This window comes from Haliotis rubra, unplaced genomic scaffold (assembly GCF_003918875.1).
Source record: "Haliotis rubra isolate DU_JTF1 unplaced genomic scaffold, ASM391887v1 Scf152, whole genome shotgun sequence".
Taxonomy (NCBI): domain Eukaryota; kingdom Metazoa; phylum Mollusca; class Gastropoda; order Lepetellida; family Haliotidae; genus Haliotis; species Haliotis rubra.
The window spans coordinates 1,392,664-1,464,752 of NW_025765470.1; the positions used below are offsets into that span (position 1 = coordinate 1,392,664).

The 72,089-nt window shown below is 40.8% G+C and overlaps 2 protein-coding genes across 2 annotated transcripts; both read left to right on the forward strand.

Annotated features, from left to right (window-relative positions):
* The first annotated feature begins 6,870 nt into the window (after positions 1–6,870).
* LOC124270477 lies at positions 6,871–47,955 on the forward strand. The gene is made up of 5 exons (XM_046705475.1): positions 6,871–7,806; positions 27,756–27,964; positions 37,940–38,028; positions 45,570–45,771; positions 47,516–47,955. The coding sequence occupies exons 1-5, from the start codon at positions 7,509–7,511 to the stop codon at positions 47,633–47,635; spliced, it is 918 nt and encodes a 305-aa protein (XP_046561431.1). The 5' UTR covers positions 6,871–7,508; the 3' UTR covers positions 47,636–47,955.
* Positions 47,956–51,763: 3,808 nt separating this feature from the next.
* LOC124270483 lies at positions 51,764–54,957 on the forward strand. The gene is made up of 3 exons (XM_046705482.1): positions 51,764–51,771; positions 52,674–52,965; positions 54,166–54,957. Exons 1-3 carry the CDS (start codon positions 51,764–51,766, stop codon positions 54,955–54,957), a joined length of 1,092 nt encoding a protein of 363 aa, XP_046561438.1.
* The last annotated feature ends 17,132 nt before the right edge of the window (positions 54,958–72,089 follow it).

Consider the following 72,089-nt stretch of genomic DNA (forward strand, 5'->3'; position numbering starts at 1 on the left):
TCTGATTTACATTTTGAATATGCATTTTAAAAACATTTTTCAGAAACTTTTATTCAAGAATATATATATAATATTGTAGGTCCGCTTCGCTTCAGTCACTTTGTGGAAAGTGGTTATTCGCCAGGAGTGAAGTACGACACTTTGTGCCATATAGCGCCCGTAAGTAGGTCAGAGACCTTATAACTTCCGGTGACAAACAACGTTCCAAGCCTGTCAAATAGTCTCACGGTTGTCAGTTGACAGTAAGCAACCAATAATCCTTGCAGGAATTACAAATTTCCGATCTAACCATACTCACATTAACAAACTATTGCGACTCTCAACAGCAGTGACAACCATGCATGGTTGTACACTTGGTCCGGTCTATTAGAATCATATTTGGCGGAAGCGCATTTTGAAACCAGAACTGCTTCTTGAATATACGCTAGTCACCAGAAATCTGGTACCGGAAGTAAGCTCGGCCCCGTCTCGCAAGGTGGCACGCGCAAAGGGAGCCGAGAACCAGCTTAGTACCGGAAGTGAGGCGAGACTTACAGGCCATATTACGGGAGATCCAGAGATTAAATGTAGGGAAGAACCCTAAAACCACCAGCGAACCTATTAAAGCAGAAGCAGTGTTGTTTTCCATGATTGATGAAACTGAAGAATTGAAATTATTTTTTGACGGAAAGCAAATCAATTTGGTAAACAATCATAAACATCTCGGAATAACATTTGAAGCAAAAGGCAAATGGTCTTGTCATACTAATCAAATTATCAAGTCGTGCTCCAAAATGATATCATCAATGCGGAAATTGAAATACTTACTTAACAGAAATACAATCAATACTATTTATAAGATATTTATCAGACCACACTTTGAATATGCTTGTGAATTATTGGATGGCTGTACTGTAAAACAGAAAGAAAACTTAGAGAAACTTCAGTTAGAAACTGCCAGAATAGTTACGGGTCTACCTAGATATACTTCACGTCAAATTCTATAATATGAGACAGGCTGGGAAAGGCTGGATGAACGAAGAAAAAGAAGAAAACTTTGTCTATTCTACAAAATTCAAAATGATTTAGCCCCTGTATACTTAAAAGATATTACTCCAGATAGTGTTGGATCAAGATCTAATTATAACCTTAGGAATGCTAGCAATATTATTCTACCTTCTGCAAGGTAAAGACTATCATATGATTCCTTTTTTCCATCAACTGTAAGAATGTGGAATAATATTTCTGATACCGAAAGAAATCGACCTTCATTACAAAGTTTCAAGTCGTACTTAAAGTGCGAGCAACCTGTAGCTCCATCATATTACTCGTTTGGAATTAGAAAATTAAATATATGAGTTGAGATATATGACTAGTCAGCTAAATTATGATCTGTATCGTTTCAACATAAAAGATTCAGCTTGTTGTTACTGTGACAATACTTGTGAAAATGTACATCACTTCCTATTAGAATGTAAACTGTACAACATCCAAAAGGAAATATTAATGTTAAATTTAAAAAGTATTGGAAATCGAGACTCTCCAATCACATTGTCATTGATGTTATTTGGAAGTCCTGATATGACCATTCAACAGAATGAATACGTTTTTAAAGGTGTGCAAACTTTTATTCATCAATCAAAACGTTTTGTGTGATCACATGAGTTGTATCCCTTCCTCTACTTAACTTTCCTATCTCTTCTCTCTATTCTTTCCTAATACACATTCCGTTGATTGGTTTGTGTATTTTGTCTTATTTACTTAGCAGGAAGTCCGCTTGGCCAAGACCGCGTGGTCTAGCGGTGAACGCTTATTTACCTTTGATGCGACTAACACCAATTGTAAACTATAATTGAGCCGATCATGTCAACTCAGTGTCAATGTCACTATGCATTTAAGATGCCATCAGACACAGTGTGATATCAATCAGTTGTAAGAAGCGATTTTATTTGATAAAGATTGGTTTCTAATGACGCTTTTTCGCCACAGTCTGCTATAAGGGTCGTGATTGGTCAAAATCAGACACATGACCTAAGGCAGCCAATCATATTACGGCAATGGATACCGTCCTCGTAAACGAAAACTTTTAGATTTAGACAAAAGTTTTGGGTAAAATAATGCTATTCTGAACATATTAAGTAAGAAATTGCTACCTATACGTAAATTATGGAACGTATTCGACTTATCGTGCTAGGCTATGACCTGTGACAAAAATGCTTCATGTATATATTTTCGCATTGAACATCGTGTCCGAGCGTGAAGATTGAGGCGGCGAGAGCCGAGATGTCACTTGTCAGTGACTTGACTTACATTACATGATCGCACAAAAAGATGGAAATAGTAATTTTATATGTACGTTTGACAACTTTTATGAATGTTGTTGTTGATTTCATTCATTAGTTTATTCAATTTATTTCATGAATTCCTCGAAACATCGTTACTTTGCTCTTTGACAATGTTATTGTGGACCCGCTGCCGAAGCAGGTGTCCGAGAATCGTTGTTTTCAATAACATTGCGAAAAATAGTTTATAATTTTAATTCTGCTGATAATAGGGAGATAACTCCATTAAAATCTGTGTACTTCGGACTACTGTATAATTCGGACTTTTTAGTCGGTCCCAAGCTGGTCCGAATTAGACAGAGTGCACTGTATCCACAGCACGACCTGCTTGGATATATTGATAGTCGTTTGGACTTCGTCACTATTCAGTTCCATTAAATAACAGTTTATCACTCGTTCTCAGTAAACCGGGGCCACTGGGGTCTAATACTGTGAAGACATAAAGTACATGAAATCCGCTACGCGGTCATTTGTTTAGTTAATACCGTATCTGAAGTAAGTTTCTGCAAAATATTCACACTCAGGCTCGAACAGAGTTCTCAATATGTGTCAACAAATATGTGACCACCAATCCCGTGTTGTATTTTACCTTACAGTACCCATATATGCTTACGATCTTTTATTCCAGTTGAATTGCGTGATACGCTCAGGAGTTCAGTGATCACAATTGTACACAGGTCCATCGAACTATGGAAGCGAATTAATTTGCGTCAAACCTAATATATAGATAGAGTAATTAGCATTGTGAACTGCTTATTTAGCTGTGTAATGATATCAGTAAAAGATTTAACCAACAACACTAATCAAGAATGGCAATATCAGTTGATAGTTTTCTGCCCGAGCGCGAAACTACAAAGCTGGTCGATGACATACAATCAACAATAGTACAAATATTTCTGTTGGTTGTTAAGGAAAATGATATTATTGGTCTGTAACGTAAATTACTTCTGTTAATATATTTCAATAATGGCATCCACTTTTAATAACAGAATTTTATTTCGGCAAGAAAACTTATAATCAGTCTGTAACAATTATGTTTTAATGAAAACGACACAAAAGCGTCAACCATCACAACTATATCTCCATTTTGAGATATGCTGCTCCCATTGTTGCTTTCTTTCTCTCTATACAATCAGGTTACCTTTGGGCAGCAGTTTTAGCCATTGTATCTGAACAGAAATCCTCTCGACATTGTTATAAACGTTTTATAAAGGGTATGACAACTTTTTTATCATATTGATTCATCCATTCTGGAAACAGTCACGCCTGAATATCGCGCGGGTAATGACATAGTTAACGTTACGATAATGACGTGCTTACCAACACTCATGAGTGCACATAATTGAATTAATCAATAATTTCGATGGATTATTTCATCTACAACCCCTTCACACAAGAATTTCAAATAAAACTCAAACATATTAATTAATACTACCTGAAACGGTAACGTAAATTATATAGTATATAGATCAAGCCGTATGTATTTTGGTTCTTTCATGACACTAACTATAACAAAACTTCCGTTGGATACAATTTTGCAGCAAGCTTAAATGAAAAGAATACGCACTACCGACATGGCAAAAGATGCCGTCATAGAAGCAAATGTTTGCCTCTGAACGTACAATATGACTTGGTGCAATCGTTTTGAAGGTTGATACTGATTGTAAACAGTTTTATTTAGAATGTCTGCTGACAAACACCTCCATTTAATATCAAATTTGAAAGCACCGACAGCCAAAATGTCGTCGACAGCAATTGTCCAAGTTAACTCAGAATGAGTGTTATTCGCATACTTTCACCGTACATTGTTTGGATATACGTTATATGCAAGCTTATGGTTTAGAAGTTAGTTTGCTATTCGTGTTTTCCATATTTAAGGGACCGTTCATAAATTATTGCAAGGGCGGCTGATGATGATTGTTATGGAGCAGCATTTACAATTTTCAATATTAATTGTTATGTACAAAAATGATGACCCCCTACCTCCCCAGAACATTTTAGGTGACCCCACACCCACCCACCCACGCACGCACGCACGCACTAAGGTGACTGGCAAGGTATAGGGCAATCCCGTTATATTCACGTTTCACAATTACACTGTCATGTCGTTGAGGATACTGTTATAACATCCACTAGCAAGGTATGGGGCAATCTCGTTATATTCACGTTTCACACTGTCATGTCGTTGAGGATACTGTTATAACATCCACTAGCAAGGTATGGGGCAATCTCGTTATATTCACGTTTCACACTGTCATGTCGTTGAGGATACTGTTATAACATCCACTAGCAAGGTATAGGGCAATCTCGTTATATTCACGTTTCACACTGTCATGTCGTTGAGGATACTGTTATAACATCCACTAGCAAGGTATAGGGCAATCTCGTTACATTCACGTTTCACACTGTCATGTCGTTGAGGATACTGTTATAACATCCACTAGCAAGGTATAGGGCAATCTCGTTATATTCACGTTTCACACTGTCATGTCGTTGAGGATACTGTTATAACATCCAATAGCAAGGTATGGGGCAATCTCGTTCTATTCTTGTTTCACAATTCCACTGACGGTTTCGAATGGGAAAGTTCTGGTCCTGTGCAGCAAACAAAAGCCTTCTGTGTCCCTCTTCAGGCCAGGCGAAAACATCCAATGACTTTGCAGGATTGCGCTGCACGTCATCGCGGTGCAGAAGTTGTGTAGGGAGCCTTCCCTTGAAATCTGAGCCTGTGTTGACATTCATTTCTGTATTGTCCAGCGGCACAGAACATCAAGACAATCAATAATGTCACTGAGACGATGTTCTGCATCCTTGACTCGTTAAGAAAACCATGGAATGCTTTGTTTTTAACATTAGCATTGACTTTCTTACATGAGGATCATGAGAAAAACAAAAAAATGTGTGTAAACAAGTCTCCAAGTTTCCAAGCTAATCGAACCACGCCCTCAAGTTTTAATCTGTGAATAGATATATATTTTTGTGACGGACAAGAGTGGTAAGATCTATTGTCAGACATGATGTGATGTGAAATTGGGTTTAACGTCGTGCTTGAGAATATTTCGCTCATATGAGGACGTGTATGCGTGCGTATGTGTATGTTCGGCTGCTTGTACTAGCCCAGACTTAAGCTGGTTTTATAGTGCTAGCCCACTGAGATACCATGCCGCAGTGAAGCATGAATACCCCACTCAGACACATTATACTGACTCCGAGCCGACCAGTCCTTGTTGTACCCATTAATGCCGAGCGCCAGGCAGGGACCAACAAGTACCATATTTTAACGTATTTTGGTATGACGCGGTCGGGGATCGAACCTGCAACCTTCCGCTCTCCGGGCGGACGCTCTAACTACTACACCACGGAGGTGGTCTTGACAGACATGAATCCTTAAGTGGTGTCGATACCCGATCCACCCCACAGGCTTTATTCTTTACCTCCAAGAAATATCATATCAGAGCCATGGCTTTCTGCAGACATATATTTACAAGGTGACATTGTTTAATTGTAGCGAAAGCGATACCAGAACGAATTCAGTTGCCAACCTGAATGTTGTTCTGTAGCTGTAGGTACTCCTGTGTGGTATTCCATAGGTATTCAAAATGTATGATACCAGAGGGGTATTAGATGAGTGCAGCTTTAAGTGAGTGAGTGAGTGTGGTTTTAAGACGCTTTTAGCAATATTCCAGCAAAATCACGACGGGGCACACCAGAAATGGGCTTCACACATTGTACCCATGTGGGGATTTGAACCCGGATCTTCAGCGTGACGAGCGAACGCTAGGCTACCCTACCGGCACTGCAGCTTTAAGGGTTGCTGATACTATGATGTAGCTATACAGATGTAATGAATAGCAGGTCGTAATGGCATTGTGCACTTTACCGTAGGTCACACGCGACTCCACTGAAACACGAATATCAACTGAATGTCAATTTGCTCAAGCAGCAGCTGTTTTATTGTGGTACCCGCTTGTCACTGTGTACATTTGCTCGATGTAATGAAGTTCCTGTGACATATCCTCTCCACCCACCAGTGATGAAAATCTTATATTAAATCGATTGAAATGTGATTATACGGCATCACTTGTGAGAGTACTATTTTATAACAACTTAGAAAGAATATTCTTTAATCGTGACATGATGTAGAAATTTGCATTTGCAAATATTACTTAACTCTTCTACTTTATCGATTCGTTTGCTTAACGTTTCTTTCCTATTCAGATATATGCTACACTTATATTCCCTCATCTATCCAAACCCTGTGGTTTTAAAGCTTGGCGAACTGAAATCGGAATTCGGATTTAGTTAAGCTCTGATTCATTTACATTCTTGACTTATGTTCAGTCAATATTACAGGAAAGCGATCATACGAGATAATGGTCAACCGGTATGACTATATAAGGCACGGGACGGACAGGTCAGGCTGTACGGGGAGGAGACAACAATATTGACAAATAACAACCCCGAGAGAAGCTATGCGTCTGTATGAAAGTACTTTAGTCATGTCCGGAACAACCGAGTGCGCATGCGTGAAGGACAGCGTTTGATCCAGAGAACCTTGTCGAACAGGGATAATCTTTTGAGAGATTGGCAGAAAGACGAGCATTGTATTGCATTGTATTGCATTGTATTCCATGTCCATTGTCCTCGAGGAGAAAAAGAGAAAGCTTTCAGGGTCTTCAACAGGTTTGATCACCTTGATATTCTAAAGTGAAAGCGCATTCAACTCCGAGACCCCTCTTGAAGCAAAGAGAAGAGTATTATCCTTTAGAGGATCGAGAACGTTCGAACAGTTCAACATTTAGAAATACAGAACCACAGAGAATGCGTTGCCATGCGTGGATATGTTAACCTACAAGAGAGATAGGTCTACTTGTTGACGTAAATACGGATGTACGGCCAATTAATACGAGAGAGATCCGTACGATCTGCTGTGTAAGAAACGTGTTGAAAGTGTGCCAACAAACTTGTTTTGAAACACTCTAATGAAACACATTAAGTGCGCCTCATAAATCTGCCACACAAGAACGTCGTCACTCAAAAGAACAATAACATTCGATGGTTCATTCCGGTGGAAGTTATATGTTGAAAAATTACAATCGAAGAGTTTCAGATAACAGATAACGATCTTCAGCATATGCCAGACGAAGGAGGTTTGTCTTTGCTGTGAAATATACAGAACAGTTGACAATGATGCTGATGCAGTTCGTGTTTGGCGTTGCTCTGCTTCTTCCCAGCGCGGTTCCTGAAGGACTCGTGTCGCTCATGACCAGCAAGGAAGTGTCTGGACCTCCTGCCATCACCGAGCTGCTAACTCTACCTGCACCATCTACAATCTCCTGCGGTGTTCTGTGTTTAGAGAGACAGGAATGCTCCTGGTACGTGCGAAATGGAAGCACTCACACCTGTTCCCTATACCGAGAGTACATACCAGCTGATATCACACCCCACGTCTTCGATCAGCACTTCACCGGCACCATCTTTGGAGGTAAGACACAGAATATATTCAATTTAAAAATTTATAGATATGTATTGTAGAGAGGATTGTTACTGAATGAGAATAGTTTTACGCCGTTTGTATCAATACTCCAGTATATTTTCAATGCGAGGGACACGACCTTCAAACATTGCACCATTGTGGGAAGCGAACCCGGATCTTAGGCTTGATGAGCAAACGCCTTAATAACTAGCCTGACCTACCACTTCAGAGATGGCTGTTAATGTCGCAGTTACAGCTGCTTCTCTGTCTCGAAATGGATGGAAACAAGGTAAAGACATTTTACATATGTTCAAACGTGGCCGGAGTTAGGCATCCATTCTTCCATTCCGAATGTTTGAAATGTTTACAACTTCTTTGAGTGGCATATTTAGAAGTTGGTGAATCAGTTAAGGACATACGTTATGGATGAACAACGGAATCACCCGAATAAATAAAAAAGTTGTTCATCTATAAAGTTTGTCCTTATCTGAAATGTTTTCAAGTTGCTTTGAATATTGATTCTCAAAGATAAGATGTCTCAGATACCAAGCAGCAGTTGTGCATTATGAAAAGTTTTATTTTATTTTATTTTTAATCCTATTTTAAGACAATTGAAGTGTACAAGTACATGTACAAGTATTCGGTGTTGACTCAATGCCACTAGATCTAGAGTTCATGTTTGGATGTAATTTCACTGTTTCACTGGTATTTAAAAGCTGGTGAAGAGTAATGGCAAGATGCTTTATGGATAATAACTTCTTTATTTTCTATTATGATGCAGTGTTTCGGTACATATATTGGTCATACAACCATTCTGCTTAACATCAGTATTATGATCACGACCGATACGTCGCATCATAATGAAATAAAGAAGTTATAATCCATAAACGTATTTTGTCCTTTATTGGGGATAACTTAAGACCATTTAGAAATTTTAAATTCCATAATTTCCGCCAGATTTTCTTCACGTTCTGTACGCTAATTCTGAGAGCAATAAGCACACAAGTAGTTGTAAAAAGTCTTATGTCTTTTTCTGACAGTATACGTTGTATCCTTCAATGAACAAAGGAATTCACCCCCATGATATGTTTCTTTTGCTCTGACACATATCACTGCTCTTGCATGCTGACTTCCACATGACGTAAGTCATGCAGCTAGAATGTAGTCTGTTCCGAGAGGCAGTGAGTGAGGGTTAATGCTTCCTATAATAGTACAATTCTATAACGATATATCAGTTTGAGGTTGGTGTGAACCCTGAAGTTATGCAGGGGGACAGAACTACTATATTGGTGAAACCCACGGCTATTGTGGGGACAAACGTAAATTAACATGAAAACTGGGACGGAGGGTCCAGAGTAGTCATGCTACGTCTTTTCAACCCGTGAAGATCAGGGTAAGAATTGATCTTCAGTAACCCATGCTTGTTGTAAGAGGCGACTAACGGGATCGGGTGGTCAGGTTCACTGACTTGGTTGACACATGTCATCGTATGCCAACGGCATAGATCAATGCTCATGCTGTTGATCACTGGATTGTCTGGTCTAGATAGACCGCCGACATGTAGCTGGAATAATGCTGAGTAGAGGTGTCACGATACCGAAATTTCATCTTGGAACGATACGATTCGATTCGATGCATATCACGATATGCTATCTTTAGTTTTTTGTATTTTTTAAAGTATATTTTGATAGCAAGTAACAGTGTCAATTTCTAGTGAAATCAACAATTTTAAGGGCAACGATACATGTCACGATACGAAAAACTGTATCGATATATTTATCATCAGATAAAGTATCACAATTATTCACACTACTCGTCAGAGCTCTACTGATGAGTGCGGCGTAAAACTAAACTCACTACCCGCGTCTTTTCATTTTTCGGTGTGTATCGTAACATGTGTTATATCTGGGATTACACTTTCTTAGTAAAGTACAAATTCTAGCACTTTTTTCAGTTGAGTCCCCTATGATATTCGAACCCACACCCTCAGAGTCAGGCACCTAATCGCCAACACATACCTCCCTTCAAGAACTCTACGCTCTAGTCAACAACAGCTCCTTCGGGTGCCTGTCACCAAACTTAAAACTTTCGGCTCCAGATCCTTTTCTCAGCCGCTACTCTGTGGAACTCTCTACCCGAATCACTGAAGTTGATTCCATCTCTTGAAACTTTTAAATCCAGTCTTAAATCCTACCTTTTCTAGCACTATACCTAAACGATACATAACTCATACCACTGTGGAGAACTCAACTACCTCTGTTTCCATCGTTTGAGGCAATGCGCTTTGAGCATACCTTCATGGCGTGGATATAGCGCAATATAAGTGCCATTATTACTATTATTATTATTAACACACAAAGTCAGCCGCCTAACCCGCTCAGCCACCGCGACTTCCACTGTGTCTTTTCAATTATATATGCTTATAGTTTTGTTCTATTTCTTGTATTATGCTCAGTCAACAACAACAGTAGTCAGCGGACTTTACATCTTTTAATCTGGGAAAGAAAACAACAGTGGTTAGAATATACAAGTATTCTTAACAGTTAGGGTGCAATGACAACTGCTGAAAACGTTCATCTTTTATCTTAGAGATAGCAGAGGACGTACTAGTATATTAATATGGATCCTCATTTCGACGTCGAATGCTTGAATGGCTCTACAGCTTGTACTACAGCTGAAGTTCCACTGTACACAAGATATAGGCGCACATTGTCATTAGTGTTCTGTCTGGAAAGGTAAATGGGTTTGTCGTTAGTTTAATTGTGACAACTAAAAGGGTTCTCTACACATGTCCATACACTGAGACACTTGTGGCACTTGTACGTAATGAAAGCCTCTTGTGGCTGTTAAGAAACCTGTTATAACTTACAGTACATTAAGGCATTACAATCATGCCACTGAAGACGCCATTGTACGCCTACGACCGTAAAACTGCTTTCATATCCAAGATATGTTATATTTGGGTCAGGATTACACTTTCTTAGTAAAGTACAAATTCTAGTACTTTATGGGGTTGAGTCCCGTCCGGGATTCGAACCCACACTCTCAGAGTCAGGCACCAAATTGTCAGCACACAAAGTCAGCCGCCTAACCCGCTAAGTCACCGCGACTTCCACAAAAATGGAAGTCGGACAACTGGTAGTCTAGACTGCGGATTTTGTGTACCCCTCTGATAAGTGTAAACCCCATTTCACCTCACTTTCATATCACAGTGTTGGTCTGGAAGTTAACACTCATGTGATGGCAATCTACTATCTTTGCTTCATCCATGTACTCTGTGCTGAATTCAACGACACACCACGGCAGTTCAGTAATAGTACAGCACCAGACATGTTTTACAGAGAGTACACAGAGCATTAAATAGCACACCTTTGAGATAAAGCACATGCTTGATAAATTTATTTGATAATTACTTTTGATGCATGTTGGATCAATTCTTACATAATCAATTGTGTTGCTACATTCGAACCATTAGTCTTTACCTTTTTTCTAAAATTATGGTTGGTCTCTGTTGTTTCCTGATGGGAAGAGAAGCGTGTGACCATGCTGAGTTTATGAATGCTGCCGTAACTAGGGCAGGGACGGGTACCCGGATAGCCGGGACGGGTGGGTAATGAGTTGGATCCGGGTTCCCGTCTCAATACCCGGACCCGTTGTGATCATGTGACTAATAGATTAAACAATGTAATATGTTATTCTTTCATGATTAAAAGGTTGTATTGTCTTTGAAGATTTAGACATAATTTACAGTCAATTCTTTTAAACATAAAGATAGTCTTTCATTCTTTTATTATTTTTAGGAATAATCTATATCTTGAGTTTTATTTAATCATGAGAAAAATAAGATATATTAGATACAATGTTATCGTTTGATGATGACATCTTGAAATGAAGATTTGAAATATTGTATTTAACAAATAGGGCAAGTAAATGTTTGTGCCAAAGAAAGTACAGACCAATAATGATGGTCACACATAAGAATTCTTATTCGCTAGTGATGTAATATATACGGGTATGTTAGTTTCAGGTAATTACGTTTGCACGACTTTGGCGACTGTTCTAAGCTTAGTAAAACGATCTGGATAAGGTGTGCTAAGTTTTGGACTAATCCAATTTTGAAGTGTACATTTACTTTTGCCCATTGAGTCATTCTTAATACATCACACTTCACACTATGAAGCAGAACAGATGTCTTCACAGACTGCTACAGAATAATCACAAGAGTTCACCGTACAAATTACATATTATCAGTGTCAATGAATCACTACCACATGGTGAGATGACTTGAAATGGGGTTTCACGTCGCACTTAAGAATATTTTGCTCATATGACGACATGCATGTGTATATGTGGCTGCTTGTACTAGCCCAGACTTACGCTGGTATTATAGTGCCAGCTATACGTCGCTCTTAGCAACATTCCAGCAATATCACGGCGGGGGATACCAGAAATGGGCTTCGCACATTGTACCCATGTGGGGTATCGAACCCGGGTCTTCAGCATGACGAGCGAACGCTTTAACCACTAGGCTACCCCCACCACCCCGTATATGTAACTAATGTATGGGCTATCATGGCCTTTAACTATACATGTATCATTAATACCATAGACAATAACAACCGCCGATTATTATTTGACGCCTCAATATTCAGGCGGCGACCTGTGAATAATCTTAGTCTTGCCAGACAAATGAGTGATATTTTGACCATCAACGTTCACCGACGAGGCATGGCGACACACCAAGCTGGACACTCGTTCCATTTGGTCGCCTTACTGTCCTGGTGACCTATTCTGACACGGAATCCCCACGGGTTGGTATCCGTGATACCTTCGATGTCATCTCTGTATGCCGTTTGTTACATTTCTTGCCAAACCCATGCGGGAATCCAGCCAGGCTTAACCACGAGGCTAACCCTATCGCCCTACCTTACACAAGTTATACACCTAATTGTAATTGCGTAGATCGATGCTCATGCTGATGATCACTGGATTGTCAGGTCCAGACACGATTATTTACAGAGCACCGCCATATAGCTGGAATATTGCTGCCAACCAACCAACCCAACTGTACATTGCTTTTGCGGAACAAGGATTAATGTTATACTATTCAAAAGTTAACAAATGTGTCTCAAAGTAATTAACGCTTCATTTTCCATTTTCTCGCTGATGGAATATCATCAACACAACGCCTGGTGTTTTTCTCCACGTCCTGGTGTTTTCTGCTCACTGTCTCCAACAACTATATTTATTTATACTCTCCCAAAAAGGAAACGCATAGGTCCACTTTCACGAATTTAATCTGCTAACTTTAAAGTGAGATGACGCAAGTCTGGATCAGTTGTAACCAAACCTCACAGTATAAAAGATCAAATGCCTGGTAACATGTATAGCTCATAAGAAGTTCAATAAGTGAAGTCGGCCAGGGCACCTCACAAATGCTCGCAAATGAAGTAACTGGGTGTACCTATCCTGCGCTGCAGTGGTAGTCCAAAGTTTACCACTTCGAGGCCGATCTAGCGTGGAATTGGTGTGTTGATATCGGTATCGTAAACGACACTGATGGTACTCTGGTTAACATTGAGGTGACGTGCAAAGGCAGATTGCGACTCCCCGGGATTTTCTCCATTTTCGAATCCATAATAGTAGCGCTGGAAGTTTCCAGAGAGTCAGCGTTCACAACTAGATATTCAGCAAGTAGATAAGTCTCAAAGCAGGCTGGAATAATCGAATCGCCCTTTTCATTGCTTTTATGAAGGCACTCTATTGAGTATTGCCCAATACTGAAACGACTTGAACGATGAAGGCTTCAATGTTTAACCACAACCCAGGGGAGGTAACTCTAATTCAACAGCCCTTGACATGCTACTGGCAATGTATTTATTTTTTCTGCCTTGGACAACTGTTACAAAGAAATTCAAGACTTTCACGTAACTACAGTTAGGTCGGAAAAATCTATATCTGTTTTCAATTTCTTGGTGGATTTGTACATCGCTTCTGTTAGTATGTTGTAACTATTCATGTAAGTGGGAATTTGAAAATTGTCTAACTTGTTTTCTTTCTTTGTGCAGTATTATTATCATTGTAAGTGGGGATAACAAAAACGATTTATAGATACTAGTGCTGTAACGATGCATCGAACTATCGATGGATCGCAATGGTTAAGTCTCCGATAACAATTAAGCAATGGTAGAAACGAGAAACTATCAATGCATCAATAGTATGTGTGACTATCGATAGTTTAGCAATTGACTTCCGTTGATAAATGCGCAGCACAAAATACAGTATTTTTGGGTGCAGACTTGCAGCTTCATTGAATTCATGTTTTAACTGTTTACTTGATCTGTATTTCAAGTTTCTTGTCAACTATTAAAAGAGACTGAAACTACTTCAACTTATTTTTATTTCGTATAAACTATACATTCGTCTGGGAAATGACTTCAAATGAGACAATTCAAGGAGAGAAAACTATTGCAATACTATGGCAATAGTTGGTCGCAATAGACTGTCGCTATCTCAATAGTATGTTGCAATAGACTATTGCTATCGTAATAGTTGTTTCCCCCTCAATAGTCACCCCTAATAGATACATTATTAACGTGTGTTATCCTTACTTTCTTTTTGTTACAATCGGTCTTAACAATGATGTTCCATACAGGTCAACTGAATTCAAAAAGACTTGTGTGTCAGAAATCGATATTTTCTTCTCAAATGTTTATTGCATGAAAGGTCATAGGCCCATATACATGAAGTGCATATGGCGCAGTATAGGATCATTTAAACCAAAGGTGCACATTTCATTTCTGCTATTGAAGGCATATTTGAAGTATGATATAGCAGATTTTAAATCTTGATAGTGTGTGGTTGCCATAAGGCGAACAAATTGTTGTACTGAAGGTCGAATTAAATATTTAATTGGTAATACTATATATTTCTTTCGTATGTTCTTTTAGGATTGCCATATAAGGGTGAAATGGTACAGATCTTCGATATTGTTTAAATTACAATATGTACATAACCTTGAGACTTGGCAATTTTATCCTGTATCATCCAACTCGAGCACGAGCAAAGTCGGTTCCAAATGTACACAAGCTCGAATCTATTACATATCTGCTTCAAGGCTAATCTTAGAACTTGCACAACATTCTTATCTAGTGCTAGATGCTTATAGATTTGTCAATTCTTGGGTGTAAAAATGTTTTAATCAGGTTTGGAAAATGCTGAGAAAACTAGCTATACATCCACGATATACCCAAGCATAACCAAGACCTGAACTAAATAAGATATGTCTAGCATTACTTTCCAACCATGTCTATGAGTTAAACGGTTGGTTAATTAATGCAGAACGACCAAAATTGCGCGCTCTCATCTCATCAGATCTTAACAGTGTACTGATATTGACGATTCATTATGAGAATATTTGAACACGTGTCCCAGCAAACAACCACATCTCGCGGTTTCTCTCGTCTCTGCTGACAATATTATGATACTATTAAGTACGCTCTAACAATCACATACGGACGCCTTAATTAGTGTCGCATTATAGATCCGTGTTTGGATTCACTCGCAGATCATCGATAAGACACCAATGTTTATCAGCATTAAAGAATATATTATTTTGATTTCTTTCCAACAATCACATATATTGATCTCGACAAACTGAATGACCGCACCATGCTTTGTTTGTTTCACTCTGTGTTAAGTAACTGACAAGGTCATGTCAATTAGAGTACTTCCGGATATAGAGATAAACTGTTTGTAGCATTACATGTAAATGTTGTTAGATTGATTTTTACTTGAAAGCAAATATCATTGACGTTTAAACGATTTTGATGGGGCTTTTTTAACTGATCACCATACAAGATGAAAATATTATTTTCCCGATATATCCGGAATTGTAAACTAATAATTCATGTAATGTGTACATGTAGGCTCGGAAACATTCAGCTACATTAAATCATGACCGTGTTTTGGATAGGTCAGGTAAATGAAACAAGTTTATTCTTTGTTCCGTAATTAAGAACGGGGCGTTAGGTAAGTGGTTAAGGCGCCAACTCAAACTGAAATGCCTTTGTCTGGTGTTCCACTCACTCACTCACTCACTCACGTCCCCCAATACCCACACTGCGGTAAAATATTCCCAGATGTTGCTCAAAATCGACTCACTTACCTATTCCATCTTTGAAGTTATTATATCAGGACATAACTTATTCTAATGGTTTCACTTATTCATAGACCGCCTCATTGGTGTAGTGGTTAGAGCCTCCGCCCGGAGAGTGGAAGGTCGCGGGTTCGATCCCCCCACCGTGTCATACCAAAAGACGTTAAAATATGGTACTTGTTGGTCCCTGCCTGGCGCTCGGCATTAATGGGTACAACAAGGACTGGTCGGCTCGGAGTCAGTATAGTGTCTGAGTGGGGTATTCATGCTTCACTGCGGTATGGTATCTCAGTGGGCTAGCACTATAAAACCCGCTTTAGTCTGGGCTAGTACAATCAGCCGCACATACACATACACACGCATGCACGTCGTCATATGAGCGAAATATTCTCAAGCACGACGTTAAACCCAATTTCACCTCACCTCAACTCACTTATTCACACATGATGCCAAGGGTTCAAACTAAATAGTGAATGGTCACACAAGTGTCGGCTCTCAACATGTTATAAACAGTGCCAGCTTGAATATCTGGACACACTGTTTTTGAAAGACTAAAATGGGGCCCAGTCTAAATCTCAATCAAGCAATCCAAATTTTTGACTGTTGATTATGATGGGAAGTCATCCGATACTAGACTGAACATATTTTATATGATATTATCTGAGGGCATACCATTATCCAAGAGGTACCAAATGACAGATCGTTTTTCGTTTTCTGCAGTATCTCGTTAACCATTACACCCACATACGAGAAATTTTGGATGTGGCTTTGCTAATGATTCCTTAAAAATAAAATGGAAGCTTTTCAAATATTTAAACGTCGATAATATAGTTAGGCCGACTACTGTTTGACCGATCCCTCGTAGTTTGAATATTGCTGAGTGCGGCGTAAAACTAACAGAGTGAATGTAGTTTTATGGCGCTTTCAGTATTTTCCAACGATATCTCGACGGTGAAACTAAACATTACCTTCACTATTTGTGTGAGGAAAAGAGCCCTGGTCTTGGTAAGGGCATCATTTTTTTATGTGTTTCAAGTAGCCATCAAAATTTCTGAACATGGGTCGGGGAAAAAAATTAAAAACAAATTAATAAAGACAAAATTTCATGAATAATGTTCTTGATTCTCATTTATTGTAATTCTTATTACATACGTTATGGATGAACAACGGAATCACCCGAATAAATAAAAAAGTTGTTCATCTATAAAGCTTGTCCTTATCTGAAATGTTTTCAAGTTGCTTTGAATATTGATTCTCAAAGATAAGATGTCTCAGCTACCCAGCAGCAGTTGTGCATTATGAAAAGTTTTAATTTTTTTAATTTTTAATCCTATTTTAAGACAATTGAAGTGTACAAGTACATGTACAAGTATTCGGTGTTGACTCAATGCCACTAGATCTAGAGTTCATGTTTGGATGTAATTCCACTGTTTCACTGGTATTTAAAAGCTGGTGAAGAGTAATGGCAAGATGCTTTATGGATAATAACTTCTTTATTTTCTATTATGATGCAGTGTTTCGGTACATATATTGGTCATACAACCATTCTGCTTAACATCAGTATTATGATCACGACCGATACGTCGCATCATAATGAAATAAAGAAGTTATAATCCATAAACGTATTTTGTCCTTTATTGGGGATAACTTAAGACCATTTAGAAATTTTAAATTCCATAATTTCCGCCAGTTTTTCTTCACGTTCTGTACGCTAATTCTGAGAGCAATAAGCACACAAGTAGTTGTAAAAAGTCTTATGTCTTTTTCTGACAGTATACGTTGTATCCTTCAATGAACAAAGGAATTCACCCCTATGATATGTTTCTTTTGCTCTGACACATATCACTGCTCTTGCATGCTGACTTCCACATGACGTAAGTCATGCAGCTAGAATGTAGTCTGTTCCGAGAGGCAGTGAGTGAGGGTTAATGCTTCCTATAATATTACAATTCTATAACGATATATCAGTTTGAGGTTGGTGTGAACCCTGAAGTAATGCAGGGGGACAGAACTACTATATTGGTGAAACCCACGGCTATTGTGGGGACAAACGTAAATTAACATGAAAACTGGGACGGAGGGTCCAGAGTAGTCATGCTACGTCTTTTCAACCCGTGAAGATCCGGGTAAGAATTGATCTTCAGTAACCCATGCTTGTTGTAAGAGGCGACTAACGGGATCGGGTGGTCAGGTTCACTGACTTGGTTGACACATGTCATCGTATGCCAACGGCGTAGATCAATGCTCATGCTGTTGATCACTGGATTGTCTGGTCTAGATAGACCGCCGACATGTAGCTGGAATAATGCTGAGTAGAGGTGTCACGATACCGAAATTTCATCTTGGAACGATACGATTCGATTCGATGCATATCACGATATGCTATCTTTAGTTTTTTGTATTTTTTAAAGTATATTTTGATAGCAAGTAACAGTGTCAATTTCTAGTGAAATCAACAATTTTAAGGGCAACGATACATGTCACGATACGAAAAACTGTATCGATATATTTATCATCAGATAAAGTATCACGATTATTCACACTACGATATATCGTCAGAGCTCTACCGATGAGTGCGGCGTAAAACTAAACTCACTACTCGCGTCTTTTCATTTTTCGGTGTGTATCGTAACATGTGTTATATCTGGGATTACACTTTCTTAGTAAAGTACAAATTCTAGCACTTTTTTTAGTTGAGTCCCCTATGGTATTTGAACCCACACCCTCAGAGTCAGGCACCTAATCGCCAACACATACCTCCCTTCAAGAACTCTACGCTCTAGTCAACAACAGCTCCTTCAGGTGCCTGTCACCAAACTTAAAACTTTCGGCTCCAGATCCTTTTCTGTCTCAGCCGCTACTCTGTGGAACTCTCTACCCGAATCACTGAAGTTGATTCCATCTCTTGAAACTTTTAAATCCAGTCTTAAATCCTTACCTTTTCTAGCACTATACCTAAAAGATACATAACTCATACCACTGTGGAGAACTCAACTGCCTCTGTTTCCATCGTTTGAGGCAATGCGCATTGAGCATACCTTCATGGCGTGGATATAGCGCAATATAAGTGCCATTATTATTATTATTATTATTATTATTATTATTATTAACACACAAAGTCCGCCGCCTAACCCGTTCAGCCACCGCGACTTCCACTGTGTCTTTTCAATTTTATATGCTTATAGTTTTGTTCTATTTCTTGTATTATGCTCAGTCAACAACACCAGTCAGCAGACTTTACATCTTTTAATCTGGGAAAGAAAACAACAGTGGTTAGAATATACAAGTATTCTTAACAGTTAGGATGCAATTACAACTGCTGAAAACGTTCATCTTTTATCTTAGAGATAGCAGAGGACGTATACTAATATGGATCCTCATTTCGACGTCGAATGCTTGAATGGCTCTACAGCTTGTACTACAGCTGAAGTTCCACTGTACACAAGATATAGGCGCACATTGTCATTAGTGTTCTGTCTGGAAAGGTAAATGGGTTTGTCGTTAGTTTATTTGTGACAACTAAAAGGGTTCTCTACACATGTCCATACACTGAGACACTTGTGGCACTTGTACGTAATGAAAGCCTCTTGTGTCTGTTAAGAAACCTATTGAAAGTTACAGTACATGGAGTCATTCCAATCATGCCACTGAAGAGGCCATTGTACGCCTACGACCGTAAAACTGCTTTCATATCTAACATATGTTATATTTGGGATTACGCTTTCTTAGTAAAGTACAAATTCTAGTACTTTATGGGGTTGAGTCCCGTCCGGGATTCGAACCCACACCCTCAGAGTCAGGCACCAACTTGCCAGCACACAAAGTCAGCCGCCTAACCCGCTAAGTCACCGCGACTTCCACAAAAATGGAAGTCGGACAACTGGTAGTCAAGACTGCGGATTTTGTGTACCCCTCTGATAAGTGTAAACCCCATTTCACCTCACTTTCATATCACAGATGAGTACACGCGGATCAGAGATATTTACTAACTATGTCATTGTCCTCATGTATTTAACTCTCCAATCTACCCCAGCCCAACTTCACCCACTTCTCTCTTAGTGTTGGCGTGGAAGTTAACACTCATGTGATAGCAATCTACTATCTTGTTTCATCCGTGTACTCTGTGCTGAATTCAACGATACACCACGGCAGTTCAGTAATAGTACAGCACCAGACATGTTTTACAGAGAGTACACGCAGCATTACAGAGCACACACACCTTTGAGATAAAGCACATGCTTGATAAATTATTTGATAATTACTTTTGATGCATGTTGGATCAATTCTTACATAATCAATTGTGTTGCTACATTCGAGCCATTAGCCTTTACCTTTTTTTCTAAAATTATGGCTGGTCTCTGTTGTTTCCTGCTGAGTTTATGAATGCTGCCGTAACTAGGGCAGGGACGGGTAACCCGGATAGCCGGGACGGGTGGGTAATGAGTTGGATCCGGGTAGGGTAGGGTAATAGGGGTAGGGTATCCGGGTAGGGTAGGGTAATAGCGTGTGGGGTACCCGGGTAGAAAATTTGGACCCGTCCCAGCCCTAGGTGTTATAACACAAAAGCTGTACAATGAGTCCCGATTATTTGCTTTCGATCTTTTATTATACTCTCCCAAAAAAGAAACGCATATAGGAATTTCAACTGTACTTTTATGTCTATTGTGAAACATCTTGTAGGCTTTATGAGTCAATGAAATATAGCGAAATTGCACATTGGGAATGCAGACTTATCCGTCTTTGACACCAACTCGAGGAAAGTCAGTTTGAGTGTCACATGGAGACGTGTGGCGACGCTGAAGTCAATACCTCGTGTGACCACCGTGGGCATCTAGAGTTGCACGGCATCGTCTCGGCATCGAACAAATGAGTCTCAGAATCTCGTGTTGCCCAATCGCAGCCCACTCTGCCTGTAGTGCCTGTGCGAGTTGCTGAAGTGTCTGGGGCTGAGGGTTACGGCGTCGCACCCGTCTGTCCAGGGCATCCCACAGATGTTCGATCGGGTTTAGGTCCGGTGATCTTGAGGGCCAGGGGAGCACATTGATGTTGTGGTTCTGGAGGAAGTCTCTAGTGTGACGTGCTGTGTGGGGCCTGGCATTGTCCTGTTGAAACAACTCCCTCTGGCGATCAATGATTGGAAGGAGATGTGGGCGTAGGATTTCGTCACAGTACCGTTGAGCTGTCAGGTTGCCCTGGATCATCACCAAACCACATCTCCTACGGCAGGTGATCGCTCCCCACATCATAACACTTCCCAGGCCGAATCTGTCCACCTGGGAAACGCAAGCGTCGGCAAAACTTTCACGTCGACGTCTGTACACCCGCATTCTTCCATCGCGTCGTTCCAGTAGAAATCGTGATTCATCACTGAACCAGATTCTACGCCAATTCGGTAGGTTCCAGGCCTGAACGTTGGTGCACCATTGAACTCGATGTCGACGATGTTGTTGTCGAAGCACAGGGCCAAAATAAGGTCTTCTGGCACGTAAACCAGCCTCTCTCAACCTGTTCCTGACGGTCTGTGCAGAAAGCCTCCTCAATCCGGGTATTTGTCGAGCGGTACTGGTCGCCGTAGCTGTTCGATGACGCAGGTGATGTATCTGGATGTAGCGATCCTGCGCCGCAGTGGTCGCTCGAGGTCGCCCACTACGAGGGGCATCTGCTACCGAATTCTGCCGGCGATATCTCTCCCAGAGCCGTGAAATGGTGCTTTGGTGAACATTCATGTGTCGGGCAACTGCACGTTGAGAATGGCCAGCTTTAAGCAAACCAATGGCGATATGACGGTTGGCTTCACTTAGACGTGGCATTTTGCGTTCGTCAACAATATTCCAAATACAGTGAATAATCGACAGACAGTGATCAACCTTTTATACCCATCATTGAGACTATCTGATCCCTAACTTTCACGTGCATTGCATGTGAATTGTGTATTCTGTGACACTACACGCCGAAATTGAAAATCATGCTGTTAAATACGGGTATTTTACGGATGGTGCGTTTAGTTGTGATTAACTCATAAACAGAGAAAAACCTTTTGTAAAATTAATCACGTTTTAATTCATTGCTACATGAAATTGCTATTTTCATGATGCGTTTCTTTTTTTTGGTAGAGTATATTTTTAGGAATAATCTATATCTTGCGTTTTATTTAATCATGAGAATAATAAAATATCATTAGATACAATGTTATCGTTTGATGATGACATCTTGAAATGAAGATTTGAAATATTGTATTTAACAAATAGGGCAAGTAAATGTTTGTGCCAAAGAAAGTACAGACCAATAATGATGGTTAAAAGTAAGGAATTCTTATTCGCTCGTGATGTAATATATACGGGTATCTTAGTTTCAGGTAATTACGTTTGCACGACTTAGGCGACTGTTCTAAGCTTAGTAAAACGATCTGGATAAGGTGTGCTAAGTTTTGGACTAATCCAATTTTGAAGTGTACATTTTGCCCATTGAGTCATTCTTAATACATCACACTTCATACTATGAAGCAGAACAGATGTCTTCACAGACTGCTACAGAATAATCACAAGAGTTCACCGTACAAATTACATATTATCAGTGTCAATGAATCACTACCACATGGTGAGATGAGGTGAAATTGGGTTTAACGTCGCGCTTAAGAATATTTCGCTCATATGACGACGTGCATGTGTATATGTGGCTGCTTGTACTAGCCCAGACTTACGCTGGTATTATAGTGCTAGCTATACGCCGCTCTTAGCAATATTCCAGCTATATCACGGCTGGGGACACCAGAAATGGGCTTCACACATTGTACCCATGTGGGGAATCGAACCCGGGTCTTCAGCGTGACGAGCGAACGCTTTAACCACTAGGCTACCCCTACCACCCCGTATATGTAACTAATGTGTGGGTTATCATGGCCTTTAACTATACATGTATCATTAATACCATAGACAATAACAACCGCCGATTATTATTAGACGCCTCAATATTCAGACGGCGACCTGTGAATAATCTTATATAATAGTCTTGCCAGACAAATGAGTGATATTTTGACCATCAACGTTCACCGACGAGGCATGGCGACACACCAAGCTGGACACTCGTTCCATTTGGTCGCCTTACTGTCCTGGTGACCTATTCTGACACGGAATCCCCACGGGTTGGTATCCGTGATACCTTCGATGTCATCTCTGTATGCCGTTTGTTACATTTCTTGCCAAACCCATGCGGGAATCCAGCCAGGCTTAACCACGAGGCTAACCCTATCGCCCCTACCTTACACAAGTTATACACCTTATTGTAATTGCGTAGATCGATGCTCATGCTGATGATCACTGGATTGTCAGGTCCAGACTCGATTATTTACAGAGCACCGACATATAGCTGGAATATTGCTGAGTGTGGCGTTAAACAACCAACCAACCCAACTTTACATGCTTTTGCGGAACAAGGATTAATGTTATGCTAATCAAAAGTTAACAAATTTGTCTCAAAGTAATTAACGCTTAATTTTCCATTTTCTCGCTGATGGAATATCATCAACACAACGCCTGGTGTTTTTTTCCACGTCCTGGTGTTTTCTGCTCACTGTCTCCAACAACTATATTTATTTATACTCTCCCAAAAAGGAAACGCATAGGTCTACTTTTTACTGCTAACTTTAAAGTGAGATAACGCAAGTCTGGATCAGTTGCAGCCAAACTTCACAGCATAAAAGATCAAATGCCTGGTAACATGTATAGCTCATAAGAAGTTCAATAAGTGAAGTCGGCCGAGGTTACCTCACAAATGCTCGCAAATGAAGTAACCGGGTGTACCTATCCTGCGCTGCAGTGGTAGTCCAAAGTCTACCACTTCGAGGCCGATCTAGCGTGGAATTGGTTTGTTGATATCGGTCGCATAAACGACTGATGGTACTCTGGTGAACACTGAGGTGACGTGCAAAGGGAGATTGCGACTCCCCGGGATTTTTCTCCATTTTTGAATCCATAATAACGCTGGAAGTTTCCAGAGAGTCAGCGTTCACAACTAGATATTTATCAAGTAGATAAGTCTCAAAGCAGGCTGGAATAATTGAATCGCCCTTTTCATTGCTTTTATAAAGGCACTCTTTTGAGTACTGCCCAATACTGAAACGACTTGAACGATGAAGGCTTCAATGTTTAACCACAACCCAGGGGAGGTAACTCTAATTCAACAGCCCTTGACATGCTACTGGCAATGTATTTATTTTTTCTGCCTTGGACAACTGTTACAAAGAAATTCAAGACTCCACTTTCACGTAACTACAGTTAAGTCGGAAAAATCTATATCTGTTTTCAATTTCTTGGTGGATTTGTACATCGCTTCTGTTAGTATGTTGTAACTATTCATGTAAGTGGGAATTTGAAAATTGTCTAACTTGTTTTCTTTCATTGTGCAGTATTATTATCATTGTAAGTGGGGATAACAAAAATGATTCATGGATACTAGTGCTGTAACGATGCATCGAACTATCGATGGATCGCAATGGTTAAGTCTCCGATAGCAATTAAGCAATGGTAGAAACGAGAAACTATCAATGCATCAATAGTGTGTGTGACTATCGATAGTTTAGCAATTGACTTCCGTTGATAAATGCGCAGCACAAAATACAGGATTTTTGGGTGCAGACTTGCAGCTTCATTGAATTCACTGTTTACTTTGTTTTAACTGTTTACTTGATCTGTATTTCAAATTTCTTGTCAACTATTAAAAGAGACTGAAACTACTTCAACTTATTTTTATTTCGTATAAACTATACATTCGTCTGGGAAATGACTTCAAATGAGACAATTCAAGGAGAGAAAACTATTGCAATACTATTGCATGAGTTGGTCGCAATAGACTGTCGCTATCTCAATAGTATGTTGCAATAGACTATTGCTATCGTAATAGTTGTTTCCCCCTCAATAGTCACCCCTAATAGATACATTATTAACGTGTGTTATCCTTACTTTCTTTTTGTTACAATCGGTCTTAACAATGATGTTCCATACAGGTCAAATGAATTCAAAAAGACTTGTGTGTCAGAAATCGATATTTTCTTCTCAAATGTTTATTGCATGAAAGGTCGTAGGCCCATATACATGAAGTGCATATGGCGCAGTATAGGATCATTTAAACCAAAGGTGCACATTTCATTTCTGCTATTGAAGGCATATTTGAAGTATGATATAGCAGATTTTAAATCTTGATATTGTGTGGTTGCCATAAGGCGAACAAATTGTTGTACTGAAGGTCGAATTAAATATTTAATTGGTAATACTATATATTTCTTTCGTATGTTCTTTTAGGATTGCCATATAAGGGTGAAATGGTACAGATCTTCGATATTGTTTAAAGATATGTCTAACATTACTTTCCAACCATGTCTATGAGTTAAACGGTTGGTTAATTAATGCAGAACGACCAAAATTGCGCGCTCTCTTCTCATCAGATCTTAACAGTGTACTGATATTGACGATTCATTGTGACAATATTTTTGAACACGTGTCCCAGCAAACAACCACATCTCGCGGTTTCTCTCGTCTCTGCTGACAATATTATGATACTATCAAGTACGCTCTAACAATCACATACGGACGCCTTAATTAGTGTCGCATTATAGATCCGTGTTTGGATTCACTCGCAGATCATCGATAAGACACCAATGTTTATCAGCATTAAAGAATATATTATTTTGATTTCTTTCCAACAATCACATATATTGATCTCGACAAACTGAATGACCGCACCATGCTTTGTTTGTTTCACTCTGTGTTAAGTAACTGACAATGTCATGTCAATTAGAGTACTTCCGGATATAGAGATAAACTGTTTGTAGCATTACATGTAAATGTTGTTAGATTGATTTTTACTTGAAAGCAAATATCATTGACGTTTAAACGATTTTGATGGGGCTTTTTAACTGATCACCATACAAGATGAAAATATTATTTTCCCGATATATCCGGAATTGTAAACTAATAATTCATGTAATGTGTACATGTAGGCTCGGAAACATTCAGCTACATTAAATCATGACCGTGTTTTGGATAGGTCAGGTAAATGAAACAAGTTTATTCTTTGTTCCGTAATTAACAACGGGGCGTTAGGTAAGTGGTTAAGACGCCAACTCAAACTGAAATGTAAGCAGCCTTTGTCTGGTGTTCCACTCACTCACTCACTCACGTCCCCCCAATACCCACACTGCGGTAAAATATTCCAGAATTTGCTCACAATCGACTCACTTACCTGTTCCATCTTTGAAGTTATTATATAAGGACATAACTTATTCTAATGGTTTCACTTATTCATAGACCGCCTCATTGGTGTAGTGGTTAGAGCGTCCGCCCGGAGAGCGGAAGATCGCGGGTTCGATCCCCGACCGTGTCATACCAAAAGACGTTTAAATATGGTACTTGTTGGTCCCTGCCTGGCGCTCGGCATTAATGGGTACAACAAGGACTGGTCGGCTCGGAGTCAGTATAATGTGTCTGAGTGGGGTATTCATGCTTCACTGCGGCATGGTATCTCAGTGGGCTAGCACTATAAAACCCGCTTTAGTCTGGGCTAGTACAAGCAGCCGCACATACACATACACATGCATACACGTCGTCATATGAGTGAAATATTCTCAAGCACGGCGTTAAACCCAATTTCACCTCACCTCACCTCACATGATGCCAAGGATTCAAACTAAATAGTGAATGGTCACACAAGTGTCGGCTCTCAATATTTTGTAAACAGTGCCAGCTTGAATATCTGGACACACTGTTTTTGAAAGACTAAAATGGGGCCCAGTCTAAATCTCAATCAAGCAATCCAAATTTTTGACTGTTGATTATGACGGGAAGTCATCCGATACTAGACTGAACATATTTTATATGATATTATCTGAGGGCATACCATTATCCAAGAGGTACCAAATGACAGATAGTTTTTCGTTTTCTGCAGTATCTCGTTAACCATTACACCCACATACGAGAAATTTTGGATGTGGCTTTGCTAATGATTCCTTAAATATAAAATGGAAGCTTTTCTTTACTGTTTGACCGATCCCTCGTAGTTTGAATATTGCTGAGTGCGGCGTAAAACTAACAGAGTGAATGTAGTTTTATGGCGCTTTCAGTATTTTCCAACGATATCTCGACGGTGAAACTAAACATTACCTTTACTATTTGTGTGAGGAAAAGAGCCCTGGTCTTGGTAAGGGCATCATTTTTTTATGTGTTTCAAGTAGCCATCAAAATTTCTGAACATGGGTAGGTCGTTCGGGAAACAAACTAAAAACAAATTAATAAAGACAAAATTACACGAATAATGTTCTTAATTCTCATTTATTGTAATTCTTATTACAATTTCTCTCGTTTTTTGGACTTGTGGCAGCTACTGATTTAAACAGTTTGGAAAGATGAACATTATATATGACGAGGCGGTACGTTTAAGGTTCAAGTCGGCGGCGTTGGAATTTTTGAAAAAGGGTTTTCGAGGGGAGTGGGGTGGGGGTTGGGGAGGGGCGTCGAGCGATGAGATGCTGCCCTACTGTCGAACAAACTGTTTTTTTTCCGCCCGACAACAACCAACCAACCAAACTCAGTACATAGAACCGAGGTCTTTATCATTAATTTTGTCTTACAAGAAAAGCCATTTTAAGCTCCACACAATTTAGTCATCTGTTTATAATGTCACATAACCTTCCAACATGTCTATGCTACACTGCCATTTCAAGTTAACAGACTCCTTTATGTTGGAGAATTGAAAGAGAAACTTTCTGTCTGCTATTGTGAGTTCTGACAATCACCCTCATGAATTTCAGTAAACCGCGTGATGCAGTGCAGCCCTCCTCCACCCATCGCCAACGGTGCTGTCTCCGCCGCCAGTCATGAAGAGGGAGATGTGGCTTACTACACCTGTGACACTGACTATACATTTTGCCGTGGTGTGAGTAAAACCACCGTGTGCGACGCCTCGGGGCAGTGGCAGGGCGTCCCCGGGGAGTGTGGCAGGTACAGGTTGACAGATTTGGTACGTCATTTGAATGATGTCAATCTGTATACAATACAAGCAGGGCATCTTTTCCTCTTGTCAGTCTCTGTAAAATACAAGCAGGGCACCCTTTCCTCGTGTCAGTCTGTAAAATACATGTCAATGTACTAACTATTCTCGCTGGTCACCTCTGTCTGATGTCAAGGTACAAACTATTCTCGCTGGTCACCTCTGTCTGATGTCAATGTACTAACTATTCTCGCTGGTCACCTCTGTCTGATGTCAATGTACTAACTATTCTCGCTGGTCACCTCTGTCTAATGTCTATCTAACTATTCACTAAGGTCACCTCTGTCTGATGTCAATGTACTAACTATTCTCGCTGGTCACCTCTGTCTGATGTCAATGTACTAACTATTCTCGCTGGTCACCTCTGTCTGATGTCAATGTACTAACTATTCTCGCTGGTCACCTCTGTCTGATGTCAATGTACTAACTATTCTCGCTGGTCACCTCTGTCTGATGTCAATGTACTAACTATTCTCGCTGGTCACCTCTGTCTGATGTCAATGTACTAACTATTCTCGCTGGTCACCTCTGTCTGATGTCAATGTACTAACTATTCTCGCTGGTCACCTCTGTCTGATGTCAATGTACTAACTATTCTCGCTGGTCACCTCTGTCTGATGTCAATGTACTAACTATTCTCGCTGGTCACCTCTGTCTGATGTCAATGTACTAACTATTCTCGCTGGTCACCCCTGTCTGATGTCAATGTACAAACTATTCTCGCTGGTCACCTCTGTCTGATGTCAATGTACTAACTACTCTCGCTGGTCACCTCTGTCTGATGTCAATAACTATTCTCGCTGGTCACCTCTGTCTGATGTCAATGTACTAACTATTCTCGCTGGTCACCTCTGTCTGATGTCAATGTACTAACTATTCTCGCTGGTCACCTCTGTCTGATGTCAATGTACTAACTATTCTCGCTGGTCACCTCTGTCTGATGTCAATGTACTAACTATTCTCGCTGGTCACCTCTGTCTGATGTCAATGTACTAACTATTCTCGCTGGTCACCTCTGTCTGATGTCAATGTGGTAACTAACTATTCGTCTCTCTCGCTGGTCACCTCTGTCTGATGTCAATGTACTAACTATTCTCGCTGGTCACCTCTGTCTGATGTCAATGTACTAACTATTCTCGCTGGTCACCTCTGTCTGATGTCAATGTACTAACTATTCTCGCTGGTCACCTCTGTCTGATGTCAATGTACTAACTAACTATTCTCGCTGGTCACCTCTGTCTGATGTCAATGTACTAACTATTCTCGCTGGTCACCTCTGTCTGATGTCAATGTACTAACTATTCTCGCTGGTCACCTCTGTCTGATGTCAATGTACTAACTATTCTCGCTGGTCACCTCTGTCTGATGTCAATGTACTAACTATTCTCGCTGGTCACCTCTGTCTGATGTCAATGTACTAACTATTCTCGCTGGTCACCTCTGTCTGATGTCAATGTACTAACTATTCTCGCTGGTCACCTCTGTCTGATGTCAATGTACTAACTATTCTCGCTGGTCACCTCTGTCTGATGTCAATGTACTAACTATTCTCGCTGGTCACCTCTGTCTGATGTCAATGTACTAACTATTCTCGCTGGTCACCTCTGTCTGATGTCAATGTACTAACTATTCTCGCTGGTCACCTCTGTCTGATGTCAATGTACTAACTATTCTCGCTGGTCACCTCTGTCTGATGTCAATGTACTAACTATTCTCGCTGGTCACCTCTGTCTGATGTCAATGTACTAACTATTCTCGCTGGTCACCTCTGTCTGATGTCAATGTACTAACTATTCTCGCTGGTCACCTCTGTCTGATGTCAATGTACTAACTACTCTCGCTGGTCACCTCTGTCTGATGTCAATGTACTAACTATTCTCGCTGGTCACCTCTGTCTGATGTCAATGTACTAACTATTCTCGCTGGTCACCTCTGTCTGATGTCAATGTACTAACTATTCTCGCTGGTCACCTCTGTCTGATGTCAATGTACTAACTATTCTCGCTGGTCACCTCTGTCTGATGTCAATGTACTAACTATTCTCGCTGGTCACCTCTGTCTGATGTCAATGTACTAACTATTCTCGCTGGTCACCTCTGTCTGATGTCAATGTACTAACTATTCTCGCTGGTCACCTCTGTCTGATGTCAATGTACTAACTATTCTCGCTGGTCACCTCTGTCTGATGTCAATGTACTAACTATTCTCGCTGGTCACCTCTGTCTGATGTCAATGTACTAACTATTCTCGCTGGTCACCTCTGTCTGATGTCAATGTACTAAACTATTCTCGCTGGTCACCTCTGTCTGATGTCAATGTACTAACTATTCTCGCTGGTCACCTCTGTCTGATGTCAATGTACTAACTATTCTCGCTGGTCACCTCTGTCTGATGTCAATGTACTAACTATTCTCGCTGGTCACCTCTGTCTGATGTCAATGTACTAACTATTCTCGCTGGTCACCTCTGTCTGATGTCAATGTACTAACTACTCTCGCTGGTCACCTCTGTCTGATGTCAATGTACTAACTATTCTCGCTGGTCACCTCTGTCTGATGTCAATGTACTAACTACTCTCGCTGGTCACCTCTGTCTGATGTCAATGTACTAACTATTCTCGCTGGTCACCTCTGTCTGATGTCAATGTACTAACTATTCTCGCTGGTCACCTCTGTCTGATGTCAATGTACAAACTATTCTCGCTGGTCACCTCTGTCTGATGTCAATGTACTAACTATTCTCGCTGGTCACCTCTGTCTGATGTCAATGTACTAACTATTCTCGCTGGTCACCTCTGTCTGATGTCAATGTACTAACTATTCTCGCTGGTCACCTCTGTCTGATGTCAATGTACTAACTATTCTCGCTGGTCACCTCTGTCTGATGTCAATGTACTAACTATTCTCGCTGGTCACCTCTGTCTGATGTCAATGTACTAACTATTCTCGCTGGTCACCTCTGTCTGATGTCAATGTACTAACTATTCTCGCTGGTCACCTACGTCTGATGTCAATCTAACTATTCTCGCTGGTCACCTCTGTCTGATGTCAATGTACTAACTATTCTCGCTGGTCACCTCTGTCTGATGTCAATGTACTAACTATTCTCGCTGGTCACCTCTGTCTGATGTCAATGTACTAACTATTCTCGCTGGTCACCTCTGTCTGATGTCAATGTACTAACTATTCTCGCTGGTCACCTCTGTCTGATGTCAATGTACTAACTATTCTCGCTGGTCACCTCTGTCTGATGTCAATGTACTAACTATTCTCGCTGGTCACCTCTGTCTGATGTCAATGTACTAACTATTCTCGCTGGTCACCTCTGTCTGATGTCAATGTACTAACTATTCTCGCTGGTCACCTCTGTCTGATGTCAATGTACTAACTATTCTCGCTGGTCACCTCTGTCTGATGTCAATGTACTAACTATTCTCGCTGGTCACCTCTGTCTGATGTCAATGTACTAACTATTCTCGCTGGTCACCTCTGTCTGATGTCAATGTACTAACTATTCTCGCTGGTCACCTCTGTCTGATGTCAATGTACTAACTATTCTCGCTGGTCACCTCTGTCTGATGTCAATGTACTAACTATTCTCGCTGGTCACCTCTGTCTGATGTCAATGTACAAACTATTCTCGCTGGTCACCTCTGTCTGATGTCAATGTACTAACTATTCTCGCTGGTCACCTCTGTCTGATGTCAATGTACTAACTATTCTCGCTGGTCACCTCTGTCTGATGTCAATGTACTAACTATTCTCGCTGGTCACCTCTGTCTGATGTCAATGTACTAACTATTCTCGCTGGTCACCTCTGTCTGATGTCAATGTACAAACTATTCTCGCTGGTCACCTCTGTCTGATGTCAATGTACTAAACTATTCTCGCTGGTCACCTCTGTCTGATGTCAATGTACTAACTATTCTCGCTGGTCACCTCTGTCTGATGTCAATGTACAAACTATTCTCGCTGGTCACCTCTGTCTGATGTCAATGTACTAACTATTCTCGCTGGTCACCTCTGTCTGATGTCAATGTACTAACTATTCTCGCTGGTCACCTCTCGCTGGTCTGATGTCAATGTACTAACTATTCTCGCTGGTCACCTCTGTCTGATGTCAATGTACTAACTATTCTCGCTGGTCACCTCTGTCTGATGTCAATGTACTAACTATTCTCGCTGGTCACCTCTGTCTGATGTCAATGTACTAACTATTCTCGCTGGTCACCTCTGTCTGATGTCAATGTACTAACTATTCTCGCTGGTCACCTCTGTCTGATGTCAATGTACTAACTATTCTCGCTGGTCACCTCTGTCTGATGTCAATGTACAAACTATTCTCGCTGGTCACCTCTGTCTGATGTCAATGTACTAACTATTCTCGCTGGTCACCTCTGTCTGATGTCAATGTACTAACTATTCTCGCTGGTCACCTCTGTCTGATGTCAATGTACTAACTATTCTCGCTGGTCACCTCTGTCTGATGTCAATGTACAAACTATTCTCGCTGGTCACCTCTGTCTGATGTCAATACTAACTAACTCGCTGGTCTCGTCTGATGGTCTCGCTGGTCTGTCTGATGTCAATGTACTAACTATTCTCGCTGGTCACCTCTGTCTGATGTCAATGTACAAACTATTCTCGCTGGTCACCTCTGTCTGATGTCAATGTACTAACTATTCTCGCTGGTCACCTCTGTCTGATGTCAATGTACTAACTATTCTCGCTGGTCACCTCTGTCTGATGTCAATGTACTAACTATTCTCGCTGGTCACCTCTGTCTGATGTCAATGTACTAACTATTCTCGCTGGTCACCTCTGTCTGATGTCAATGTACTAACTATTCTCGCTGGTCACCTCTGTCTGATGTCAATGTACTAACTATTCTCGCTGGTCACCTCTGTCTGATGTCAATGTACTAACTATTCTCGCTGGTCACCTCTGTCTGATGTCAATGTACTAACTATTCTCGCTGGTCACCTCTGTCTGATGTCAATGTACTAACTATTCTCGCTGGTCACCTCTGTCTGATGTCAATGTACTAACTATTCTCGCTGGTCACCTCTGTCTGATGTCAATGTACTAACTATTCTCGCTGGTCACCTCTGTCTGATGTCAATGTACTAACTATTCTCGCTGGTCACCTCTGTCTGATGTCAATGTACTAACTATTCTCGCTGGTCACCTCTGTCTGATGTCAATGTACTAACTATTCTCGCTGGTCACCTCTGTCTGATGTCAATGTACAAACTATTCTCGCTGGTCACCTCTGTCTGATGTCAATGTACTAACTATTCTCGCTGGTCACCTCTGTCTGATGTCAATGTACAAACTATTCTCGCTGGTCACCTCTGTCTGATGTCAATGTACTAACTATTCTCGCTGGTCACCTCTGTCTGATGTCAATGTACTAACTATTCTCGCTGGTCACCTCTGTCTGATGTCAATGTACTAACTATTCTCGCTGGTCACCTCTGTCTGATGTCAATGTACTAACTATTCTCGCTGGTCACCTCTGTCTGATGTCAATGTACTAACTATTCTCGCTGGTGACCTCTGTCTGATGTCAATGTACTCCGTCTGATGTTAATGTACAAATTCTCGCTGGTCACCTCTGTCTGATGTCAATGTACTAACTATTCTCGCTGGTCACCTCTGTCTGATGTCAATGTACTAACTATTCTCGCTGGTCACCTCTGTCTGATGTCAATGTACTAACTATTCTCGCTGGTCACCTCTGTCTGATGTCAATGTACTAACTATTCTCGCTGGTCACCTCTGTCTGATGTCAATGTACTAACTATTCTCGCTGGTCACCTCTGTCTGATGTCAATGTACTAACTATTCTCGCTGGTCACCTCTGTCTGATGTCAATGTACTAACTATTCTCGCTGGTCACCTCTGTCTGATGTCAATGTACTAACTATTCTCGCTGGTCACCTCTGTCTGATGTCAATGTACTAACTAGTCTCGCTGGTCACCTACGTCTGATGTCAATGTACTAACTATTCTCGCTGGTCACCTCTGTCTGATGTCAATGTACTAACTATTCTCGCTGGTCACCTCTGCCTGATTTTACGTGTTTTATATTTGTTGTTCCTATTTTTAAAGGATGTGTCATTTTAGTATTTGAAACAGGTGTTAAGCATTCTCTATCTTGGAGTTCTAGATCTCGCAGTGGTGGTATCTTCTGGTTACATATACAGACACTGTAAGGTCAGTTCAGTGTTTGAATGTATAAGTGCGGGCAACTGAGACTTCAATCACGGATAACTCAGACTTCATTAATGGTGCAGTTTTCATCCGGCAGAGGATGTAACTCACTATTCAGTAAAGTCATATGACACACACGTTACTGAGTTTTTTAATAAACAACAACCGGGGCATGTTGAATGGATGCAGTGGGCATAGGCTATATCACTCCCCAGGGAAATCTGTTAAGGAATGTGTCGGTTTCTGTTTATCAATTCCCCGTTTTGAATCCGTATAGCGTACTGTCGGTTTATGCAGCAATCAACGAACATAAAATAAAGTCGTTGTGCCTTCAAATATCTCTAGATATTATTGCTGAAAGGGAAGTTCTGTCTTTAAGTGAGTTGAATAGCAAGCCAGTTAAGAATGGTTCGACGCAAGAATATTCCAGCTACACTTTCTGCGTGATGATGACAAAAATATAACTGGAACAAGATGGAACAATAACTGGAATCCCTGAGGTTGGTACTGAGTTGAATAACTGAGTTCCAGTAATCTCACATCCCACTTGCTATAAAAGTCTTATTGGTAGAGAGAGTGAGTGAGTACGGTTTAACGCCGCTGTTAGCAATATTCCAGCAATATCACGGAGGGGGACACCAGAAATGGGCTTCACACATTGGACCAATGTGGGGGAATCGAACCCTCGTCTTCGGCGTGACGAGCCAACGCTTTAAGCAATAGGCTACCCCTGCACAAGCAAGTACAAAGTGAACGTAAGGAAACAGGTAGAATTTTCTGAAAAGAAATTGAGAAACTAGGCATAGGAAATGAGAACTTTGACCATGAAGGACAAGTTAACTGTGATCTCGAGGATGTTCTAAAAAGTAGAAAGAGGACTGTGAATGGCTACGTAATGGATCAGCTGAAACGCATTTGATCTTAAATAGGTAAATGGAATATGAGTGTATGCTATTTTGGCAATACATTGAACAATCTTATAACATTAACAGCACTCGAAGTAGCTAGGGCTGGGGCTGCTGGCATTCATACCTTACCATCTTCTGAAAAGTAAAATGCATGAATTTATTGTGAAAACCATTGTCTTAAAAATGATGTGACTTCACAGTTTTGGTGAAGTGGCACTGTAAGACCAATCACCAATAGGCAGCAGCAACCTCGGGAGGCCCTTCTATAGATAGATAACACTTGTATCTTCTCCTGTCAAGATGCATTACGACAAAGAAGATTGTTGTTAGAAGACAACAGATTGCTTCATTAAAAACAAAACGAATTCTGGAAACAATGCAGCTTTCCATATTTTTATCCTTTCGAATTTTGTGAAAATATCCAAACAGAGTACATTTGAAGGATTCATCGATTTAAGGAAAGACAGCAAGATTGCCTCTTGATTATTATTCAGAGTGGGTATATCAGGCAAGATACGTCGTACGAGTAAGTCTTTATATGACGTGCAGTGTTCTGTGATACTCTATGGCTATATGGCACGCTCAGTCAACACTAGTAATGGTATTCAACAAGGCTGCTCTTCCTCACCACCCCTATTCCTGCTGTATATACATAAACTGGCAGATGAAATCTATACTCCGAACTATGGAATAACCACTGCAACACAATATCAATCTGTTTGTTTAAAGTTGTTATTGTACTGTTATCCCGAATGAAAAATCGCTATAAAAGATTCTGTTGCTGTGTCGGCTCGATGGAGACTTGAACTCCACAACGGAAAATCTAAAGATGTTCACTTCATCGAAATAAAAAACTTATCACGGACTGAAGCTACGTGTCCTTGGGGACTCAAGGATATACAAATGTGTTACTGACAAATAACCATTATCTTCTTTTCTGTTTCTATGAGCACTTGGACTATCTATTTATGTTAAAGAACGTGTCAGTTAACCAGCAGAAGTTTTTCCTTATCTGGTCGATCGTAACTGTGGTTGTCATCTTTGTGAAGTGATGTTAAATAGTGAGTGTGTTAGTGTATTTTTAAGTACCTTTGATAATATTCCAGCAGTATCAAGACAGTGGAGACACGGATATGGGTCCACGCGAAATAAAGGCACCGATATAATTTGACGAAGTGGACATTGCGGACAGGGGACAAGAGAATAGCAGGCCTGAAATGGCAACGTTAGGCACTACACATGTACATGTATGTGCATATGTACAAATGGTCTCTAGGTAGGTAGGAAGGTAGGTAGGTAGGTAGGTTGGTAGGTAGGTAGGTTTTCTCTTCGTAGGTAATAGTTGCTGTTCAGCAGTTCGACCGATAATTATTTTACGACTGGTACAAAAAAACGGAACAAAACATCAATGTCCATTCATAATAGCCAGATCAATTCGTCGTCACGTGTGATACCGTCTCACATAACGATCATAGGCAAATCTTGTTGCCCAGGGATACCGCCTACAGCCACGTCATCAATGTTTCCTACGATCTGGGATTCTGGGTAATAACAAAAAAAAGTCGTCCGTAAACGTGGTATAACGCCATTAGCGCTCAGTCCTCCTCTGGTGTCGCCTGACTTTGATAAGTTTTCAGTGTCAGCTCCTTCAGACGGGCGTCAAACAGCTGATTTTTAATGTTCAAATGTCCACGCTATCGTACTGAATCTCCTGTTAATACCAGGAGCAGACTAGAACTGAGTGGATAGTGCAAGATGCTCATGACTTCGGTTAGTCTCTTAGGTTTCTTTGCAACCCAACCATACTGATGGTACTAAGTCTTGTCACATAGTGGAGAAATTACACTTTTGGATTTGACAAACATTCGACCAAGTTGGAGATATTGCAGCCATCTCTACGAATGCAGACGAGGTTTTCGGAACATGCACGATTTTGCTTGAAATTCTCACTTTGTCACCCTTATTTTATTAGTTACATTTGGTTGCTTTTTTGTGACATAGCCCACCTCTTCCTTCCTGTCCCATTCAGTTTTACTTTTAGTAGCGAGTGTTTCTGCTCGTTTTGGACATCAGTTTACAAAAACTGTGTACTTTATGGATAGGCTTTTATGTTCCGTTCCCCATAACCGTTGCAGCTCACCGTTATGATGCCATGCTTTTCTCGAAACCGCATGATTTTCACAGTGCAAACTTCCCTGGTTATGATGCCAGATTTTTAGCGGGACAAAAGGTAGCATATAAACTCGAGAGCACAGTCTTTACGACTGCCAGCAGTTGATATTTCACTCTTGCATTTCTGTCGCTAAACATCTGGGTGAAGACATCTGTCAACCAAGTCAGCGAGCCTGACCACCCGATCCCGTTAGTCGCCCTTTACAACAAGCATGGGTTTCTGAAGACCAATTCTAACCCACATCATCACGGATACTAAACAGCTGAGTAAGTGAGTATAGTTTTACGCCGCTTTTAGCAATGTTCCAGCAATATCACGGCGGGGGACACCAGAAATGGGCTTCAAACATTGTGCCCATGTGGGGAATCGAACACTGGGTTTCGCGTGACGAGCGAACATTTTAACTACCAGGCTACCCCACTGCCCACTAAACATCTGATGCTTATACCGCGATGACAATGAGTTCCTTAAACATTTCAGAGTGGAAGCTACATTTTCCTAGAATGGGCTTCAAACATTGTGCCCATGTGGGGAATCGAACACTGGGTTTCGCGTGACGAGCGAACATTTTAACTACCAGGCTACCCCACTGCCCACTAAACATCTGATGCTTATACCGCGATGACAATGAGTTCCTTAAACATTTCAGAGTGGAAGCTACATTTTCCTAGATCTCCCATGTCCTCTGGAGACTGGGGATAGCATCACCTGGACTGGCATCCCCACAAGTGAGCAGGTGTAAGTATGCCATTACATACCGGAGGTGAAAGTATGTTTACGACAACGCTCCGCCAAAACTGACGTGTGAGAACGCCGTCGTCTAATTTATAAGTACGCTGTGACCCACCCAAAATGACGTGAAGGTGCGTCATTGACTTTAAGGATAGCTCGTAAGTACGTTATTATCAGCATGATGTCTAAGATTGTCTATACTTTGAAACGATGGCGCGCAGGTACGTTATTGTCCGACAAGATGGCGCGTAAGTACGTTATTGTCCAACAAGATGGCGCGCGGGTACGTTATTGTCCAACAAGTACGTTATTATCAAACATAATGGCACCTAACTTCGTTGTTATCAAACAAGATCTCACGTCAGTACGTTATTATCAAAATAATGGAGCGTAAGTACGTTATTATCAATCAGGATGGCGCGTACGTACGTTATTAACACACATGATGGCACGTAAGTACGTTATTATCAAACGTGATGGCACGTAAGCATGTTATTGTCCAACAGGAAGGATCGCAAGTACAGTTAAGAGCGTTGTTATCTACCAGGATTGTTTGCAATTTCGTGGTTCCGAAAACAATCGCATGTACGTTGAGAGCGCCGAACAAGGGTAGATATACTGACCTTTTGTTTATCTCATCAAAGATTTATCTGACTGCGTTATTTATGAACAGTGTTACAGGTAACACATAAGTACACAATAATAAGCCTATCAGTTTCTAAGATATGTCTTTGTCCATACCATGTTGTGATAAATATTGTATCATTTCGGGCATAATATCCCACAAGCCGTGATATAACCAGAATATTGTTCTAACTGACGTTAAACGCAACTCACTCACTCATGTTTTTTCTAGCTGTTTGAAATATTTATTCCCTCTGAAATAATTCAGAAAGGTGAGGTGAGGTGAAATTAGATTTAACGTCACTCTGGAGAATATTTCGCTCATATGACGACGTGCATGCGTGTGTATGTGTATGTGCAGCTGCTTGTACTAGCCCAGACTGAAGCTGGTTTTATAGTGCTAGCCCACTGAAATACCATGCCGCAGTGAAGCATGAATACCCCACTCAGACACAGTATACTGACTCCGAGCCGACCAGTCCTTGTGGTACCCATTAATGCCGAGCGCCAGGCAGGGACGAACAAGTACCATATTTTGACGTCTTTTAGTATGACATGGTCGGGGATCGAACCCGCGACCTTCCGCTCTCCGGGCGGACGCTCTAACCACTACACCACGGAGGCGGTCAATTCAGAAAGGAGCCAGTGTCAACACATTTCAAACGAAAGGTTAAAGGCGACCGCTTACAAAATTGCACTGTCACATCAGAAAAAGAACATTAGAGAATACCCAGTGGCCTCGATTATCAGACAAAAATAACAGTGAGTGAGTTTAGTTGTACGCCGCACTCAGCGATATTCCAGATATACGGCGGCGGTCTGTAAATAATCGAGACTGGACAAGACAATCAGGTGATCAACAGCATGAGCATCGATCTACGCAACTGGGATACGATTATATGTGTCAACAAAGTCAGCGAGCCTCACTACCCGATCCAATTAGTCGCCTCTTACGACAAGCATTGGTTACTGAAGATCACTTCTAATCGGGGCGGTGGGGTAGCCTAGTGGTTAAAGCGTTGGCTCGTCACGCCGAAGACCCGGGTTCGAATCCCCACATGGGTACATTGTGTGAAGCCCATTTCTGGTGTCCCCTGCTGTGATGTTGCTGGAATATTGCTAAAAGCGGCGTAAAACCAAACTCAGTCAGTCAGTCAATTCTAATCCGGGTCAAAATATAGCTAAACTTAATATAGAGCACTTACAGTGAGTAAACGACCCAAGGTGTCCAGGAAAAGTGTTTAGCATCGCCACTTACAATTCGCGAAAAAATGTTTGTTTGTTGCCAAGCGACAATAGACGCATTTGAAGTAAACAGAATGCCCGTAGTTTTTGTATCCGAATAAACAGAAAGATAATCTACAAAGAACCGAGAAATACATCAACTTCGATCGACATTTAGTGAAAGAAAACAGCAACAAGAGACCGAAGCCTAATGCATGTCTGATAAGACTAAAGTATCGATTAAAAAACATAGGACAATGAGCCACTTAATCTCATTAAAACAGATGGAGACTTATACAAACACCATGACGATTATTCGGTCAATAGCATGATCATATTTTTATATGCCAATGAAGGGTTTATAAGGGGCACTTTGGTTATTGTCGTGGTAGCCATTAGAAACGCGTTAGCGTTCATTTGTCGGTATATTCTACCAGGTCTCCGCTTACTACTAACAGCTCTACCCGTGAAGATCCGGGTTAGCATTGGTCTTCAGTATCCCATGCTTGTCGTAAAAGGCGACTAATGGGATCGAGTGGTCAGACTTGCTGACTTGGTTGACACACGGCATCGTATCCCAATTACGTAGAACGAAGCTCATGATGTTGATCACCGGATTGTCTGGTCCAGATTCGATTATTTACAGACTACCTCCTTATAGTTGAAATATTGCGGCGTTAACCAACCACTTACAGCTTGTACTCTATCAAACATTCTGCTGTGCTTCGGCGCACATGCTCCTTTTCAATAATGACGTCAGGTGAAGAGTTGATATATACAACTTAGGTCGAGGACAGTTTTTGTGGCAGCCTTTTCCCTCGAGATTAAGGTTACACAAAATCAAATATTTTCCTTCTGATTTCTATAGTAATGTTATATTATATTTCATTAGCTAAGCCATCAAATGGCTATTTTATGTACTGTAACATATGTTATATTTAGGATTACACTTTCTCAGTAAAGTACAGATTCTAGCACTTTTTGGGTTGAGTTCCATCCGGGATTCGAACCCGCACCCTCAGAGTCCTCTCTGATAAGTGTTAATTGGTACGGCTCCCACGACCGAAAGCTATGAAATACACAATGCAATTTTAGAAAGTGGTCAAATTCAAAATATGTTATATTTGGGATTACACTTTCTCAGTAAAGTACAGATTCTAGTACGTTTGGGTTGAGTGTTTTATGTACTGATGTTCATGGTCTTGAAGCAATAAAAATATATAATATGACCACTTAAGCCAGTTCCTTTTTTGTACAGGAAGCTAAACGAACCAACCCCAGTTCCGCACAAACTGTCAACCGTTTGAAAACACCTGTGGTCACATTTGGCATAAGTCGTCATGACAAAAGCACTAAATATTGAAAAAAGGATCAGTTTTAATACTCGACGGAGGTTTATTTAAAAAACAAAATAAAATCACCAAATCATCCTATCGCAGCTGTCGGATAATTCAGTCTGCACTGACAGCGAAAGTTGCTTCTTAAATTAAGTAATGAGATTTGGTGTAATAGAACAATAACATAGCTTCATACTCAAGCTTTATTCTGGCATCGACAGCCCAAACTGCCCACGAAATAAGCACCACAGCGCAATGAGTTTGGCCATTTTATCAAAAGTTAAAGCCCTCCAAGAGTGATAAGTCCTCTCCAGTAAAGATCCTTTCCACTAAATAAAAACTGCATGGTTGCACTAACAATATATGTGAAAATATAGGAAGTAAAATCATGTAGATTGTCAAAATATTTCGACAAGTTGTCAAATGGGAAATGTTTGCAGCACCAGTTTAGTTGTTGACGTCAACCGTGTTTCAAAGATGAAGCCAAAAACATGACCCCTACTGCTGGAAATTAACAACTTTGCTATAAATAAAATAATTGAAGCATTTTTCATAACACTGGAAATATGCAATAGATATTTCACTATCAGCCTTACGTTGAAAATTTGACATTTCATGTTGTTAAATTTTCACATTTATATCGACCATACGTGCACAAGAAGAAGGCATCAAAGATAATTTGTTACGATAACTCTGAAAACGATGGCCTAAAATACAAATTCTGTTCATGTCTATTCCTAAATATGTATGAATCAACATACATTTTCAATAATTTGGAAGGATAAACACAAATAGTGTAGGCAGGCTACAGTAGTGGCCATGACGTTTTGATGCAGACGCAGTTCACCTCAGTTCAAACTCTAGTATACTAGATACTAGATATCAGATACGTGTTAAACAACATAAGATTACAATTTGAATGAATAATGAATTCCGTGTTAGTTATGGTCACGAATCCCCATGACGTCATTGGGAAACAATGTTTGAATCCCCAACATAAATGAGTTCTCTGCCAGGAATACGATCTTCTATAGTTTCGAAAATGTATCTTATCTTAAACCTGAGATGGATTTAAGTATCTTAAATATACACATGCCAATAACTGTTGTCACCCCCTTCAATTTTCTTTTATTGGAGAGGGGTGTGGGGTGAGGGGTGTGGGGGTTGGGGTGGGGAAGGGGGTGACAACCACTATTGGCATAAGTATATATCCTGTCCGGCGTTGGTGTGGAAAGTAAAGCGGTGTATACCCCATGCGTGTCAAAGCTGATCGTTGGTTCGAACATCCAACTGTTCCTGATCACAGGGGGCGGTGGGGTAGTCTAGTGGTTAAAGCGTTGGCTCGTCACGCCGAAGACCCGGGTTCGAATCCCCACATGGGTACAATGAGTGAAGCCCATTTCTGGTGTCCCCCGCCGTGATATTGCTGGAATATTGCTAAAAGCGGCGTAAAACGAAACTCAGTCAGTCCTGATCACAGATCTTTGGTTCAGGGGTAAGGCCAACAGCAGTGAGACTTGTTTAAAGGGTAGCACTAAATGAGTCGTAAATAGTTTTCACTAGAATCAGTAAGTAGGGTTTAGCTAGAATCAGTAAGTAGGGTGTAAGTAGAATCAGTAAGTAGGGTTTAAGTAGAATCAGTAATAGGGCTGTGCAATATTACCGGTAAACCGGTATATACCGGTACAGTATCTCGCGATACGATTATGGCGCTTTGGTTCAGTTTGTGCAATATATTGGATCATCCAGAGTTAGCTCCTTTTGAATTTTCTGCCTTTGATATCCATAGCAACAAAATGTGCTCTAAAAGTGCCAAATATACTTTTATTTCTGTTGGTTTCGTTATAAGTAACGTTATAAGTATCGTTGTAATCGTTATAAGTATCGTGTATCGTTATAAGTAACCCCAAAAGTGCCAAATATTACACCAAATGCTGTAGGTTTTGTGGGTTTGAATGGTTTCATATGTGACATTTTGGAGGAATTAAGTGGCCTCAAATGGATCAATCTTTTAAGAAAAGTAAGATTTGGGGATGTCAGCTTGTTGTGAATCACACGACATTTCGGAGTGTATGCTTGCTCCTTCCACCACTCCATACGCTCCGAAACGTCGTGTTATTCACAATAAAGAAGTTGACATCCATAAATCTTGCTTTTCTTAATGCATTCCACTTCTAAATGCCCTTCAAAGATTTTACCAATCTTTTATTTGGACTTGTTAGTAGAGCCTCTGGCTTTGAGTGACCATTTCATAATTCACATTATTTTGTTACTTTTGTCTGTTTCATAAAGGGACATATGTTATCAATTTATCATAAAGGCCAAAGTCTTATAAATGTTGTAGGGCTGTATAATGACATTCTAGTCAAGGATCTTAGTTATTGGATGTCACATGAGATATTAAGCACAAGTAGTTCACCTAAATCATGTTTTTGTTTCATTTTGCAACAGTTCATGTTAACACATGTTTATATTGTAGTTGAATCTGAATGAATCAATGACAAACAGTAACAATATTTACATACTGCATTGAAGTGCATTGTGTTGAAGCAAACCACACTAACCATGACAATCATGTTATACTATTACCTTTATCATTACGTTCGCGAAACTTTGTTGCAATGCGGTGATTCAATTAAACATTCTACATTAAGACTCTATATCATTTTATTTATCTGCAAACCATTGGCATACAGACAGACACAATGGGGAAGGGGGCCTGAAAGTATGGCGTAACCGCAATTAAAAAGATGATGTCGCACACAAAGAGCTATTAGGAAATTATGATGTACGCACTTGGACAGAAACCTTCCAGTCAATATATCACAATATGTATTGCAATATCTCTTAAATTATTGCAATATATCGCAATATGAGAATCAGGGCAATATCCAGCCCTAATCAGTTAGTATGGTTTAAGTAGAATCAGTAAGTAAGGTGTAAGTAGAATCAGTTAGTAGGGTTTAGCTAGAATCTGTAAATAGGGTTTAAGTAGAATCAGTAACTTGGGTGTAGTAGAATCAGTTAGTCTGGTTTAGCTAGAATCTCTAAGTAGGGTTGTAAGTAGAATCAGTTAGTAGGGTTTAGCTAGAATCTGTAAGTAGGGTTTAAGTAGAATCAGTAGTAGGGTTTAAGCAGAATGTAAGTAGAATCAGTTAGCAGAGTTCAGCTAGAATCTGTAAGTAGGGTTCAAGTAGAATCAGTAAGTAGGTAAAATCAGTAAGTAGAGTAGAATCAGTTAGTAGGGTTTAGCTAGAATCTGTAAGTAGGGTTCAAGTAGAATCAGTAAGTAGGGTTTAGCTAGAATCTGTAAGTAGGGTTTAGTTAGAATCAGTAAGTAGGGTTTAGTTAGAATCAGTAAGTAGGGTTTAGCTAGAATCACTGGCAGTGAGTGAGTTGGTTTCAACCAGTAGCAGTGAGTGAGTCGGTTTACACCAGTAGCAGTGAATGAATCGGTTTCAACCAGAAGCAGTGAGTGAGTCGGTTTCAACCAGTAGCAGTGAGTGAGTCGGTTTCAACCAGTAGCAGTGAGCGAGTTGGTTTCAACCAGAAGCAGTGAGTGAGTCGGTTTCAACCAGAAGCAGTGAATGAGTCGGTTTTCAGGAACCAACCAGAAGTCAGAAGCAAAGTGAGTCGGTTTCAACCAAAAGTCGGCAGCAGTGAGTGAGTTGGTAGTCTGGTTTCAACCAGAAGCAGTGAGTGAGTCGGTTTCAACCAGAAGCAGTGAACCAGTCGGTTTCAACCAGAAGCAGTGAGCAAGTGAGTTGGTTTCAACCCAGTGAAGCAGTGAGTGAGTTTCGGTTTCAACCAGAAGCAGTGAGTGAGTCGGTTTCAACCAGAAGCAGTGAGTGAGTCGGTTTCAACCAGAAGCAGTGAGTGAGTCGGTTTCAACCAGAAGCAGTGAGTGAGTCGGTTTCAACCAGAAGCAGTGAGTGAGTCGGTTTCAACCAGAAGCAGTGAGTGAGTCGGTTTCAACCAGAAGCAGTGAGTGAGTCGGTTTCAACCAGAAGCAGTGAATGAGTCGGTTTCAACCAGAAGCAGTGAGTGAGTCGGTTTCAACCAGAAGCAGTGAGTGAGTCGGTTTCAACCAGAAGCAGTGAGTGAGTCGGTTTCAACCAGAAGCAGTGAGTGAGTCGGTTTCAACCAGAAGCAGTGAGTGAGTCGGTTTCAACCAGAAGCAGTGAGTTTCATGTAACGGCGTTAAACAACAACCAAAGCATAACGGCGTTAAACAATAATAACTTATTCAACATGCACTCGAAAAAATGCAATAAATGAAATTTGTTCTCGTTGTGAAGAGTTGCTATTATAATGGAACATCACAATCAGAATTTATAAAGTGTGATATATTTATTGTGACAGTTTCAACGTCGACCTGCATGGACCTCTTGGTCGTCTTCTACACATACACGTGCGCTTCAACGTTTCTGGTTTCCACAACAAAACTGTTATAGCTGAGCAAATAAACGGCACATGGCAGACGCATAGCATAAACACCTATTTCCCTTTCCAAGTTGGGAAGCTGTTTCGCATTGTCGCCGTTGTGGAAGACACTTTGTTTCGGGTAAGTGAAGTTAGCGCTGACATTGCTGAAAAGCATAGCACTTCAGAATCATTTAAAAGTAAAATATAACAGCCGTAGCTTTCGATCGCTTTGTGAAACGGACCCCTGCGATCCGAGCAGTGCCTGGCTTAACCCAGTACTTCCGTACACCAGGCTTTATAACAAAAGTATAACCTTTTAACGTATTCTGGTAGAGCGCATCCGGGGATCGAATCACTTGGTCCGAGCAAGTGTGTAGTCAAAGGCTTTGTCTTCGCGATTTGGTTTCATACGTGGAAATTTTGTGTCAACAATGCTATTCTTTCCGTGTCTGAGTGTAAGGTAAAGATGTGCCCGTAAGATGCGGTACGCTATAATCGTTCACTGACGACCTAAGATGAGAAAGTGATCTCTCAGTGACGTAGCAAAGAGCAATAGTGACGTCATAAAGCTGCGTACGTGAAAGGGTCGTCATATTTACGTCCTATTATTCTTGAGTGTCCGCCTTACAGTGTGATTGTGGCGTCTCCAAAAGTCGACCAACAGCTTCACAGTGATGTCATGCTATGACCTAATCGCGTGCAGCAGTGACGTTGTGCCACCCTGATGACATGTCCTGATGACGTCCTACAGTGGCATATTGACGTCCTATAGCATCACGGTGACGGCATAGTGTTACACTGACGTCGTGCAGTGTCATGGTGACGTCCTTCATGAATCAGTATGATCGTGACGACACAGCGTCATGCTGACGTCATTTAGTGTTATGGTGACGACATAGTGTCAACTTGACATCCTTCAGTGTCATGGTGATGCCATAGCGCCATATTGACGCCCTACAGTGTCATGGTGATGCCATAGTGCCATATTGGCGCCCTGCAGTGTCATGGTGATGCCATAGTGCCATATTGACGCCCTACAGTGTCATGGTGATCCCATAGCGCAATAGTGACGCGCTACAGTGTCATGGTGATGCCATAGTGCCATATTGACGCCCTGCAATGTCATGGTGATGCCATAGTGCCATATTGACGCCTTACAGTGTCATGGTGATGCCATAGCGCCATATTGACGCCCTACAGTGTCATGGTGATGCCATAGTGCCATATTGACGCCCTACAGTGTCATGGTGATGCCATAGTGCCATAATGACGCCCTACAGTGTCATGGTGATCCCATAGTGCCATATTGACGCCCTACAGTGTCATGGTGATGCCATAGTGCCATATTGACGCCCTACAGTGTCATGGTGATGCCATAGTGCCATATTGACGCCCTACAGTGTCATGGTGATGCCATAGCGCGATATTGACGCGCTACAGTGTCATGGTGATGCCATAGCGCCATATTGACGCCCTACAGTGTCATGGTGATCCCATAGCGCGATATTGACGCCCTACAGTGTCATGGTAACGCCATAGCGCCATATTGACGCCCTACAGTGTCATGGTGACGCCATAGCGCCATATTGACGCCCTACAGTGTCATGGTGACGCCATAGCGCCATATTGACGCCCTTTAGTATCATTGTGATGCCATAGCACCATATTGACGCCCTACAGTGACATAGTGACGCCATAGCGTTGTATTGACTTCTTGCTATGTCATTGTATCTCCGTACAGTGTCATGGTGACTACTTACTTGGTCATAGTGGCGTTTAAGAGTTTACTGAAAAATGAAAACATGATTGCTGACTCAAAGGGTCACCTGTACATTCTGACGTTATGATTAATCCTAATGCGTTGCGATGTGTCTTTGTTACAGGTTCATATTGACGGCCAGGAATTGGGAACTCTTGTTTACGGCACCGTTCTACCACAGATTGATAAGCTTGGCTTTGAGCAGTATGTAGACGCCAGATCGGCTGAAATACACTACGCCTGAGGAAACTGCTCACCGGAAACGCATTTCCATACAAATTCTCCTCTCTCCGAGGAGTTATAGATGTGCGGAGGCCGTGCGGTTTCCGGATTATTTGGTGCTGAAGTGACTCCACAGCAGTACGTGTTCCACTTCAGTAAAACAGAACTAGTCGTGCTATAGCAGTACGTCTCCCACTTCAGTAAACCAGAACTAGTCATGCTATATTATAGCAGCATGTCTCCCACTTCAGTAAAACAGAAATAGTCGCGCTACAGCAGTATGTATCCCACGTCAGCAAAATAGAAATAGTCGAGGTACAGCAGTATGTCTCCCACTTCAGTAAAACAGAAATAGTCGAGGTACAGCAGTATGTCCCCCACTTCAGTAAAACAGAAATAGTCGAGGTACAGCAGTATGTCTCCCACTTCAGTAAAACAGAAATAGTCGAGATACAGCAGTATGTCCCAAACTTCAGTAAAACAGAAATAGTCGTGCTACAGTAGTATGTCTCCCACTTCAGCAAATTAGAAATAGTCGAGGAACAGCAGTATGTCTCCCACTTCAGTAAAACAGAACTAGTCGTGGTATATTATAGCAGCATGTCTCCCACTTCAGTAAAACAGAACTAGTCGTGGTATATTATAGCAGCATGTCTCCCACTTCAGTAAAACAGAACTAGTCGTGGTATATTATAGCAGCATGTCTCCCACTTCAGTAAAACAGAACTAGTCGTGGTATATTATAGCAGCATGTCTCCCACTTCAGTAAAACAGAACTAGTCGTGGTATATTATAGCAGTATGTCTCCCACTTCAGTAAAACAGAACTAGTCGTGGTATATTATAGCAGTATGTCTCCCACTTCAGTAAAACAGAACTAGTCGTGGTATATTATAGCAGCATGTCTCCCACTTCAGTAAAACAGAACTAGTCGTGGTATATTATAGCAGTATGTCTCCCACTTCAGTAAAACAGAACTAGTCGTGGTATATTATAGCAGCATGTCTCCCACTTCAGTAAAACAGAACTAGTCGTGGTATATTATAGCAGCATGTCTCCCACTTCAGTAAAACAGAACTAGTCGTGGTATATTATAGCAGCATGTCTCCCACTTCAGTAAAACAGAACTAGTCGTGGTATATTATAGCAGCATGTCTCCCACTTCAGTAAAACAGAACTAGTCGTGGTATATTATAGCAGCATGTCTCCCACTTCAGTAAAACAGAACTAGTCGTGGTATATTATAGCAGTATGTCTCCCACTTCAGTAAAACAGAACTAGTCGTGGTATATTCCACTTCAGTAAAACAGCATGTCTCCCACTTCAGTAAAACAGAACTAGTCGTGGTATATTCTGGCTGCGCAGCATGTCTCCCACTTCAGTAAAACAGAACTAGTCGTGGTATATTATAGCAGCATGTCTCCCACTTCAATAAAACAGAACTAGTCGTGGTATATTCTAGCAGCATGTCTCCCACTTCAGTAAAACAGAACTAGTCGTGGTATATTCTAGCAGTATGTCTCCCACTTCAGTAAAACAGAAATAGTCGAGGTACAGCAGTATGTCCCCCACTTCAGTAAAACAGAAATAGTCGAGGTACAGCAGTATGTCCCCCACTTCAGTAAAACAGAAATAGTCGAGGTACAGCAGTATGTCCCCCACTTCAGTAAAACAGAAATAGTCGAGGTACAGCAGTATGTCTCCCACTTCAGTAAAACAGAACTAGTCGTGGTATATTCTAGCAGCATGTCTCCCACTTCAGTAAAACAGAAATAGTCGAGGTACAGCAAGTATATCTCCCACTTCAGCAAAACAGAAATAGTCGTACTACAGCAGTATGTCTCCCACTTCACAGAACTAGTGGTACTACAGCAGCATGTCTCCCACTTCAATAAAACAGAACTAGTCGTACTACATCAGTACGTCTTCCAATTCAGTAAAACAGAACTACTCGTACTACAGCAGTACGTGTTCCAATACAATATAACTGAGATAAAGTTCTGCTGCGGTACTATGTACACCACAACAATAAATCAAAACTGCCACAAGAGTAATGAGAAACAACCGTGCTATAAAAGAACGTGTTCTGTTTCACTAAATGAGAACTAGTCGTGCTACAACATTGCATGTTTCATGTCAATAAATGAAAGCTAGTCATACTACAGCAGTAGATGAAGATGATGTATTTGGAAGGGTTAAAATCTATTAAAACACCTTTAAAGAAAATTTCTCATTTAAGTTGGTTTCTTTATTTAAGCTAGAAATCCAACGCAAAACACTTATACCGTACCGACCTATTGCTTGATTTTGTCATGGTAGAATTGATCCCAATTGTACGTCTGTGCAGATAAATTGACAGGCATCTAAGCGCTACATTGAACGTTGGGCATTTCACTTTCAAGTACCAAATAAACACGATATTTCGCAGAAACATATTTTTATGACAGAACTCCTTATAACCCATCAAGACATCGTAAGGGAAAAACAAGGTTTTCATTGTAAACATGCGTAAATTGATGCGTGTCAAACCTATATATTTACCCGCCGAGAAACAGTAAACATAAGTTCCAGAAAGGCTAGTGTCAGGTTTTGTTAAGAGAATTTATATATTGATATAAATTATGTGAATCATTAAAAAAAATTAAAGTATCGAATACTGAGTTACACATTAAATGTCATGAGTTCCATTATGGCTCGATAGCTACAGTCCGTTTCATTTCATCTGAGACCGATAAATTTCTCGCTAACACAAAATCCAATAATTGTAACAAAACCAAATTTTGCAGTCACATGAAATCGACAGATCAACACTGATGATTTGTCTCATAATTTTTGACACCCGAATAAAAAAGTTGTTTAGCAAACGATCATTACTTTTCGCTATTTTTTGCACGAGGAATGTGGTTTCTACTTCTTCTGGGGTAAAACAGGGCTGCAAACTTTCGCCAGTACTATTCATAATGTATATAGATGAGCTTGTGAAAGATATGATCTCTAATGACATAACAGGTATATTCATAGATGAAGCTATTCACACCTTGTCTATATTGTTATTCGCGGATGACGTAGCGATATTTGGTTAGAGTGTCTCAACACTACAGAAGAACACTGACTTTTTATACCGAATATTGTAAAAGAAATGGGGATTAACTATTCATACCGATAAAACGAAGATATTAGTCCTCAATACTGGCGGCAAATCGCCCATCTTTCGATACGTTTGTAGGACTACTAGCCAACAAAAATGAAAAAATTACCTTGTGTTGATCAATTTTTATAGCAAAGGTATTTAAGACTAAGAGACCTAAGTTTAATCCCTCCCGTGCGACTCTGTATACCTTACATTATTACACAGTTTTTGTCTACTCTCAGGTCTATGCACCAAGTCTAAATTGCTACTCCAGAAGTTTGTACATCACTAACTATTCATTGTTATTCAATGTGTATATTAATTCATCCATATATATTTATATTCCTAGGAATCCTTGCAAACGATTTCATGGAATTTATCACCATAAGTCTCTCACGCCACTAAACAGTCTGTATTGCGATGTACTCTCAGTCTCATGGCCTCATACAGCCACTCTGCAGCCTTCGACACAATCGATCGTAATAGACTCTTGTCCAGGCTCAAACAACAGTACGGACTTGAAGGTCACGCCCTTCAATGGGTGACGTCTTATCTATCTGACCGACAGCAATCTGTTGTCGTTGGCACTGAGAGATCAAAATGCGCTGTAATCACATGTGGGGTGCCACAGCGATCAGTCCTTGGTCCAGTCCTGTTTTGTGTTGTATGCCGGATATGTCGGAAGGATTCTGTAGCGCTTTGAGCATGCCTTAGGGTGTGGAAAGGGCGCATTATAAATATGCATATATTATTATTATATACGAATAAAGTCTGTCTGTCTGTATCTCCGATGCTGTAAATACACTTTTGTTTGAGATGACAATGCTGCATCTTCCGAAGTCACGCATGCACACATCGTGCGAGTGAGTTTTGTTTCACGCCGCCTTTAGCAATATACCGGAAATGTTCTTCACACATCGTACCCATGCGGGGAATCGAACCCGTGTATTCGGCGAACGCGAAAGCAAATGCTTTAACCACTAAGCTACTCCCCACACCCCACACACAGACTACACAACGGATGAAGAGGTGAATGTTGCCCTCTCACAGCCAGTGTGACTGCGAATACACATGCCTAAAGTAAGAATAGATATAAGATCAAAAGTCCAACGTTTACTCGTCTCGCCGAAAACCTGGTTCTCTGCCTCACTTGTTGAGTATGTGTGGGACCAATGTTTAATGTCGCACCTTCTATTACCGGGTTAATGATACAACTAAAAAAATATCAAAAAACAACTCGGAAAATGTTTTTAATTCACAAACATCGCAATGAACCTGATTACAAAGAAATAAAATGATAAAATGAGTCCCCAAGTCGTCTATATTTTTTTCTGTAACTGGTCTTCAGCAACCCATGCTTGTCGTAAGAGGCGACTCACGGGATCGGGTGGTAGGCTCGCTGACTTGTTGACCCGTGTCATTCCAAATGCGTAGATTGATGCTCATGATGTTGATTACTGGATTGTCTGGTCCAGACTCGATTATTTATAGACTGCCGCCATATAGCTGGAATATTCCTGAGTGCGGCGTTTAAACAACAGAGAAGCAAACAATAACTGTTTGATTATTGATGCGGAGTTGAGCAATACTCACTCACTCACTCACTCACTCACAGCGACTACCGTGAAGCAGGTATCACACAGACGCTGTTTGTCGTCTTTAAAGTTGAATTGGTGTAAATTATATTAAACAGGTGTGAGTGAGTATGGGTTTACGCCGCGTTATGCAATGTTCCAGCAATATCACGAGGAGGAACACGGTCCGAACACCATATATGAGCGTCACATATTGTACCCATGTGGAGAATCGAACCCGGGTAATCAGCGTCACGAGCGAGCGCTTTAACCATAAGCTCACCCTTCCGACCCCTATTTAACAGCATATATATATATATATATATATATATGTTGTGTTTTAAATGTCTAATACAGTGCCATCAAGGAAGTCTATGGACCTTCCAAGCCATGTACTACCCCACTCCTGTCGGTAGACGGCTCGACACTGTTGAAGAAGAGCAGCATCAATGTGCGATGGAGAGAGCACTTCCGCAACCTACTCAATAGGCCCTCCACTGTAGACCCCTATGCCCTTGACCTGATCCCACAAAGAACCACTGTCCACTGCCTCGACCTCCCCCTCCAATGGACGAAATCTCGAAGGCGATTAAGCAGATTCCTCCTCACTAGCATCTGGGAGGACGAAGAACTGCCAAAAGACTTCAGGGTAAGACACTGTCGTCTCCCTGTGCAAGAATAAGGGCAGCAAGACTGAATTGTAGGGTCCCTCCTCTCTATTGCTGGGAAAGTACTGGCCCGGGTCCTCCTCAACCGACTGACCGTGAACATCTCCGAAGAGAACCTGCCAGAAACACAGTGTGGATTCCGCCCGAACCAGGAGAAATGTCTAGAGCAAAACATGGACTTGTATGCGGTCTTTATCGACCTGGGTGCTCTTCCACTAACCGATCTTACCTAAGATCAATCTTAGCAAGCTATGCCAAGTTTACAATCGTCTTAGCTAAAATTTACACCCCTTCCACTAACCGATCTTAGGCCATTCGTAGCCGGTGCCGATCTTACGATCCGATCTAAGCTTAGATCGAGACTCTTTCGTGCGAGAGACAGAGAAATGCGAGGCACGAGTAATCTCCTTTTGCATAGTCTAGCAGACGAAGGAAGTAGTTTTGGAACAAAGTCAAAACGTGGAGAGAAAAACCTCGAGAAAAAATATTAGGGTAGTGAGCACCTTGGTTTCAGGTGCAAGTGCGTGTGAACGCTGGGTATCAGGCATAATGTGGCTGAACCTTGTCGATCAGAATAAACAAGGCGTGGCGAGGCATCCTCTATTTATAAAGTATCTAGAATCTGTAAGTGGTCTTGAAACCCCCCACAAATTAGCGCACATAATCAAACATATTTGTATCTTTTTGTTTCAGAACATTGTTCACTTCATGACCCGTCCGTATGCTTAACCATGACGTTGCAATATTGTTGTACAAATGTATTAAACCGACTTCCTCGGCTGTGTTCCTATGACGACAGTGGTCAGACTGGCCTCACATGTGTAAGGCTTCAGTGCTGTGTTTGTTTACATCACAGAAATAAACACATTCATTTCGTGGGGGGTTTATGGGACTCTCACGGTGAAGTGCTCGCTCTTCTTCTTCACATAGAATATGAAAGCCACCATTTTGGTTTCTCTACGATTGATTTCAGCGATCCTAAGTTGGTCATGAGCAACTTAGACTTTGGATCTTAACTTTACGATTGACCTGGGTAAGATTGGTTAGTGGAACGGTAAGCCGATCGTAACGTCACGCTAAGATTGGGATTTAAGGGGTTTATGATTGGCGTAGGGCTAAGATCGGTTAGTGGAACGGCACCCCCCGATCCTCTTTAACCTCTTTTTTACCTGCGTCCTCAGCCATGCCACCAGGGACTGGGACCTTGGGGTATATCTGCGATACAGACTCGACGGCTCTCTGTTCGACGACTGGATGCCAAGACCAAGGTCGTGGAGAAGATTGTCCTGGAAGCGCTTTTCGCTGATGACTGTACCTTCATGGCCCACAAGGAGTCTGACCTCCAGCTCATCGTGAGTAAGTTCGCAGAAGCATCCCGCCTCTTTGGTCTCACCATCAGCCTGGGCAAGACAGAAGTACTGTTCCAACCCTCGCGAGCCTCCACCGCCCCTGCCCCCGCCATCTCCATCGAGGGCACGCAGCTGAAGACGGTAAACGACTTTAGGTACCTCGGCACCACTATCAGCAACGGTGGCAGCCTGGATAAGGAGATAAACGCCAGGATCTGCAAAGCCAGTCAAGCTATCGGTCGTCTCCGACCTCGCGTCCTGAACCAACACAACGTCCAGCTGTCCACGAAGCTCAAGGTGTACAAGGCTGTCGTTCTCACTAGCCTCCTCTACGCATGTGGAGACGTGGACCATATACAAAAGACACTCGAAGCAGTTGGAGAAGTTCCACATGAAAAGCCTGAGGTCGATCATGAACATTCATTGGCAAGACCGGGTCACAAACATTGGGGTCCAGGACAGAGCCAAATGATCAGCATCGAGGCCATGATCCTGAAAGCCCAGCTCCGTTGGGTTGGTCACGTGATCCGGATGGATGACCATTGGCTGCCCAAGCACTCTGGGGCTATGGGAATAGGAGCAGACAACACAAGAGATTCAAAGACTGTATTAAGTCCAACATAAGACACTCTGGCATCCCTCCCAAACAGTTAGAGCTGTGTGCTATGGACAGACAAGGCTGGCGCGCCCTCATTACCCAGGCGCGAGACAACTGTGAGGATAAGAGGCGAGCTGATGTAGCTGAAGCACGTACACGAAGAAAGGCGTCAATCGCTAACCCTGACCACCCAGGACAGTTTCCATGCCCCCACTGCACCCGTGTCTGCCCATCAGGGATCGTCCTAAACTGCCATCTCCGCGCCCACACAAGAAAAGGACTTAACACATGAGGACAGTCATCATCGGATCGATGGATGACCAAGATACATGTATATGTTGTGTTTTAAATGTGTAATACAGTCGTATGTCTGTGAGATCTGGGACAAAATATGTCAGAGGCAGTATAATGTATCGGGTGGTCAGTCGTGGTGACTTTGTGGATTGGGTGTGACTGTTACCCGACCGCGTTTATCTTGGCTGTTGTTTACATGTCGCTGTCATTGAAACTAAATAGTTCCGACTGCAGCTCCAAGGAACAAGCAAAAAATCAAATCGATCTATGGCCTGCTTATTGGCAACACTTTTAACCCCGGAAAAACACAGAGACAAGTTTTATTAATTAAACTTTCCATTTAGATGTACAGCAGATCTATTCATTATCTAAAGCAATTTATGTCCAACAGAGCGTTAGATGAAAAGGAAATATCGACACATACTTAGTTAACCATTTGCCGATAATAGCATTTAAATAAAAAATGATTAATGAAATTCCCATTATTCTTAGGAAACGTAGAGAATGGCCGCTGATGCACGCATGCTTAAAAATGATGTGGCATGAGATGTGGAGCAGTGTTTTATTTCTTATTTATCGCTGTAAGCAATTGAATGAGACAAACCAGCTGTTGTGAGCACTCGACCTTCACCGACGTAAGAGGTGAGGTAAAATGGGGTTTACGTCGTACTTAAAGGTCACATGCAACCAAAAAATCAAACATAATTAAAACACAATTATCACTTATTCGTGACATATAATATACATTGCTGGTTATGAAAAAACATATAAACAAAATTATAAGCGTACAATCGCAAATCAAAAGTGCAATATTGTGTACTCGGGTTTACTTCCCACGAAACGAAGCAGCCGGGATACCGAACCCAGTCAGAGCGGGTGGGTGTGCACTCAAGTGTAACGACTGGTTCATTTGCGTATGCCCTCACGGCTTATTGTGTGTGTACATGTAGAGATGTTGGGTTTTGTAAATACATGCTCATTTTTTGTGTATAACATTTTGCAATCAACAGACATCATAACATGTCAAGTGTTCAACTATCACACCTGCCTGTCTGTGTAATTACATAATGTGAAAGAGACCGAACTCGGGCCATAAATCAATGCATTTTGTTTATGGTGTATAGCCTGATTGCATGTGGTCAGTGATAGCAGCTGTGTATTAAATATTGTCATTAGCAGACAGGCAGGCAGACACACATGTGTCAATAAAACAAGACATTGAGTTTTGTCTGTGACAACGACATATCTATATCACAGTTAGAAATTCTGTCAACGCTAAATAATGACATTGCTTTTAAGTATCGAACTAAGAAAGTGACTCGGTAAGAAGAACGTGTGGTGAAATAGACAAATGAAATTATATAAACAGTTAATTTACTGTCATAACATATAAAAAGCTCGCGCCTGTGAGATATCAACAAAACATTAGAAAAAATAGCTCACATCAAAGCCTTCACCAAGTAATCACTGGACAACCCGCTTCCAAGCTGCGCGAACCTATTCACTGCGCACATGCTATGAACGCAGCCCAGCTGTTGAAACCCGTTTTCCCCAGAAAAGTCTGGGGAAATTTAGTGAAACGTTTGAACTCCGATTTCGCGCGGTTTTTTTCATCGCGTTATTTTTCAACTTTATAAGTTGAATTTGCATTTTTGACGATTTGTTTCGGTAAGTCCATACCGAAAGGTATCAGAATCTGCAAAGTTGTGTTTTACGTTGCATGTGACCTTTAAGAATATTTCGCTCCTATCACGACGTTCATGCGTGTGTATGTGCGGCTGCTTGTACTAGACCAGACTTAAGTTGGTTTTATAGTGCTAGCCCACTGAGACACCATACCGCAGTGAAGCATGAATACCCCACTCAGACACATTATACTGACTCCGAGCCGACCAGTCCTTGTTGTACCCATTAATGCCGAGCGCCAGGCAGGGACCAACAAGTACCATATTTTAACGTCTTTTGGTATGACGCGGCCGGGGATCGAACCCGCGACCTTCCGCTCTCCTGGCGAATGCTCTAACCACTACACCACAGAGGGGGTCTCACAGATATAAGATGCATGTGGTATGTGGCACGTTTTTGTCGGTACACGTGGTATATTAGACTAACATCTATCTCTGAAATTAACATATTTTACAGAAAAAAACAGTTCCAAAATTATAACCATAGACTATAATGAAACGGAGTCCAGAGACTTTCTTCATTTCCCGAAACTGTGGAAATCTAGACTTGCCACATATTCTAGACTCGCGTGGGCTTGCCTGGATACATTTGTGTCATGGCCTGAATGCCAGACAAGAGGGATATTATTGGTTCAATATAGGCGTGTGGTATGCAGGATATATTTATGTTGGTGCATGTGCTACGTGATGTTTGACTTAGTCTACCTTATTACATGAAAATATGAGGAGCATGTTTGGGGATGAACTTTCCAGTTCAAGTTTCGCAAAATGTGATTCTTAAATTGGTCGTCTTTACAAGCCAAATCTGCAACTCAGGTTGGTTCTGTCCACCATATGTTTATGACGGACCGGCGCTGACGTTTCCGGGGTCAGTTCTGGATCAGTCCAGTCTACATGGTTTAGCTGCCGCAAGTTTGGTGAATGGGTTTAGTTTTGCGCCGCTTTTAGCAATATTTCAGCAGTATCTTTGAGGGGTCACTATATCTATCTACTGGCATGCAGGCGCATCGCTATGAAGGATTTTATAGTGATTGAATAAGGTTTTATGCCGCTGTGAGTAATATTCCAGCAATATTACGACGGGAGACACCAGAAATAAGCGTCACACATTGTACCCATGTGGGGAATCGAACCGGGGTCGTCGGCGTGACGATCGAACGCTTTAAGCACCAGGCTAACCCACCCCCGCAGGTTTGGTACCCAGATCAGATGCTGGCCCCTCAGAACATTTCATTTGAACATTGATATGACAATTGTACACATGTTCAGATGATTGACCACCAGCCTTGTTTTCTTACACCTTCAAGTGATGGACCTTTTACACGACGGTCTGGCTGCTAAAGTGGTCGAACTGCTAAAACTTGCCGTGATATTGCTGGAATATTACTAAAAGCGACGTAAAACAATACTCACCCACTTGCATGTGAAATTGAAGGGACCATTTCTTTTGGCAATATTTCAGTTACACCTGGCATAAAAGAAACTGTATTATATTTTGACATTCTATAAACATTTTTGAAGAAGTGTGGCCGGCGCAAGGTTCTCTTTGAGAACGAAATCAGTTCAGTCCGAAAACATTTCAACACGGCCCAAGCTCCTGAGGTTGAAGACACATTTCCCCTCCACCTTGATAGTCTTCGTGAGCTCAGGGAATTTTCTAACGAGGAGATACTGAAACTGATTCAGAAGCCCAAGCCCACTTCATGTCTTCTGGATCCCATCCCCACCGGGCTCATTCTCGGCAATTTGGACATTGTTCTGCCTGTCATTGTGAACATAGTGAATTGCAGTGTCAGGTCAAGAACAATGCCATCACCTTTTCAAACAAGCCATTGTCAAACCTATGTTGAAATCCTTCTTAGACAGTGAAGAACTTAAGAGTTTCAGACCAGTGTCCAATCTGCTTTTTCTATCCAAGTTGATTGAAAGAGCAGTGTGTCTCAGACTCTCCGAACATTTGAAAACTCACCACTTAGATGACCCCTTTCAATCTGCGTATCGCCAACATCACAGCACTGAAACTGCACTCCCCAGGGTGTTGAATGATCTCAGACTTGAAGTTGATGAGGGGGAATCTAGCATTACTCGTCTTGTTGGACCTTAGTGCAGCGTTCGACACGATAGACCATAGCATAATGATTTCCCGTCTTAACGTGGAGATTGGAATCCAGGGAGTGGCATTGAGTTGGTTTAAGTCCTACCTCAATGATAGGTATCAGTCAGTGCTTGTGGATGGATGGCTGTCTATTAGATCCTGTCCTACTTACATGTGGTGTGCCACAAGGGTCCGTCCTTGGGCCGAACCTTTTTACGCTGTATACAAGACAGCTTGGTAATCTCATCGACAGACACCGGATGGGACGTCACCACTATGCTGACGACTCACAACTTCTGAAACCTTTCCTCCCTAATCCGGCAGATGCTGCTGAAGCTCTGGAACAAACATCCCTCTGTTCTCAGGACATTAAGTCCTGGATGTTGAGAAACAAACTCAAACTCAACGATGACCAAACGGAGTGCCTCATAGTTGGACCCAAGCTGAGGCGGTCCAAAGTTGATATTACTTCTATACCTATTGGGAGTTGTCTCATTAAGGTAGCAGAGGTAGTCAAAGATCTAGGTGTCCATCTTGATTCTGAGTTATCCTTGGAGAACCATTTCAACAACTTAAACAGGAACTGCTTTCTCCAGCTTAGAAACATTGGAAATATAAGGAAGTATCTCAACAAACAATTGGCAATCATTCTTGTTCTGTCATTAGTCATTTCCAAGGTAGACTACTGCAATAGCCTACTCTGGGGGGCTCCTCAGACATCAATAAATAAGCTCCAGAAAATGCAAAATACTGCCGCAAGAATTGTGACTCTCACGCGAAAATATGACCATATAACTCCCATTCTCCAAAGTCTTCATTGGCTTCCTGTGAAAGAACGTATTTCCTACAAAGTCCTGTGCCTTGCGTACAAATGCATTGCTAGTGACGCACCTGATTACCTGTGTGAGCTACTGCAGCCTTACAGACCACTTAGAACTCTCAGATCCCAAACACAACATCTCCTCTGTGTCCTGAAAACTAAGATTGCAAGCTATGGGCATCGCTCTTTCTCTTACTCGGCAGCCACAGAATGGAGTAAAATTCCTATCGGAATAAGACTTGTTCCAACATTCAAATCGTTCAATTTCTGAAGACCCATCTGTTTAAAAGAGCATTCCTTAACTAGACTTTAACTGTGCGCTTCGAGCATGCATTGAGCGTGGAGTATTAGCGCTATATAAATTCACTATTATTATTATTATTGTCACCTAACCCAATTTCACTGTTACTCAGGGCAAGTTTACCGCGTTTAGCCAACATGGCGGGATGTATTAATAACGCTATGTATTACTTGATTTACATTAAAATGAGTTGTGTTTATGTGCAATGACATGTTAGACGCTCCTTTGTATGTTTGCAAGATGAAACTTTTGAGTGAAGGAAAATATCACCCATGGTCAATATATAACGCCATTAATTGGCTGACTAAAATGAAAATGAGTTGTTTTATGCCTCGTAATACTTGAAGACAAACGTTGATATATTTGCATAAACAAAGACACTTTTCAGCAAAGGAAATATTCTCGCCCATGGGCGTGATACCTAAATAATATATTATCATAGATTAGTTGAATTTATTAACGATATGTAGTGAGTGTCATGGTACTTGCACAGAAGCAAAAGCACGAGCTTTGAGCAAGATACAACATTCAGTTTTCGAAAAAATATAGTTTCATGTTTTCTTCCACAGTATATACTTATGAAAATGACATGTTGAATTTGTACCAAGACAGCGCCAGTTTTGGAACAAATGAGTTTCAATAAATAAAATGGGATGTGTTCATACAATAACGAATTGAAATAAACTAACCGTACTGTACAAATTTAAATCATTCCTAACAAACAACACTGACAATGACGTTAAATACATCAAAAGCATATAGGTATGAATTATAAAACACCGTTTCCAAAAGATGGCCGAAAGATATTGCCTTATCAGCTCTTGGTAAATGAATATTAATATGCAGTCACTGACTTTGAATACCGTGGTGTTTGGTTTCTGAGAAAAACTATCCCTTCATCAACACATTAATAAACAGACTTTCCCTTACGGCATCATACGAAACGAGATGATGTAGAATATGTAAACTGTTGCTTAGGGACCGGTACATATACATACGTACATAATTTGTTTACTTATAAGTCACGCGACATTTGATTTCAAACAAAGATTTCAGTGCAATAATATTGCTTTTGCAGATTAAAGTCAACACATCCCTCTAAAGAAAGGCTTTGAAAATCCAAAATTATAATTATGTCGCCCATGGTCGGAAATAATTTCTTTTGCTCGAAACTAGCAGTTATACTAGAAAATTTGATATGTCACTTCACCATGCCCTTCAACGGTGCATGCGCCACAATGGAAGTTGGTCGGAGTCGCGAAAGACATCCCTTGGTTTCGCGGAGATGTATTTCGTTCATATTTCGCTTGGAGTTTTCTTATTCTAAATGTATTTTCTGAAGCATCTTTGCCTTTTGGATGATTTCAAACGTGTGAACCTAAATAGATTACGTGAATAGATTAGATTCATACCTCTTCACAAAGTTTACTGTGGTGAGTCTACGATGCATGAGTGTTACTCTGGGAAGTCACCTAGGCAAAACGACATGAAAAGCTTTAACGCAATCTCATTGATATCCGATCTATGTTCTCACAGTAACGGCCATGAAATTCCCCATCCCGTGCTGGGATTCGAACCACAGACTTGTTTATCCGAAGTCGACGCCTTGTCCACATGACCAACAAGGTTAACCCCGTCAGCAACCTGACAAGGCGGGACTGCACGTATTTAAGCCATGAAAATGGAGTGATCTCCCTGACAGGATGATTGCTGAAGCGCGCTTACATCAGCGTTCGAAATTAACGTCGGTTCTTATAAGCCCGAAGCCGACCCAAAACCACTCCGACCCACAGCTTTTGTTTTGTGCAGGTTATGTTTTCGGACAGAAGGGCAGGCGACTTTTTCATCCCCAATAACAAAGACTACCATTTGCATATTGAATTATTGGGCCTACACGTTCTGATCAGGACCCATAACTTCTGGGTTCTTAGGACATGCAGATTTTCGAGTTTAAGGGCAAAAAATGGTTTACATGGAAGGTTTCAATAAGTATGGTACCATTAGTGCTGTTAGGGAATTTCATGTTTACTAAACACATTGCACACCTAAAATTGGAGGCATATTTGTCACCCAGTGCGATGATCGTAACCCTTATGACAAAATTAAACACGCTGTGTCTGGTTTAGACAATAACGTCATTGTTGGCCACGTTCCTGTGCAACAGAGTAAGTTGTTCTCCAACGTGCTGGTGCTAATCAACTGGAAATCGTGTCAAATAAGCCAACACGTTCTCATCTGCCACAAGGTGAACTTGAAATTCCAGCTCTGATAATATCTATTGGGAGTGAAAATTAAATTACTAAGAAATACAGATTATTAGACATGGCTTCAAGAAACTCGTTTACAATAGATACAGAATTAGAAGATGTTCGAAAATTAAAAAAATGAGTTTGAAGGTAATTTGAGTGGAGCTGCTAGAGAATTGGGTATTGACCAATGAGTATGAAAAACAATTTGGGATGAAAAAGACCAAAGTGAAGCTGTCAGTAGGATATAAATGTCAATGATTTTAATTGCCACAAATACAACGATGTCAATGTTAATTCGCGAAATTATATTGCTATATTTTCTTTCATCAGTTGGTGCATGCGCAGGTGAAGGGGTTAGAACTGATCTTCAGTAACCTATGCTTGTCGTAAGAGGCGGGGGCGGTGCGGTAGCCCATTTCTGGTGTACCCCGCCGTGATGATGCTGGAATATTGCTAAAAGCGGTGTAAATCCATACTGTTATAAGGCGAAAATGCGTACGTGACTCAAGAAACGTATTACAAATCTATTATTAAGAATTGCGAGTATTTATTCATAAAATCAATACTGTTTCTGATGGGCAATAAATCAAGGAATAGAGAACAGGATAACTGTCAGTGACAGGACAGAAAAAAAAGTAGCAATCAACGGTGAGTCATCGATTAGTTTACAGTAATCCTCTGATCACGAGGTACGACATGAGACCATGGAATGATGTAACTTTAAACGAATCAGAGGGATTGTATCTGGTCATGTGACAAGGGTGGAGCAGGCTCGAACACCTTAAAAAGAAACCGTCAGCACTAGAAAGTGGTGCGGGTTACAAAGTCAGCAGAACGTTCGCATCGCGATCGATCAGTTCCATATCTTGTGAAGAGCTTGCCCTATCCTGTCCTGACCACGTCACCTTGTAATGACAAGAGAGATCGAGTAAACCTATGTGAGTATAGAACCTAGTGTTGAGTTATTCCTTGTATGCCAGAGTGCCAGTACATGAATGCAATGTTGTAGTTAGGAGCCTCGGTCGTCAGACCTCTCACTCCTAAACGTAGAAGCCCCGGACGGACCAAGCGAGTATGTAACTTGAGCTTACATCACCCCTGACAATGCGGAACGGCCATCTTAATAGGTAACTGGTAGTAGGGTTTACTAACACCCAAATCCCGGTTACGACAATACTCACTCACTCGCAAGACGCAACTTACGGGATCGGGTGGTCAGGCTCGCTGACTTAGTTGACACATGTCATCGTATCCCAATACGCCATATTGCTGGTATACACTAATGTACTACAGGTCTATAGCAGTTCAGTTGTAATAATTTTAAGAACAAGTATAACAATACAAACCACAATATCGTTCTGAGAAGACACAGACCATGCAATCTGTGATAGTAAGGATTTTACGTTTGCATCATTTGGAGCCACGCTTTAGGAGTGTTTAGCTGCCCATGGTCTGAAACCGAGCAGGGCAAACATTCCTTGCTATTGTATGTTATGAACGAAGAGGATAAGTGGTTGGGGATGCTACTTCGCATGGATGATAATTGCTTTTAACATTTCCACAAATTAATATATAGCAGAAGTTGAAAAGAAACCAAAACAGATGACTAAGTATATATTTTTAACAGAGAGAAAATTTGTAGAAACTTTGCAGTATTGCTAGAAGTGACCATAAAATCCTTCCTTCAACCTTGGGTTTTGAATGGCATCATTCGCCCAGATATTGTTTATATACTCAACAAACATAGTTAAGGACCATCCCAATTTTCAACATTAAAGTATTTAATAGTTCATATTATGATCCTTGTAATACATAAATATTGAATATTGGGGTGGCCCTAAACCTGTGTAGTTGAGTATATGTCTGCTCTGTATCCGTGCTTGCTCATGTAACGATGTAAACGTCCACAATCACCTTGACCTTTCAATGTCCATGAAACTGATGTTACTGTAATACTGTTCAAAATAGCCTTGCGCCAAGGCTGCACAAAGCTATTAGTCCGTGGTGAGTGATTGAGTGAGTTCTGGTTTACGCCGCACTCAGCAATATTCCAGTTATATGGCAGCGGTCTGTAAATAATCGAGTTTTGACAATACAATCCATTGTTCAACAGCATGAGCATCGATCTGCGCAACTGGGATACAATGACATGTGTCAATCAAGTCGGGCGGTGGGGTAGCCTAATGGTTAAAGACCCGGGTTCGAATCCCCACATGGGCACAATGTGTGAAGCCCATTTCTGGTGTCCCTCCCCGTTATGTTGCTGGAATATTGCTAAAAGCGGCGTAAAAACCAAAGTCAGTCAGTCAGTCAGTCAACCAAGTCAGCGAGCCTGACCATCGGAACCCATTAGTCGCCTGTTACCACAAGCATGGGTCACTGAAGACCAACTCTAACCCGCATCATCACGGGTCTATTAGTCCATAGCAGTGTGTTAGGTCTACAGTTAGGGATGATTGGTAAATCTAGAGGAGCGGACACATGAGCCTGAGGACGTAAGTCATATATATGGACAGATTGGTGGGAATATTTATATAATCTGAAAATAATTATTTAAAGTAATAATTATTGTCTTCAAGACTTTTGCAAGTCTGCGTTCAAACCAAACTCACCCAGGATTTGGTTTGGTTTCTTTGTGAACTTGTTTAACGCCACACTCTGCAATATTCCAGCGATATGATATTGGTCTGAAAATAATCCAGTGATCAACAGCGTGACCATATGGATTACGATGACTCACCGATCCCGTTATAAAAATATAGAACTATCGTTTCAGTTCGAAAACACGTCTTGGGGCGGTGTGTAGGTGTTGAACCTCTGTTTGTACGATGGCTCTGTCAGGATGTCAAAATGAGTGAGTGAGTTGGGTTTTACACCCCTTTTAGCAATATTCCAGCAATATCACGGCAGGGCACACCAGAAATGGCCTTCACACATTGTACGCATGTGGGGAATCGAACCCGGATGATAGAACGCTTTAACCACTAGGCTATCCCACCGCCCCTTTGAATTAAGAATGGGGGTGATCGTTAGAGAAGGGATGTGTTAGCCTGCTGTGATATTGCTGGGTTATTGCTAAAAGCAGCGTAAAAACATATATGGTCGATTCCAACGAAAAGTGTACACAGCATGTTTGGGCCCATAACAATTTAACATTACTATCTTCACTTATTTCGGGGTTCCCATCACATCGGCACAAGTGAGACGATTCGGGCCATATATAACATGACTATTTTTAATTAAAGATTTAGCTTATGGGAGACGAAAACAGGTCATTTTTATTCATTGTGACTAATATTTTACAAATGTGTTGTTGAAAACATGTTGTGTGTTAAATACTAGTCAAACTGGATGAACAGAAGTTTATTGATCTGATTGCCTAATATTTCGTGAATAAATCCCCTGAAATGATTTTGTCTAGGGCTTAATTCGTAATTTTGGTAATTTGTTTTCAAGTGGTATTTTTGACGTTACCTACGAATACAGTTTTCAATGACACTGTCAATTTATGCAACACACGGTTATGTTTTGTATTACATTTTACAGCTTTAATATGTAAAGTACTCAAATGCAATGGCGTTACATGATACTTCTTACAAGTAATAATCTAAAAATATGTTAGAAAATCAAGGTCTAATTTGGTAAAAAAATCACGTTACCTACAAATACATGTACCATTAAATATGTTGCTGTTTCCACAGATGAACACATAAGTTCAAGTGCAACGGTATACCTGTACCACAGCTGAGCATTTTTGTGTTGTTTTTACGAAGATAGCACACAAAATAACATGTATTCGTAGGTAAATTTTAACTCCCAAATGTTACCTACAAGTACCAACAACTGATCACTTAAATAGATTGGTGGAATGACAACACGTGACATGTGTTCCATTTGGAAGTCATCATAGATGTGACCAGACAACATATTGGTGATTAGTAAGTGTATTTTACATTTTCTGCAAGAATGTTATATGAATAAACCCATGTCACAATAACATAGGATGCATATGACACCTGTTACAACTAACCAACTTTAATTTTAGTGAGGTTTTAAGTCTTATTATTGTAAAAAAAAAGCCTCAGACTGCAAGTGGAATTAACATGGGGGCTCAAATTGGTAAGACATGGTGTCCCGCTGGGATTTCCCCTGTTGTGGCTCACGGTATTTGTACGTAACATGTATTCGTTGTTAACAAAATGAAATAGAGAACACAATACGCTACTATAACATAATTTATACTGAAGACAATTATTGCAGATCATAAATAAACTGATTAGGTACGCAGTACTGCATATTAATAGATTGAAATGGTTCCTTGGAATTTCAAATGGCTACATAACTGAGCGTTCAATAAAAATGTTCTATTCAGGGATGCACTGCAGTTCGTGGTTTAGACTTTATTATAGTGATATAATGAATCCTTTTTTATTGAAATGTCAGAAAACAAGTGATAAAAGTATCTTGGTGATAAAAGTAAAAGTTTGCATGATATCACGCGATAAACGGTAACATTCCGTATTTGTAGGTAACATCAGTCAGTGAGTTCGAAATTGTAAGTCTTGTTTAGGGCTGTCACCGATGCACTTGCGAACATAGGAAAATTGAGACTGTAGTAGAAGTAAGTTGCATGGGTTTAGTAATTTGATTTGTCAAAGGTATGTAGTATTCGTAGGTAGCTCGTTTTTGTAGTTGAAACTTTCTGTAAATGTCTATCTAATAGCAATTGTCATTGCAAAATATGGGTAATTAAAGCAGAGTTATAGTTCAGTAAGACGTATAATGTACTGATTGTTTTAGTGACATGTTTATCTGTACATAATGGTATATGGTATACGGTAATAGTTCAAGCGTTTTAAACATTTGTGATGTGCTTTCTTTGAATACAAATGTCAGTTGAAACATTTGGTAAATAAAATTTCAGGTGTATTGATTTTAGTTCAATTTCTATACTTCTCATCAAAAGTTTATACTGACTAGTGTAAATATAGCCACTTACTTCAGGCGACTGTTTTAAACTAAATTTTGCAAAATATTCCATACTGCTTAAAGGTACTGTTGACACGTGAACTGATCTATTGTAAAACGAATTCATAACGTTGAAAACATTATTGTCATGAGTTCAATAAATGATAAAACTCAGTGAAAATTGGCGAATTCTTGACAAAACTTTACACCAAAATGCAGCTGTTCACATGTACGATATTTGCACATGCTTTTCAGCAATTTGATGCATGATCCTCGTGCAATTCATTTGCATAAGGTTTGCAGTTGGTTCCCCAAGTTAGTGGAGAAATCAGTCTTCGATGTAACCATATATATATATATACATACACTGAGACAAAACAAAGAGAAAGCCTTAAACCGGTTGTAAACATTTTTTATTCACATGTCCTATGCACTTAGATAAACAATTTCCAAACTGTTCGATGTTTTAATAAACCAGCTATGATTTAGTTTGACATATATACTGAAAGCCATTAAAAATGCAATTTGACATTCATACTTTCTTTACTCACACTAATTTCAACATATTTAAACCTAACTGGCAGATATGTTTTAAGTGAACATCTGTGAATAATTTCATCTGAAAATGTCCAGTCAACAACAACATCAGTGACGCAACAACGACATCACACAAAGAAAGGAGGGGTCACTTGCAGTCAATATCGTGTGTGTCCACCGTGCGCTGCAAGACATGCTCGCAGTCTTTGGGGCATTGAAAGACACACATTTCTCAGGAACAGCTGTTGGATGGTCTGCAGCCTCTGATGGTCTGTGGTCTGATCATGACACCACCCCCTCCAAAACCATCATGTTCAAGGACATAGTTTGGCACAAGTCTTTCTCCTTTACGTCGATAAATCTGTTGACGTCCATCTGCAAAGGATAAGTTAAACCTGGATTCATCTGAAAAATTGACATCTGGCCATGTCCTGTTGCCAAGATTGGCCCCATTTGCTGCCCATCGCTGTCTGGCAAGTCTGTGGCGATGCAATAAGGTTGGACCACGGTACGGGTGGCGACACCGGATGTTGAAGGCAGCAAGGCGTCCTTGCACCTTTTGGGCGCTGAAATGACATTGACTTGTCCCAATTGTCCTCCTTGCCTAATCATCAGCTGTTTGGAACCGATTTCGTAAGTGTGAAACTCGGATATTGCGGTTTTGTCGAGCTGTTATCACAGGTAGTGCACCAGGTCGCGGACGATCAGCAACACTTCCGGTAGCCCGAAAACGTTGTCTGAGTCGACTTACAGTGGATGGGTGCACATTAAAGTGCCTGGCAATCATCAAATCTGAAGCACCTTGGCTGACCATACCGATAACCTAATTCCTTTCGTCTTGGGTCAAGTGTGGCATTTTCTCAAAGTGATTGAGTTCCACAATTCCTTGGGCTTTTACAGGGCCTGGGTGCAGGTAATGCATGTGCACAACGTGTTCATGAATGTGGTTGTGTTTACGAGAAATGTCAAAGGTTCAGTTTTAAGTATCAAAGTTCATGTGAGAGGAATGCTCCGGGACTCGAACTCGAAATGGGCCAGAATAACAGCCTTTTATCCCTACATCTTCTGTATCGCAGGAAAAAATCTTCAATAGAACTTTTGTAAGTTTCAGGGCAACAAATACCAATTGCGTTTTTAATGGCTTTCGGTATATAAACATCTATGAAATACAAGGAATTATGTGATATTTGTTACCTAAAAGTAAATTGTTTTTATCTTCCACCGAATATTGAGTTTTTGATGGATTTTCAAATTTGTTGTACTTACCGAAAGTTTAACCGTTGTCTCTCCGATGAATAAGATACATATGTAATAATGATTTGTTTGTGAAAAGAACACTAAGTGGTGCTATCTCACTTACAGCAAACAAAGGTACCAAAATGGTTCTATTCTCATAAAGCTTGAGGTTATAAAAGATGAAAGAAACCATGATATGGCTTCAGAGTTTCTATAGTCATAGTATATATAGGCGATGCAGAACAACAGTGAATTTGGATGTTAGGCAACACACATTCCATCTAATTACAAGATATACAAGGTATGACGTTGGTATTTGTAGGTAATTCAGAAAATGAGCCTTCAACTTCACTGATCCACCAACTTATCACTTTTAGAGACTAGTGATGGCAACTGATTTTCATAAGAGGCAAATATGTTGACTTTACCTTGGTAAAACGAATTACAAGATGCAAGCAATTCTATTTTGGAACCCTTGTACCTAGCTGTGTACACTTTTCGTTGGAATCGACCATATACTCACTAGCGAGTGCGTGAGTTTCGTTTTAGGCCGCTTTTAGCAATATCCCAGCGGGGGACACTAGAAATGGGCTTCACACATTGTACCCATGTGGGAATCGAATCCGGGTCTTCTGCGTGACGAGCGAACGCTTTAACCACTAGACTACCCCACCGCCCCCATACTCACTACCCTTTGGAAGTCGTTCATGTTCAGAACAAACCTATGACGATGAGAGCATCTAGTGTAACTAAATTTATCAGATAGAACACACACATACACACACACGCACACGCGCGCGCACATTCCACAACCCCAAATCCACAACCAATGTACACAAGCAACAAATGACGGAGAAGTGGGGTTTAGGGATCCTCTGACCTTTACTTCATGTAAAAAAATAAAATTCTTTAAAATTCTTGGCCGCGTATTCCCGGGTGTCATTTTCTTTCACAAGCCTAAAAATAAAGCATAAAGAACCGTGCAATTTATTTACGACAATAACCAGACGCATTGAAACGATACGACCAACAATATCTGATGTTTACATTGCGGGGAAACATCCACATCCTTACTCCAAGGTAACATTCAGAGATGATAGAGGCCACAAATTTCCCTCACAACACCACTCTGCCCTCTCCCCAAACACATGCATACACATCCCTGTCCTCTCCCTAATACCCTCCCCCATGACCAGACTTATCTCCGAAGCCGCACATCGACAGTTGCCGAAATGGAGACTTCAAAGAGGAGAGGAGAGACAACGCTTTGAACAATTACAAGGCTGAGTTCAAATACGTTTGGACAATGCCAGTCAGCGAGCGTTATCTCCGGTAAGTTACGGGCTCAGTCGGGAAAAGTATATTTAATGCATGTATCAGTGAAATGATAGCATCTTTTAATCACCGTGCAGTCTCATTTAAGGAATGTATACGCTTGGAGAAGCGAGGTAGGCGAACAGCGGATAGAACCCTCCCGGATTGAGACGGTGATAGGCTGTGAAAACGTAAATACGTCTTTTAAGTGAGATGGCTGTTTCTTTCTATAGAAACGAACTTCGCCAAGGGTTTCTTTAAAAAATGAATATCTATATGTGCAATCCAAACTGTATGTTTCGTTTTAGATACACACACAAAAAAGTAATATAGTTTATAAAAAACAATGGCTTTGATGAAGGAAGCGGCATTTGTTGGTTATATGTGTACGCTTGTGATTGCCCCCGTAGGAAGTGACGTCATTGTATTTCAACTATATTTTTTGTTTATTGCTCTGTAAACATATTGACGTTTAGATCTCAGTCATTTAAACAAAGCTGTGTGTTTTAGAAATATTTTTTCTGCCTATAATGATGATGCCAGCTGTCGTGGCTATGTATAATCATTGTGTTTGTAAAACAATCGGTGGAACTTCCCTGTTATCTTACAGGTGATAGAAAACACATGGAAGCCATAAGATAAGGGGCGTCTTTGGTTTTAGTATGTTATCTTTTTTATTTAGTTAATATTTTTTCTCATCGCATTTGTCGTTTTCCAAGGGAAGATGTAATTCACAAACAACAAAATGTATGACTTCGAGGGATTTGTGACATAGCTTCCCTTAACAATATTCTTGAAATATATAGAGGATATTTTGTTTATGTTGTCAAAGAACATGTATATTTTATCGAGTGGTATGACAAAGTTGATATGTTCACGTGTGGCGCAGCTGGATTCGAATCTGGATTCCCATCTGATAATCTGACAATGAATCGAAACTGGATTCGACATACAGCTGTTATGTTATATTCGCATAGAGAGACGAACGAGGAAAAGCTGCTTTAGTATTTGACTCTATGAGAGTGTAATCAGTATTTTATGCCTCTCAAAGAATCTAGAAGAAATGACGTCTTAAATCTAATTTTAGTGTCCACAAAACAATTCATCTAAGCAAACAGATGTTTAAATCTATCCCTACCATAAATGGACTAATGTGCCATCTAATTATATTATAGCAGGTAGATAATCGTGCAGCATACTCAAGATGTCAATACAGTTTTTGTTCTTTTGGGTCTTTTGGTCTTCATGTCATAACCTCTTCATATATTAATTTAAATTACCCTTCAATCCTTGGTTGCCATGTGAAAACCCCTTCACATTAAAGAAATTATTTAATGTTTGTTTGTTTTTGTTTTTTTCATTCGATGTTCTCTAAAGGTACAGATAAAATATATTATATTATATGTACATATATCTCAAATTATTCACTTGATTGTGTCTATAATCATGTAATACCCTGTACCTTTCAAAAAGAAATAAAGTGATAAAAAAGGAATCCAGCAGTACCACGACTTGGGACATCAGAAATGGTCTGTAAATGGTAAATCCTTTTGTTGAATGACCGTGTGAGGAGAGGCTTGTAACCACTAGACTACCCTACTGCCCCGGCCTGTACACTCCTTGGACTAACGAGAACTGAACATATTTCTGAACATACAG

What these genes read in the sequence shown, in the direction of transcription:
- LOC124270483 (XM_046705482.1), top strand. An exon ending in AACTGCCAAAAGACTTCAGG is followed by an intron (nt 52,966 to 54,165) that starts GTAAGACACTGT and finishes CTGCGTCCTCAG; the next exon opens with CCATGCCACCAGGGACTGGG.
- LOC124270477 (XM_046705475.1), top strand. Translation starts at nt 7,509, where the DNA reads ATGATGCTGATGCAGTTCGTGTTTGGCGTTGCTCTGCTTCTTCCCAGC. An exon ending in GGTACAGGTTGACAGATTTG is followed by an intron (nt 27,965 to 37,939) that starts GTACGTCATTTG and finishes TAAACATTTCAG; the next exon opens with AGTGGAAGCTACATTTTCCT. An exon ending in ATCCCCACAAGTGAGCAGGT is followed by an intron (nt 38,029 to 45,569) that starts GTAAGTATGCCA and finishes TTATTGTGACAG; the next exon opens with TTTCAACGTCGACCTGCATG.